Below are 69,104 nucleotides of genomic sequence, written 5' to 3'. Positions count from 1 at the left end.
AGGCGATGAAAGGAGACAGAGACAGAGACCCACATTGGAGCACCAGACTGAAATCTCAAGGTCCAAATCAGGAGCAGAAGGAGACAGAGCACGAGCAAGGAACTCAGGACCGCGAGGGGTGCACCCACACACTGAGACAATGGGGATGTTCTATCAGGAACTCACCAAGGCCAGCTGGCCTGGGTCTGAAAAAGCATGGGATAAAACCGGACTCGCTGAACATAGCGGACAATGAGGACTACTGAGAACTCAAGAACAATGGCAATGGGCTCCAAAACTATCTTTTTATGTCTCTCAGCCTTATATACATTTCTTCAGTGCATTTCTCTTCTGAATCTGTTAACAAGGAAAACTATAACAATAAAGTCAACTCCCTCAAAGACCCATGAAGGAAATAATATTAACTGAGTAAGCAGAAAGTATGAACAAGCAACTTCCAAAAAATATGAAAAATGACAGAAACAAGCCGGGCGGTGGTGGCGCACGCCTTTAATCCTAGCACTCGGGAGGCAGGGGCAGGTGCATCTCTGGGAGTTCGAGGCCAGCCTGGTCTACAAGAGCTAGTTCCAGGACAGGCTCCAAAGCTACAGAGAAAGCCTGTCTCGAAAAACCAAAAAAAAAAGAAAGAAATAGATGGCTTTCTGGATAGTCAAGCAGGGTTCCTCTGCAACATTGGGGTATCCATCTATAATCTATAGGTTTGGGTATCTGACAGACTTTTCTGTGAAGCAGGATATTCTGAAGTGCTGTCCCACCTTGTCTTGGCAAAGTTTGGCAGTTCTTTCATGTTCTGCTTGTCCAATTTGTACAGCATGTCAGCAGTCAAGGCAAGAGCACTTCTTTTTTTTTTTTTGGTTTTTTGAGACAGGGTTTCTCTGTGGTTTTGGAGCCTGTCCTGGAACTAGCTCTTGTAGACCAGGCTGGTCTCGAACTCACAGAGATCCGCCTGCCTCTGCCTCCCGAGTGCTGGGATTAAAGGCGTGCGCCACCACCACCCGGCTGAGCACTTTCTTTATTTGTTTTTTGAAATAGGGTTTCTCTGTAGCTTTGGAGCCTCCTGGAACTAGCTCTTGTAGACCAGTCTAGTCTTGAACTCAGAGATCCACCTGCCTCTGCCTCCCAAGTGCTGGAATTAAAGACATGTGCCACCACCGCCTGGCTAGCACTTTCTTACCTAGTGGCTAAACTTTGCAACAAAGAAAGTAAACACATGTGTATGGGAAGCTACTGAGTACCAGCCTCAGCATTCCCACAGGGTTCAGACCAGGGCTTCTACCACAAGCGAAAACTAGCTTGTGAATGGGATCTGAGGGCTAGAATGAACTGACTGACTTAGGCACAATTTCCTGCCTGTATCTTTATTCCTTGGGGAAAACTTTTTTTTTTAAATATTTATTTATTTATTATGTATACAATATTCTGTCTGTGTGTATGCCTGAAGGCCAGAAGAGGGCGCCAGACCTCTTTACAGATGGTTGTGAGCCACCATGTGGTTGCTGGGAATTGAACTCAGGACCTTTGGAAGAGCAGGCAATGCTCTTAACCACTGAGCCATCTCTCCAGCCCCGGGGAAAACTTTTTTAAAAAGGGAGAAGATGCATAGAAGCATAAGGGTAAAGGCAAAGCCTAAGGCTAAGAAGAGGAGATCTCCACAAAGCTTTTCGATTCCACACACAGACAATCCCATAGGTGGGAACAATGTTTGAAGCATGCATCTGCACTGTCACAAGGGCTTGATTTGCATTAGCATCTAACTGGTTGAGTTAAAAGGAATCTCTTCTGGGGACCCTGCTCTTGACTCCAGCAAGTTGTCCAAGTGAGAATTTTTCTCTCTGGAGCTAGTTTTAGTGACAGCCATTTTCCTGTATAAACAGTTAAATCTCCTGAGCCTACATTAGTAGAAACCAAGGTAAAGGGTAATACAGAATATTAGTAGCCTGTTAAGTCAGAGCAGAAGACCAGTAGATAACATCTTCCTGAGTCTGCTGGTAGAGAGACATATTGCCTCCTGTATGAGGCTCCTTTCTTATCAGTGACTGTCAATAAAGAAAGTTTGTGGGGGACTATTTTTATGTAGATTTTTGGCTATAAGAACGAGGACTTGACTGAATCCTTTTCACACCATGGCTTCAGGGGAGGTATTCAGTTGCTCTACAGGAAAAGTAAGGTTTATACACTGCTGGGATACTATAGAAGGGAGAAAAGCCATGATTTCACAGGATTTCTACAGAACTGGCAGTGACTTATCCAAAGGACAGGTGTCCCTGTATTTCTAAGTGGGCTACTCCAGGTGGAGTGTCTGTATACACTTCCCATGGGTAGTCCAACAGATTGGTCAGCTGTACATCTACTGTATTAATCCTTGTGGGCTCATCACACATGTGGAGTTTCTTCAATGCCCATCATCTTCTCTGAAGTAGATTGGTGCTGCCAGGGGCAGACATGTCTCATTGTCATTAAAAAAAAAAAAAAAAGTTCTTAAAACATTTTAAATGCCACAATCTTTATATGTCTGAAGTATTTAAAGACAACCTATCTAAAATATATATTGGATTTTCGAGACAGGGTTTCTTCGTAGCTTTTTGGTTCCTGTCCTGGAACTAGCTCTTGTAGACCAGGCTGGCCTCGAACTCACAGAGATCCGCCTGCCTCTGCCTCCTGAGTGCTGGGATTGAAGGCGTGCCCCCACCGCCCGGCTGAGACCTATTCATTTTATGGACGGTGGTGGCCCATGCCTTTAGTCTTGCACTTGGGAGGCAGGGGCAGGCAGGCATGTGGATTGCTGAGTTTGAGGCCAGCCTGGTCTACAGAGGTAGTTCCAGGACAGCCAGAGTGAGACTCTGTCTTGAAAAACAAAACAGAAGGCTTATTTTATTTGTGTGGATGTTTTGCCTGCATGCATGTCTGTGCACCGTGTGATTGATGGTGCCTGCAGAGGTCAGAAGAGGGCACCAGATCCCTGACTGACTTCTTGTGAGCCACTTGGTTCTAGAAACTGAACCTCACTGGTCCTCTACAAGCTGAATCATCTCTTCAGCCCACTCCCATCTTATTTTTTGAGATAGGGTCTTTCACTGAAGCTGGAACTCCCTGATTTGGATATCTTGACTGGCCAGCAGACCCTGAGGATTCCTTCTCTGTTCCTCCAACTCTGCTGTTGGGGTTAGAGACAGAAGCCTCCATGCCAGCCTTGTACAGAGACACTGGGGATTAACTCAGGTTCTCATACTTGCATGGAAGCATTTGATTGACTAAGCCTTCTTCCCAACACTTTTTGTAGGAGGAGGGCCCACTTGTTCATCCTGGTCACCTGGCTAGCTTAGCCTTGAAACACAGAAACTGTATTAATTAAATCACTGCTTGGCTATTAGCTCTAGCTTCTTATTGGCTAACTCTTTTTTTAAAATATTTATTTATTATGCATACAATATTCTGTCTCTGTGTATATCTCTTCTGGTGACAGAAGAGGGCACCAGACCTCATTACAGATGGTTGTGAGCCACCATGTGGTTGCCAGGAATTGAACTCAGGACCTTTGGAAGAGCAGGCAATGCTCTTAACCACTGAGCCATCTCTCCAACCCCTGTTGGCTAACTCTTATATCTTAAGTTTATCCATTTCTATTAATCTGTATATCACCATGAGGTCGTGGCCTACCAGCAAAATTTCAGCACATCTACCTCCAACCGTGGATCCATGGTGTCTCCCTCACTCTGCCTTCTTCCTCCCAGCATTCCGTTTAGTTTTCCCTGCCTAGCTCTGTTCCCCTACAGCTCTGCTACAGGCCCAAAGCAGTTCCTTTATTAACCAATAAAAGCAACACATAGACAGAAGGACCTCCTACACCATTTCCCCTTTTCTGTTTAAACAAAAAGGAAGGCTTTAACTTTAACATAACAAAACTACATAAAACAAGACAGGTATCAAGCAAGAACTACAGTTACAATATTTATATCTACTTTATATTTTATCATAACTAAGGAAAACTATAACTATAACTATCTATTCTTCAAGTCCATCAAAGACTCCAAAAGGATAGAATATTACCTAAGTAAACAGGAAATTCGTTGCAAGCAACTTCCAAAACTCTAGAATTGACAGAGACATTTCACTACCTGGACAGTCACCCAAAGTTCTTCTTTTTTTTTTTTCGGTTTTTCGAGACAGGGTTTCTCTGTGGTTTTGGAGCCTGTCCTGGAACTAGCTCTTGTAGACCAGGCTGGTCTCGAACTCACAGAGATCCACCTGCCTCTGCCTCCCAAGTGCTGTGATTAAAGGCGTGCGCCACCACCACCCGGCTCCCAAAGTTCTTCTGTACTGTTGGGGCATCCATCTTCAGCCTACAGGTCCATAGTATCCAGCAGACTTTTTCATGAAGCAGGAAATTTTGTTTTGTTTTTGTTTTTGTTTTTTTGAGTCAGGGTTTCTCTATAGCATTGGTGCTGTCCTGGGACCAGGCTGGCCTCAAACTCACAGAGATCTGCCTGCCTCTGCCTCCCAAGTGCTGGGATTAAAGGCATGTGCCACCACCGCCCAGTGGAAACAGGAAATTTCAAAGACAGTTCAGTCACTTTCTTCTGTATCCCACAGAATGTCTCACAGACTCTTTCATGAAGCAGGAATCCCAAAGGATTATCTCATCTTTAGGCAAGTTCAGCAGTCATTTCTCTGTATGTTCAGCTAAGCAGTCCAGGCAAGACAGTTTCTTGCCCAAATGGCTAACCAACTCCATAAGGAGCCTCTTTGATGCCTATTTTCCTCTTGAAGTAACTGGTGCTGCCAGGAGCAGATGTGTCTCATTGTCATGAAAAGTCCTAAAATTTTAAAACATTTAAATGCCATATTCTGAAGGTCTCTGAAAGATATGAATAATACCTATGTAACTGAAATATATCTCTATACATCTAGAAAACCTAAATAACATGACTACAAGCTTGACAATTATAGATGATTATCTATTAACTTTTTTTTTCTTTCTTTTCTTTTTGGTTTTTCGAGACAGGGTTTCTCTGTGGCTTTTGAGCCTGTCCTGGAACTAGCTCTGTAGACCAAGCTGGTCTCGAACTCACAGAGATCCGACTGACTCTGCCTCCCAAGTGCTGGGATTAAAGGCATGCGCCACCATCGCCTGGCTTATCTATTAACTTATATTTCTTAATTATACATTATATTTTTAAATGAGCTACACAATTACAGTACCTTAATTAGAACAGAAATACATATAACAAAATTGATCATAAATATGTATCAATAAACCAAGATCCATACCAAAGCAAATTATTTATCTCTATAGCATATCTACCTTGAAATGTAAACAAACATTTACAAAAGATATGTGGGAATATGGGCACAGTTCTGTCCAAACCTTTTCCTGCTGTTTATTGGGTGAAGTAATTTTTTGAGGGGTGTATTTTTGAAGGTGTTTAAGGCAACCTTTCAGGAGGTCTTGGTCCATAAAACCATTTTGGTCTAGAAGCAATGCACAGATTCTCATCTTCTGTGGAAACAAGAGAAGAACTTTTCCAAAGCAACATATCCTTAGCCCCAAATTTGAAAGTCATGATACCTTTATAATATACATTCTGGTTTAGCGTAGCAGCCCATACAATGAAAATTTTCTCTGTACTTAGCTCCTTCATAGTCAAAAAATTCAAAGAAAACACAATAATACACATAATCCAGACTCTCTGTGAATTTTTCATTTTTTTTAAAGATTTATTTATTTATTATGTATACAACATTCTGCCTCAATGTATGCCCATGCGCCAGAGGAGGGTGCCAGATCTCATTACAGATGGTTGTGAGCCATCATGTGGTTGCTGGGAATTGAACTCAGGACCTCTGGAAGAGCAGCCAGTGCTCTTAACCTCTGAGCCATCTCTCCAGGCCCCAGAATTTTTCATTTTTATGTGGCTTATTTTTCTTTATTCCTTTTAATCTATGACTATCTGTACTCTATCTCTTTAAAGACTTTACCCCTTTTTAAAAGCATTAACTTTATTTTATGACTCTCTATGTTCTTTTTCTTCTCTCTTCCAAGCCTACGTACATTTATCCAACACTGTGACCCATTTAAAGTTCTTTTATGTCTGAATCTGTCCTTATTGCATTATCTGTAATTCTCTACTATCATGAAGCGCTTTTAAAATGGTAACCAGCTTGGTTGCAGTGGCTCTGGATGCTGGCTCTGCCTCTCTCCACTTTTAAAATGGTGGAAGCACCACTAGTGTTAGCTCTGGGGCTGCCAGGCAGGAGTCACGAGAATGAGCATGCAGCACATAAACCTTTTTCATCTGAGTAACAGCCAAATCTGCCATGCAGAGCACTGTGCAGCCTGGAAACATCTCTGTTTATGGCTGCAGGAATCTGCCCTGTTCTCTCACCTGTGCAAGCCTAGTAGACCTGATCCTGCTGCCTGCCCAAGTGGGGAACGCTGAGCAGTGGGCATAGTCTCTGCTACTTTCTTGATGACACCGAGTGGGCACACAAACACCCGGGCCCACAAATGCCATTGAAGTGCTTCATAGCCAGAGTTGGCACTGACGGCACAACCCAGGAAGCCTTGTTTTAAAACGGCTGTGGCTTTTTTCCTGCTATGGCTGGATCAGGAAATCTCTCTTAATGGAGCTGCTGCAAGCCACCAGCAAACAGCAAGAAGCTGTGTTAAACTCTGTATTTTTTTATTTTTTGGACTAGAATTCCTCTTCAAGCTTTCTCAGGTTTTATGTGGATTTAGCTAGCACACATTGGAGCGCCAATTTGTAGGATGAGGGCCCGCTTGTTCATCCCGGCCACCCAGAACCAAAATAATCACACAGAAATTGTATTAATTAAAACATTGCTTGGCCCATTAGCTGTAGCTTCTTATTGGCTGACTCATATTAATTTAACCCATTTTTATTAATTTGTATATTGCCACGTGGCAGTGGCTTACTGGCAAAGATTCTAACTGGTGTCTGTCTCAGGCGGAAGATCCATGGCTTCTCTCTCTACCTCTTCTTCCCAACATTTCATTTAGTTTTCCCCGCCTAGCTCTGTTCCCCTATAGCTCTGCTATAGGCTCAAAGCAGACCTTTATTAACCAATGAAAGCAACACATAGACAGAAGGACCTCCTTCACCAACTTTTTTTTTTTTTTTTTTGGTAGGGTCTCATGGGGCTGGCCTCAAACTCACTATTTCCTAGGGTGGTCTTGAACTCCCGATCCTCCTGCTTCCACCCCAGAGGGCTATGATTGCTGGTACCATCATGCCTGGCTTGAGTTGATTTCTCAAATGTTGGACAAAGAAATGTTGTTCACCAAGCTCTGAGACTCAAACACAGCTGCATACTCACTATGGACTAGGTGTCCCACCGGTGGCTTCAAAAGTTCCAAGAACTGCCGGGCGGTGGTGGCACACACCTTTAATCCCAGCACTTGGGAGGCAGAGGCAGGTGGATCTCTGTGAGTTCGAGGCCAGCCTGGTCTACAAGAGCTAGCTCCAGGACAGGCTCCAAAACCACAGAGAAACCCTGTCTCGAAAAACCAAAAAAAAAAAAAAAAAAAAAAAGTCCAAGAACTAAATCCTTCAGAACAGGGTGTGGCTGTACCCTGAGAGTCATCTGAATCTCTGGCATTCAGTTTATCAGATAATTTAGCAACTGTCCTCCAGTTCCTCCAAACTGACAATCTTCTGATAAGACCAAGGCCACAGTCTTGGCCTTGATAGTCATCAAGCCTGTCTGTCTCTCCTGCTGGACTTTGCCTCCTCAGGACCTGCCATGAAGCTGGCTTAGAACTGAAAAAACCTAGGAGGAAATAGATAGGAAAATGGGTGTTGGGAGGCAGATGAGGGTCAGTGGGGAGGAAGGGTGGATGAGTGGTGGGGCTGTAGGGGTTGGGAGGCAGATGAGGGTCAGTGGGGAGGAAGGGTGGATGAGTGGTGGGGCTGTAGGGCAGTCAGAGGAATAGACAAGGGTGGGAGGGGCAGATAGGGTCGGTGAGGGCCAGCCCGGTGATGCAGCCTCCAATCCTGTAGAAGTGGGGGAGGCTGGCAGACGACTGTGAATTTGAGAGTAGCCTGATCTAGAGAGCTGTAGGCCTCCTAGGGCTATACAATGAGATTCTGCCTTTGGGGAAAACAAAAAGAGGATGATGGGTAAATTCCACATCTGTGGATGGAGAACTTTGTTTTGCTGGAGTGATATGGGCTTCCTGGTTTAGGTTCGGCAACAGGCTGGCCTTCACAAGTCCCACTTCCTCCCACAAACCAGAACTTCTGAGAGCAGAAACTGGAGATCCCGCCAGCCTTCCGCCGTATTTGTGCTCTGACACCGGGCAGTTAACATCTCTCCAGATGGTGTCTTGCTTCATGGAGACAGCAGCACGGTTTTCTAGCAAGGAAAACGGGCTCAGGGAAGCTCAGGGGATGTCTAACATGACACAGCTTGTCCAGCAAAATGACATCATTTAAACTAAATGTCTGCTCAGGCCATCAAGGCACCAGTGTCAGAGACTGAATGGCACAAGGGTCACAAGGTTCACAGTGGGGCAGTCAGCAGGGCCCTGTGTGTGTGTGTGTCCCAGACCTGCTGTGCTGTGTCACAAGGAAACCCCGGAAGGATCATTCCCTTTGTCAGCTGTGGTGTTCCCGCATTGTCCTGATTCCTTCGGGGAGCCTTTACAGGTAAACAATTCAAAATGTGATTCGGGTGTCAGCTTCTGGCTGTCACTGCAGGACATTCCCTGGCTCTTCACAGGGGCAAAAGAACAGCACCACCCATGAATAATGGTTAACCAGCCGGACACCCCACTTATAAAAAAGCCCAGTCAGGGCTGCTGGGCTATTTCCACAGGATGCACTGGGCAAAAATACTGGGGGCGGTTGTCGGGGCTGCTGCCCTCTTGGGGCTGGGGATCATTCTGGGCCACTTTGCTATCCCCAAAGCAACTGACCCTCCAGCCCCCAGCACTTCAGACTCCCAGGACTTGGACCTGGAGATCCTTAACCTTGTAATGCAACAACTTGATGCCAGCAGGATCCGAGAGAACCTTCGGTGAGCAGTGGGCCCACCCAAACCCCTGTTAGCTGGAAGCCTCCCCTGACACCCTCCCCCCTCCCCTGCTCACCCTGCAGAGAACTCTCCAAGGAGCCCCATGTGGCCTCCAGCCCTCGGGATGAGGCCCTGGTGCGCCTGCTGCTGGAGCGCTGGCAGGATACGGCAACTGGCCTGGACTCCGCCAAGTCCTATGAGTATAACGTCCTGCTCTCCTTCCCCATCCGGGATCAGCCGAACGTCGTGGAAGTTGGTAAGGTCCTGTCCAGGAATGCCGGGGTGGAGAGGGCTGTTGCTGGGCCTAGCTATAACCAGGCCTTCTCACACAGTGGGCCCGGATGGAACCGTCCTCCACTCCTTCCAACCCAGAGAGAAAAATCTGACCAGGGAGCACGAGGGGCACAATGTGTTGCAACCTTATGCTGCCTATGCACCCGCTGGCACCCCACAGGTGAGCCTGGAACCCCCCTACCATATTCTAGCTCTCCTTGGTTCCCCCTCTTCCCACTCTGAAGCTGAGGCATCTGAGAAGCACTTCAAGTGGAGCCCAAATCCCTTCACTGACCTCACACCTACTGCTGTAGCTCCTACCCTCCATCTGTCAGTCAGTCATTCAGTAAACGCTAGTTAGTGGTCCCTGCTCAAAGCTTTGAACAGGTCACCTAGATAGAGAAGGCAGCCATCTTTGGGGTACATAAGAGGAGTGGAGAGAACAAAATTTCTTGCTGTTGCTACTCAATCTTTGTCCCCCTGTGTACCCGACTTTAGCCAAGCTGGCCTTACAGATCTCTTCTCTTGGGATTAGGGCCTCCTCGTCTATGCCAACCAAGGCTCTGAAGAGGACTTCAAGGAGCTAGAGGCTAAGGGAATCAAGCTTGAAGGCACCATCGCCCTGACTCGCTATGGGGGCGTGGGGCGTGGCGCCAAGGTAAGTAGCATTCGCCATGCATATTCCCCGGGTGGAGAAGGGCCAGGGGCAGACAGAGCACCAAGGGGAAAAAGGCAGAGAGGAAGCAGTGCTGGGAGAGGAAAGAGGCTGAGCTGGGAGCATATGTGTGCTGCCTGGCACCCCAAGGGCCAACAGGGTCACTCTGTGTAGCCCTGGCTGTCCTGGAACTCACTCTGTAGACCAGGCTGGGCTAGAACTCAGAGATCTGCCTGCCTCTGCCTCTGCCTCCCGAGTGCTGGAATGAAGTGTGTACCACCACTGCCCAGCTAATTGGCAAATTTTAAAAGAAAGGTCAAAAAAATCTTTTAAAAACCTTTTTAAAACATTTGTTTATTGAGGAGAAGAATGTCCTGTGTGTAGGAACAGAGGACAACTTGCAGCAGTCAGTTCTCTCCAACACACTATGTTTGCCCCGGGTCTTGAACTCAGGTCATCAGGCTTGGCTGCAAGCACCTTTTGCGTGCTGTGCCTTCTTACCAGCCCAGGAATTGAATCTTTAAGTTGTGTTTTATTCAGAGACGTGGTGACCTGCGAAAGCAGCAGACAGACATCTTAAAAACTGGCATTTCCTCCCCAGTCAGAAGGGAGGAGAGACAAAGGCAGGCAGGCGTTCTGGAGCAGTCAGGCTGCTCTGCTTAGGGCCAGCCACACCTCCAGGCTTGCAATGTTTGCATCTCTCTCCTTTCCATCTATTACACTGTCTGCTCCTTCTCTGGGTGCTGAGCTCAGGCCCTGAGTCTAGTTAGTGTCTGCTGATACCAACTGTGTACTCTGGGGCCTGGGGGCGGGGCTAGCTAGACAAAACGACCACTAACAACACATCCTAAGGCTCCTTTCTACAGCACAGATCCGGATGGCAGTTGTCTAGTCAAATTGGGGAGCTCTAGGTTTCAGGGAGAGAGGCTGTCTCAAAAAATGAGGTGAAAGTGGAACACGCCTGAACTCCCTGAGGAGGAAGGCAGAGGTAGAAAGACCTCTGAGAGTTCCAGGCCAGAAAAACAAACAAACAAACCCGGTGTGGTGGCACGCACTGCATGCACCTTTAATCCCAGCAAAGACAGAGGATCTATAGGACTTTTGAGACAAACCTGGTCTACTTGGTTTGACAGCTAGGACTACATAAACAAAACAAAGCCAGCAACCTAAACAAACAAACAAATAAGGTGGAAAGAGATCATGTGTGTGTCTGTGCCTCCTTTGCCTGGCGCAGCTAGCGCTCTCTCTAGCCCTGCCAACTTCTTTATTTTTTTAAAATATTTATTTATTTATGTATTTATTTATTATGCATACAATATTCTGTCTGTGTGTATATCTCTTCTGGTGCCAGCCATGTAGTTGCCAGGAATTGAACTCAGGACCTTTGGAAGAGCAGGCAATGCTCTTAACCACTGAGCCATCTCTCCAGCCCCTTCTTTATTTTTTTTAATGAAAAAGGATTTCAGACGTTTCTTTGTTTTTTGTGTCTCTGTGCCTGTATGTTTATGTTATGTGGGTGCCTTCTGTGGCTAGAAGAGGGCACCTGATCCCTTTGTGATAGAGTTACAAGTGGCGGTGGTGTCAACACAGGCCTTTAATCCCAGGCCTGGGGAGCAGAGGCAGGAGGAAGGAACTCTGAGTTTAAGGCCAGCCTGGTCAACAGAGGAGTTCTGGGACAGCCAGGGCTACACAGAGAAACCTTGTCTTGAAAAGACAAAAACAAACAAACAAACAAATGAATAAATAAATAAATAAACACACACAAACAAATTTTAAAAAATTAAAAATCAGCTGGGTGGTGGTGGTACACGCCTTTGATCCCAGCACTCGGGAGGCAGAGGCAGGCGGATCTCTGTGAGTTTGAGACCAGCCTGGTCTACAAGAGCTAGTTCCAGGACAGGCTCCAAAACCACAGAGAAACCCTGTCTCGGAAAACAAAACAAAACAAAACAAAAAACCAATAAATAAATAAATAAATAAAAATCGTACATTTATCTTTTTCTCTTTCTTTCTTTCTTTCTTTCTTTCTTTCTTTTTTTTTTTTTTTTGAGGCAGGGTTTCTCTACATAGCCCTGACTGTCCTGGAACTTTGTGTAGCTCCTGGCTGACCTTGAACTCACAGAGATTTGTCTATCTCAGCCTCCTGGGTATTGTAAGGCACCATACTTACAATGTGGCCTTTTGTACCAGAATGAGTTATTTCACCTAGCCTACCAGTTTCAAGGTTCCACAGTTGGACTGGGATGCCGTTCAGTTGGTACGATTGGTTGCTGAGCATGCACAAGGCCCTACATCGGATTCCCAGCAGCCCAGAGAACTAAATGCTATAGCACAAGCCTGTAATATCAGCACTGGAGGGATGAGGGTGAAGGCAGGATCAGAAGTTCGAGGTCATCCTTGGATAGAGTTTGAGGTCAGCATGGGTTGCATAAGACCTTGTCTCCAAGTCTATATACCCCCTCTTCCCCATGTGGACACTGATGGTCACTCTCCTTGGCACACATTTTAGATGTTGAGAATGCTGCTGCTTCTGAAGGGTACACACTTTTTTTTTTCTCTTTTTCTGCTTGAAACAGAGTTGCACTCTGTGGTCCAGGCTAGCCTCAACTGCACAACAATCCTGTTTATGCTTCTGGAGTGCGGGGATTGCAGGCATTTGCCACCACAAAATGACTTACATCTCATTCTTTCTTTTCTTTTTCCGTTTTTTGATACAGTGTTTCTCTGTGTAACAGCCCTGGCTGTCCTGGAACTAGCTCTTGTAGACCAGGCTGTCCTTAAACTCACAGAGATCCGCCTGCCTCTGCCTCCCGAGTGCTGGGATTAAAGGCGTGCGCCAGCACCACCCAGCTACGTCTCGTTCCTTTATAGTATTGCAGCCAAGGATTGCTCCCATTTTCTCAGCCAGACATCGCCAGTAGCCCAAGTAGTTCTACCATGAATGCCTTGGGCCAGCATTTTCTTGCTCATGGGAAGACAAAACAATTCTGATTTCCATGTAGAGAATCGAGGAGGTGGCATAGGGCACGCCTGTCCCCATCTGTCACTTACACACAATCTCCTCTGCCTTCTACAGGCCATTAATGCTGCCAAACACGGAGTGGTTGGAGTGCTGGTATACACAGACCCTGGGGACATCAATGATGGGAAGAGCTTGCCCAGCGAAACCTTCCCCAACTCCTGGGGTCTGCCTCCCTCAGGTGTGGAGCGAGGCTCCTACTATGAGTATTTTGGGGACCCTCTGACTCCCTACCTTCCAGCTCACCCCTCTTCTTTCCGCCTGGATATTAACAACATCTCGGGAATTCCCCCAATTCCTGCCCAGCCCATTGGCTTTGAGGATGCAAGAGACCTGCTCTGGTGAGCCTGTGCCCAGTCCTCTGCCCGTCCCCAGACACCTGCAGATGCCAAACTTACCCTCACAGCACTCTCTCCTCCCCAGCAACCTCACTGGACCCCCTGCCAGTGCCTCCTGGAAGGGAGCCCTAGGCTGTGACTACAATCTGGGGCCTGGCTTCAAGCAGGACTGGAGCTTCCCAGCAGGCAGGTAAGGCGAAGTTTCCCTCTTCCCTCCGGTACCCCCAACTCCCTTCTTCCCTGACATCCTCTTCCCTGACTTTCTTTCCTTCCTCTCCATGACCATCTCCCAGCTCTCTCCAGAACAGCTTGGTCTTTGGGGGAAGCTCACTGAAAGAACTGTGGCCCACCAAACCCCATGAGTTCTCCCTGCCCCTCCCACCACTTCCCACTCCAGCCACTGCCCCCTTTAAACCAGGACTGGCCAGTACACTCCTGGCCAACGTCCCCATCTGAGCATTCCTGCCACCAGGTGTCTGTCCCCTCTTCCCAAGCCTGGAGACTTCCAACCAAAAGAGGGACAGCTTTACTTACTGCTTTTCTGGGTCCCTACTGGGCAAGTGACTGGTGGCATCTATCACCTTTCTCTTGGCCTCACTTTCTCCTAAATTTGATAGGGGACAGGAGAGTGCTTAAATTCTAATCATATCCTTTATCCCACCCCTAGCGAGGTGAAAGTGAGAGTTCACAACAGCCTGGAGCTGAGAAACTCCTCCAACGTCCTGGGCATCATCCAGGGGGCAGTGGAACCTGGTGAGCCTGTTTGCACCAAGCCCTGCCGCTCCCCTGGGACCTGCCCTGGTTGCAGCCCACCTTGGTCTGCCTGCCCTCTGCTGTCCCTTCTCTGCCCCTCTGACTCTGGTCCTCCCTTCAGATCGTTATGTGATCTATGGAAACCATCGGGACAGCTGGGTACACGGAGCCGTGGACCCCAGCACTGGTACCGCCGTCCTCCTGGAGATCTCCCGAGTCCTGGGGACCTTGCTAAAGAAGGGTGAGGCTATCCTTTCTCCTGGTAACTCCTACAGAAACCCCAGAGTCATTTCCAGCCCACTTCTGTTTCCTCCCAACTCCAGGGCTCACCTGAGCCAGGCCATGAGCCCTGGGCATAATTACCAGGGTACCAGCCCTGGCCTTGGTGGCCTCAGGGCTCAAGGATCAGATTACTGATATATGCAGCCATCTTCAGGAGGTCTGTCTATGCTCTTTCCATGGAGGTGTCATGCCTTTTAAGGAAAGTCTAACTGTTCTGGTGACATTCCAGCACCAGCATCCCTCAGGAAGGGAGAAAGCTGAGCAGCCAGGGACAGTGGCTATCAGAGGAAAGGGCAGGAAGGAGGTTGAGGGTGTCTGTGTCCAGGTTGGAAAAGGCACTTGTGACATGAACTGGGGAGTTGTTAGCACTGCCGAGACCAGCTGAGGCCAGGTGGTGAGCTGGAGACAGGTAGATTCAGGGAGCTCTGTGGCCAGCCAGTGTAGCCTGCTTGATGAGTTCCCTACCATGGAGACCTCATCTCAAAAAACCAAGGGGTTACTTTGGCATAGCTAATCTTTTCCTTATGCACTGATTATAATTTAATATCTCAAAGTAGCAGAATCTAAATAATGGATTCACCTGTAGATTGTCAGGGAACACTAATACATAGTATGGAGATGTGTGCTTTCTGAGAAAACAACACCCCTAACGTCTGGACCGCACACACATCCACTGGCACCCACAGAACCTCAGGGGTCTGACCCAGGACCACACTGTGCCTGTTTCACTGGGCTTCTTCCGTTTCTAGCAGCCCCTTAGCTGCTCTTGTCTGGGCTAGCCTGATTACAGTCAGGTTCTACATCTCTGGCAAGGAAAAGTGTGGGGATTTGTAGCTGCAAACAGTCTCACTGGGGTTCTTCCGTTTCTAGCAGCCCCTTAGCTGCTCTTGTCTGGGCTAGCCTGATTACAGTCAGGTTCTACATCTCTGGCAAGGAAAAGTGTGGGGATTTGTAGCTGCAAACATGGAACCATAGTGTATATAACCATTTTTTTCCCTTAAGCCAAAAGGCTGAGTGTTAGGTTTGATGGTGGCTTATGTCTGTAAGTTCAGATCTCTTTTTTTGAAATATTTTTATGGTTTATTTAACTTTATTTTATGTGCATTGGTGTGAAGTGTCAGATCCCCTGGAAGTGATCTTCAGACAGTTGTGAGCTGCCATGTGGGTGCTGGGAATTGAACCCGGGTCCTCTAGGAAGAGCAGTCAGTGCTCTTAACCACTGAGCTATTTCTCCAGCCCCCAAGCTCAGATCTCTTAAGACCTAGGCAGGAATGCCAGGAGCTCCAGACCAGCCTGGTCCACAGAGTGAGACCCTATCTCAAAAGGAAATGAGTAAATGAATAAATAAGGGTTGGGGTCGCAGGTCAGTTGCGAAACTGCTTGCCTAGCATCCAAGAGGCCCTGGATTTGATTCCAGTGGAGGCAGGAGGATTAGAAGTTCAAGGTCAACCGCAGCTAAGCAGCGCACACCTGTGATCTTAACACTGGGGAGGTGGAGGCAGGGGGATGGTGAGTTTAAGACCAACTTGTGCTCCATGAGTAGTTCTAGGCCCACCTGAACTATATAGCATGACCCCGTTTCAGAAAATAACAAAATAAGAGTCAAACAATAGTGATCAAATAATCCAATTGCAGCCAGAGGTGATAACAAAACAGGGAGCACGCAGAGCTGAGGGAATACAGAGTCCATGAGGGGCAAGCATGGAGTCTCCGGGTGGCTGGGGACTGTGGGAGGCAGGGTGGGGCACTGGATAAACCACAGGGCTCTAGAGCCAGCTGTCTGGATTTGAACCTGGCTCTGTTGCTTACCCTGGGCAATATGTTGAGAGGGGGAGGCTAGAAAAGGGACTGTCTCCTGGAAGGATGAGAGAAGGGTGCACACCTTTTCTAGCTCCTCCCTTCCTTCCATGTCCCCAGCTACTTCCTGACCTTTGACTCCTCATGGCCTCTTCTCTCCAGGCACCTGGCGACCCCGTAGATCCATCATCTTCGCCAGCTGGGGGGCGGAGGAATTCGGGCTCATTGGCTCTACAGAATTCACAGAGGTGAGTAAGTCCCACAAAGGAATGGGTGGAGCCGGGTGGTGGTGGCGCATGCCTTTAATCCCAGCACTCGGGAGGCAGAGGCAGGCGGATCTCTGTGAGTTCGAGACCAGCCTGGTCTACAAAAGCTAGTTCCAGGACAGGCTCCAAAACCACAGAGAAACCCTGTCTCGAAAAACCAAAAAAAAAAAAAAAAAAAGGAATGGGTGGAAGGGGTCTTTGGATGTGGCCATGACAGACCGAGGTGTTCCCCCCCCCCGTAGGAGTTCCTCAGCAAGCTGCAGGAGCGCACGGTGGCCTACATCAATGTGGATATCTCTGTGTTCGGTATGGGAGGCTCTGCCAGCTGTGAGTGGCCTGGAGCAGGAAGGAGTTAGGTCTGAACAGATCTCCTTGCTTCCTCCCACAGCCAATGCTACCCTCCGGGCACAGGGGACACCCCCTGTACAAAGCGTCATCTTCTCTGCCACCAAAGAGGTACAAGGGGTGGTGGTGGATCTATGTGGGGTGGGCAGGACTGGAGCCCAGAGGTCACAGTCAATCTGGGGATTGGGGTCTGGCAGAGTGGTTGGGCTTCCTGAGCCACCAGATGTTTCTCTCTGTACCAGATCAGTGCACCAGGTCGCAGCGGCCTCAGTATCTATGACAACTGGATCCAATATACCAACCGCAGTAGTACAGTGTATGGCCTGGTCCCCAGGTGAGCCCAGAATCCAGAAAAGCAGGACCACAAGCCCAGCATGTCCACCCAGCACCTGCCAAACGCTATTCTCTTTCCTCCTCTAGTCTAGGTACACTGGGTGCAGGCAGCGACTACGCCTCATTCATCCACTTCCTGGGCATCTCTTCCATGGACCTGGCCTACACCTATGACCGGGTGAGCAGTCTTCAACGCCACCTCCCTCCCAGTACGGATGCATCAAACCTCAGGGGAAGGTTTGGTACAGACTGGCTCATGTCTTTTTCCTGTTTCTATGACTGACACTCTGACAAAAGCAACTTTGAGGAGGAAGGGTTTATTTCAGCTCCCGAGTCCAGGTCACAGTCATTTACAGCAGGAAGCCACAGCAGCAAGAGCTGCAGGGAGCGCATCTCATTCCCAGGGAAGGGCAGAAAGCAAGAGTGCATGCAGGATTACTAGGGCTCAGTTCAGTTCTCCACCCTGACCTAGGGAATGGCGTTACCGTGGAGGTAACCCACCTCGAAGGGTTGTAATCCTTTGAGGTCCTCCCCCCTCAATGAATGCAATCAAGATAAGACTCCTACAGACAGGCTCATATGCCCTCCTGATCTAGACAATCCCTTAATGAGTCTCTTCCCAGGTGATTCCGGATGGTGTCAAGTTGACCATTAAAACTAGTCATTAATACTGGTCAACACAGGTCAGCTGTCTCAGTTAGTTCCTATTGCTGTGAAGAGACACCATGGCCACAACTCTTATAAAGGAAAACATCTGATTGGGGCGGCTCACAGTTTCAGGGTTTAGTCTGCTGTCACCGTGGTGGGAAGCATGGTAGCATGCAGGCAGACATGGTGCTGGAGAAGGAGCTGAGAGTTCTATGTCTTGATCTCCAGGCAACAGGAAGTGAACTGTGTCACTGTAGGTTGGGCATAGAAGACCTCAAGGCCCATCCCCACAGTGACATACTTCCTTCAGTGAGGCTAAACCTACTCCAGCAAAGCCACACCTCCTAATAGTGCCTCTCTATACGAGCCTATGGGGGCCAACTACATTCCAACAGTCACAGCGACTTTCTTGGCTTCTCTGAGCATGTTTCCACCCATCAGCTGCACTGATGCGGACATGCTCCATCTTCCTCATCTGCAAAGCCCTGCCGTGTCATGGTATGTCCTACTCAGGAGGAAGAAAGCACTGCTGCCAGCTAGTTGTAAGATGGCAGTGATTAGCGGAATTGAGTTTAGAAAGCTTTCATGAGTACTGGCACTACTCAGGTCATGTTAGGAAACTAAGAGGAATCCCGTTGTGGGGACTGCAGTGGAGGCTGCAGTGCCTCTGGATGCGCTAAGGCCCTTTCTCTCCCTGGCTATGTGGCCTTTGGGTGGTGGAGCTGGGATCCCCATATCTGACTCACAGCCCCAAGCTCCTCCTCGTTCCTATGTGGGTACTCCCCCAGCCTGGTCCCTCTTCCTTACTCCTCTAGAGCAAGACCTCAGCCAGGATCTACCCTACCTACCACACGGCTTTTGACACGTTTGAATATGTGGAGAAGTTTCTGGACCCTGGTGAGGAGGGGACCGGGACATTCTGAGGAAAGATGGGCTAGAGATGCAGTCCTAGCCTTGTGTCTCCTCCACAGACTTCAGCAGCCACAAAGCCGTGGGCCAGACTGCTGCGAGTGTGCTTCTTCGGCTCAGTGACAGCCTCTTCCTGCCCCTCCATGTCGGTGACTACAGTGAGACGCTGCACAGCTTCCTGAATGCTGCTCAGAGGGACCTCGGCACCCTACTGGAGCAGCACGGTATCAGCCTGGGTAAGCACACCCCGACACAGAAGTTCAGAGAACCCTCTATCCTCAGACAGGGCTAAACCGCATGTTCCCCACACAGATCCCCTGGTGACCGCAGTGAAGGAGTTTGAGACAGCAGCTGCAGCCTTAGTCAGGCGCATCTCAGCACTGCAGAACAGCAGCCCCGAGTGAGCATGCGCAGGGGGCATGTGTCTGGGAGGGGGCATAGGTACATAAAGCTAGCAGCTAGACTGCTGGCTTGCAGGGTGACCGACATGCCCTCCAGCCCCTTGCAGGTACGGATGGTCAATGACCAGCTAATGCTCTTGGAACGGGCGTTCCTGAACCCAAGGGCTTTCCCAGAGAAACCGTACTATAGGTGAGTCTGTGCCAAAGTTCCTGGGAGGTGGGGTGGAGCAATGATCCCACCCAAAGAGGCTTCCTGCTTCACTCACAAACAATCCACTCACTGATGCTGAGATGATGCCCTCCCTGCACTGCTCTAAGCCCTCGCTTTTAGACAGCAGATGGGAGCTTTTATGATTGCCTGCTGATAGTGCAGAGTTCCAGGCCAACCCCACTGACCGTCAGCTCGCTGTTTCTCCCCAGTCACGTGCTCTGGGCACCCAACACAGCCTCTGTTGCCACATTCCCAGGTCTGGCCAACGCCTGTGCTAGGGCCCAGGACACCAACTCCGGGTCTGAAGTGTGGGCTGAAGTACAGAGGCAGCTTAGCATTGTAGTAACAGCATTGGAGGGAGCAGCAGCCACCCTGAAACCCGTGGAGGACCTCTGACCCTAGCCCTGTGTCTTGGGGCTCCTCTTATCTTGCACCTCTCACACCTGTTTATCTAGGTTATGTCCCAGTCTTTGATGAGGTCAGGAGTAGCTACAACCAGGAAACACTCTCAAGCTTTTGGGGCAACAGCCAGGGGTTCTTGCAGTTAAACACACCTGCTCATGGTAGTGGGTGAAACTTGGGCCCAAGCAGCGTGTAGAGGCCACTGCCTAACCTTTCTTTTTGCCCTGCTCTTCCCTGTTCTATGTCCCCTCTCAACCCTCAAATAAAAGAAGTCTAAAAAGTTCCTGTAAAACACCGTCCTTTTATTGTTTGGGAATCATGAAGAAGAGCCCCAGGTGCTCTGGTCCAATCCTTGGTGGAGATCCAACCCTCTCAAGCTGGAGGTCCAGATCTCTGCACGTCCCTGTCTTCCTCTGCCATGACCACTTCCTCCAGGGTGCACCCCTGCAGCTTGCTTCCCACTAATGTGTGGCAGGTACCAGGGGGTGGGAGTCCTTCCTCAGAGTAGCACCCCCTCAGGAACACAACTCTGTCCTCATCTAAGGTCAGTCCATGGGCCCGACACAGATCCTCTGCTTCGCGGAGTCCATCCAGGGCCAGAAGGTGTACTATGAAGTCCAAAGGCAGGGTCTGTCCTTTAGGAGTGCTCAGGGCACGGGACAGGCGGGCCAGCGCTTTGCGGCGGCAATAGCCAATGTGTCCCTGCACAGCGCAGCTCTGTAGGTAGGGCAAGGTGCGAAGCAGGCGAAACAGCCGGGCATGGTTGCCTTCACGGAAGGCAGCGTCAACAGCCAGGGCAGTTTGAAGGGGTCGGCAGGCACGAAGGGTGGCAGGCAGCTGTAGAACCTCCTGCAGGGCTTCCACAGAGCCTGAGAGCAAGAAACAGAAAGGAACAAGAAGACTTAATATTTCCTAGATCAGGCCTACCTCACACCCCACCTCCTCCAGCTCGTTTCCAGATCTTGGTTCTGCCCATCTGTCAACTCCAGTCACGTCTCCTAGAGACGTAAACCCACTTCCTCTCTCCTTCCAACAGAGATCCAGCCATCTGACCCTTCTCTCAAAGAACAGACCATTTTCGGTTGCATTCCTTTTTTTTTTTTTTTTTTTGGTTTTTCGAGACAGGGTTTCTCTGTGGTTTTGGAGCCTGTCCTGGAACTAGCTCTGTAGACCAGGCTGGTCTCGAACTCACAGAGATCCGCCTGCCTCTGCCTCCCGAGTGCTGGGATTAAAGGCGTGCGCCACCACCGCCCGGCTCGGTTGCATTCCTTACAAAGGGGAAGTGGGCAGTGTTTTACATTCCAGATGGGGACACAGACGTCTTCAGGGTTCCTATTACTGAGACAAAACACCATGACCAATCGCAAGATGGGGAGGAGAGGGCTTATTTGAATTATACTTCCAAATAGCTGTTCATCACTGCAGGAAATCAGGGCAGGATCTTGCAGGCAGGAGCGGATGCAGAGGCCATGTAGCGATGCTCTTACTGGCCTGCTCAGCCCGCTTTCTTTTTCGTTTTTGTTTTTTCTTTCCCCAGTATTTTGAAGCTGAAGATTCCCTGTTTTTCTTTTTTTTTTAATATTTGTTTACTTATTATGTATACAATATTCTTTCTGCGTGTATGCCTGCAGGCCAGAAGAGGGCACCAGACCTCATTACAGATGGTTGTGAGCCACCATGTGGTTGCTGGGAATTGAACTCAGGATCTTTGGAAGAGCAGGCAATGCTCTTAACCGCTGAGCCATCTCTCCAGCCCCAGATTCCCTGTTTTCTTCCAGAGGTCCTGAGTTCAATTCCCAGCAACCATATGGTGGCTCACAACCATCTGTAAAGAGATTTAGCGCCCTCTTCTGGCCTGCAGGCAGAATGCAGGCAGTGCACTGTATACATACTGTTATGCATGACAAATAAATCTTTAAAAAGTCACTGTGTGGGGCTGGAGAGATGGCTCAGCGGTTATGAGCACTGCCTGCTCTTCCAAAGGTCCTGAGTTCAATTCCCAGCAACCATTACAGGTGGCTCACGACCACCTGTAATGACGTCTGGTGCCCTCTCCTGGCCTGCGGCATACACACAGACAGAACATTTATACATAATAAATAAATATTAAAAGAAAAGTCACTGTGTGTGTATGATCCAAACATACTGGATTCACATATAAAATCAAAGAATATGCCTACCTCTGAGTTGGGATTAAAGGCGCCTGCCACCAGGCCCATCGGATTTTCTTTTAATAAATAATTCATTCACAGAAAAGACTTTTAGCAACTTCTGTCAGATTCATTCATGGGCCAGCCCACTGAGTAGTTTTTATGTTTTCAAAGTGTTTTCTAGGCCAACTCTCTCATTACTAGTCCACCTCCCTTCAGCTCTATCACGGAGAAAACAGCCCAATTTGGTCCCAAGTCGGGACTCGAGGGCTCTTCCGACCTGACTTTCCCAAGGAGGATCTATTGCTGAGTGATGCAAGCTGCCACGGTCCTAAGCTACACCTCACCACTGATGCTAGAACTGCTTCTCCCCCCCCCCAAATCCTCGGATCCCCAACTCACCCAAATTGTAGAGCAGAAAGAGGCCCTGGAAGGTGGCCTGGCGGGAGTGCGGGGCGTCGCCCCTCGCGTAGCAGCGCCGCAGCGAGCCGAAGCCCTCCTGCACCTGCGTCTGCAGCAGCACCGGGTCCGCGGCTCCGCGCGCCTCTTCCGGCCGCAGCCGCGCCACCACTGCCAGCAGCGTGGCCAGCGCGGCCTCCAGCACCGGCGCAGCTTCCGCGTCGCCCACGCCCTGCAGCGACAGATCCAGCCGCACAGCGCGCAGGCGGTCGGCCACGAAGCCCACCACCTCCGCGCACGACGCGTCGGCGCGGCCGGCCACCTCGGCGGCCAGGTAGTGCACGGTGGCCAGGAGCACCGGGGGCGGCCGCAGCAGGCCGGGCGGGGGCCGGGGCTTGCCTGCCGCCGGCCGGCAGTACTCCTTCACGGCGCGCCGCGGGTCGGCTCGGGGCACGCTCCCACGGATTCCAGGCTCCACCTCCAGCCGGTGCAGGCGGCGCTCGCGCTCGCGTCGGACTCGCTCGGAGGCCGGGCACATGTCCGGGCACAGGCCCCTCGGCAGCTCGCAGCCAGACATGGCTGGGCTGTGGGGAGACGACGCACGCTCAGCATCTCGGGGACGGCGGACGCGGGGCGCGGCATGCTGCAGTGGGCTCAGGGAACACGCGCCGGGCACAGAGGGGCTGGCCTGTCCCCGCTCATCCAGGTTTCCCGGGCCTGGCAGCGCACGAACCCTCCCGCTTCGGCGGGCTTCAGCAACGCCTCCCATAACCCACCGCGCCTGGCCTCCGCGCCCCCCCCTTCAAGTCGTCCCATGATGCACCAGTTTGTAGTTCAGTGATGAGGCCACACCTCCTCAGATACTTGGGTAACCCTGCTTTGCGTATCTCTCCATTATCTCTTTAACACACTAAACTAGTGCCGTGGGCCTGTCATTCTTTATTGTTTCCCTGGAGATAGCCTCGCTAAGCGTTTTGTTTTGTTTTGAGACTGGGTCTCACTTTGTAGCCCTGGCTGATTGACTTAGATTGAACTCAATAGAGATCTGCCTGCCCTTGCCTTCTGAGTACCAGGATTAAAGGCGTGGACCACAACACTCAGACATGATTTGCTAGACACAATTTACTCAACTCAGTTGGTACAATGTAAACTCAACCATAGACAGTATAAGCAAAGGGACCTAGTTATGTTCTGACTCCTTTTTATTCACATACATTTAAATTTTATAAATTGGTCAAAGAATCCTTTTCCTTCCAACCAACCATTAACAAAAAAAAAAAAAAAAAAAAAAAACAAAACCAATAAAACAAAAACGAAAGGAAAAACCCTTGTAGCTTGACGGCCTTACAAAAAAAGGCAGTGGGCCAGGTCTGGCGCAGACTGCAGGCTGCAGACCCTGGCTCTAGGGGGGTGAACTGACAGATTTGTGGCCCAGATGCCACTCACATAAAGAGACAGGCGGGACCAGAAGTTCAAGTCTGATTCCAAGGAGGCAGGCAGGTCAGAGCTGAGAAGTCTTTGCTTTTCTCTTACTTGATCCAGTTAATACCGATAAGGTCCCTGGGTTACAAGAGCAGGGAAACAAGACCGGGTCCCAAGAAAAGGAGAAGAGGAGGCTGGCAGTGCTGGAGCTGACATCCCAGGAAGGGTGCCCTCAAGGCAAGTGCACTTGGAGGGTCTCTGCCCGCCTCAGGTACTCAGCTGCCTTCTTCTTCACACCTTCCCGGCGGGCAGGGGACGGGTCACCTGAGAGAGCAGAAGGCCCAGTCCCTTCAGAATGTACCTCCCCCTGCCCTGGCTCTTTCCCATTTTATGCGGCTGTTAAAAAGGGAAAGAAAATTCTGCCCAAGGTCTCTGTGAGAAATGAAGGCTCCTGGACCTTCTTTGTTTCCTTAAAATACTTTGTATGTGTGAGGTCAGTGGTCAACCTCAGATGTAGGTGTCCTTCCATCATGTCTGTTCTCTGCTGCACACGCCAGGCTCACTAGCGCTGTTTCTGTCTTTGCCCGCCACTTTGCCATAGGAACACATGGTCCCTGAGCGTGCTGTCGCATGCCTCTGTGTGGGTTCTGGGCACTCTAATTCAGTCCCTCATGCTGGCACGACAAGCATTCTGCCCACTGTGCCATCTTCCCAACCGTCCCTGTCTTCCTTACTGCCATACTCACCCGAGACACCCTGGAGGAGGATGTGCACCCCATCTTGGTAGTCTTGGAGCGCAGCGGCATAGGCGCCAGCCTTCTCTTTCCGCAGCGCTTGAGTGATGAACTCTGTGGCCTGGCTCAGATAAGCTGGGGCAGGTTCTCCATCTTCAGCCTCTCCCTTCTCCTGTCCTCCTGGCTCCCAGGGTTCCTGGTCCAGCCTTTTGGACTGTACCTCCATGGCTGCTAGCTCACTGGTATGGGTGGGGCTGGTGCCTGTACTTTCTATAATAAAACAGGAAGGATTCAAGCCAGACTGGCCTTTCCAAGGGTCCAGCCCAAGCTTATTTTGTTCATTAGTTTACCAAACTGTCCCCACTGGAGGGGACCAGAGCCTGGAAATACAGAATTCACTTGAGTAGAACAAACAAGTTGCGTTCTGTTTGCTTGGTCTGGCTGAGGAGCTTTTGGAAAGGCTGGTTTATCATTGCTGTTGCACACACGAGCAAGCGCAGGCATGAGTGTGCTGTGGCATCCGTGTAGAGGTCAGGGGACAAGTTTTGGGAGGTTTTTTTTTTTCACCCTAGGTGGATTCTGGGGATGGAACTCAGGTTGCCAGGCTCATGAGACAAGTGTTCTCAACCAGAGACTTACTGACCCATAGCCTTGAGCTTCCGGTCTTTCTGCCTCTGCCTGTCTAGTGCTGGGATCCACCATGTGCCACTTCACCTCTTTTGTTTGTTTTATTAAAGACAAGGTCTCACTATGTGGGCCTGGCTTTTCTGTAATTTGCTGTGTAGACTAGGCTGATCTTATCACATATCTGCCTGTCTTTAACTCCCTGAATGCTGGGATCAAAGGTGTGTGCCACCATAGCCAGCTTTTCCATTGAAAAAAAAAAAAAGTATTACATGGTGCTGGAGAGATAACTCAACAGTTAAGAGCACAGGCTGCTCTTCCAGAGGTCGTGAGTTCAATTCCCAGCAACCACATGGTGGCTCACAACAACCTATAATGGGATCTGATCTCTTCTGGCATAAAGTCAATAGAACACTCACATATATAAAATAAATAAATAAATTAAAAAAAGGAAATGTTTAAAGAAAGTATTACACTTGTGTGTGTGTGTGTGTGTGTGTGTGTGTGTGTGTGTGTAGGTTGGAGGGCAACTTACTGGAATCTGTTCTGTCCTTCCACCATGTGAGTCCAAGTCGTTAGGCTTGTTGGCTCATACCTTTATCCACAGAGCCATTTTAAAGGCCCTTGTTTGAAATAAAAGCTGGGCGGTGGTGGCGCCTTTGATCCCAGCACTCAGGAGGCAGAGGCAGATGGATCTCTGAATTTTAAGCCTTGGCCCATTTATAGGCCAGCCCTTAGGTGGGTGGAGTAAACAGACAGAATGCTGGGAGAAAGAAGCCGAGTCAGTGAGTCGCCATGATTCTCCCACTCCAGACAGATGCAGGTTAAGATCTTTCCTGGTAAGACAGCTCATGGTGCTACACAGAATATTAGAAATGGGTTAGATCAATATGTAAGAGCTAGCCAATAAGAGGCTGGAACTAATGGGCCAGGCAGTGTTTAAAAAAATACAGTTTCCGTATAATTATTTCGGACATAAGCTAGCCATGTGGGCGGCCGGGTGCCGGGGACGCAGCCCCGCCGCCCGTATTACAACAAGCCTGGTCTACAGAGTGAGTTCCAGGACAGCCAGGGCTACAGAATGAGTTCCAGGACAGCCAGGGCTACAGAATGAGTTCCAGGCCAGCCTGGTCTACAGAGTGAGCTCCAGGCCAGCCTGGTCTACAGAGTGAGCTCCAGGCCAGCCTGGTCTACAGAGTGAGTTCAAGGCCAGGCTGGTCTACAGAGTGAGTTCCAGGACAGTCAGGGCTACAGAGTGAGTTCCAGGCCAGCTTTTTCTACAGAGTGAGTTCCAGGACAGCCAGGGCTACAGAATGAGCTCCAGGCCAGCCTGGTCTACAGAGTGAGTTCCAGGACAGCCTGGGCTACACAGAGAGACCTGTAAAATGGACTAGAAATTGAGTCCAGGACTCCATGCACGCCAGCCAAGCACTCTATCAGCTGAGCTGTGTCCTAGCACGGTCAGCCACTCTAAGACCCCACTGTGGTCACAATGTGAAGTGGGTGAGTTTCAGGGTAAGGAAAGCTTCAGTGTCTCTTTGCTAGGATTTGGAGAAGAAGCTCAGTACCCTGACTCTGATGGTCCCCAGGTCACCATGGGAATTCTAGTGCCCTGCTCTTTAGGACCTTACTGGGGCAAGGTCCCATTTTCTGTGTGTTTAGTTTGCTTTTTTTTTTTTTTTTTTTTTTTTTTTTTGGGTTTTTCGAGACAGGGTTTCTCTGTGGTTTTGGAGCCTGTCCTGGAACTAGCTCTTGTAGACCAGGCTGGCCTCGAACTCACAGAGATCCATCTGCCTCTGCCTCCCGAGTGCTGGGATTAAAGGCGTGCGCCACCACCGCCCGGCTTAGTTTGCTTGTTGAGACTATGTAGCCCTCATTGACCTGAACTGTGATATGGACCGTGCCAGCTTCGAATTCATAGAGATCCTCCTGCCTCTGCTTCTGTCTCTCACATGCTGGGATTCAGGGCGTGTGCCACCATGGCCAGCCGCAGCAGGCCCATGAGCAAGGACACTATGATGCTGCGCTACCCAGGTTCTGCTCAGAGAGGAGGGCTCAGCTCTTTTCTCCACAGCTGCTCAATATTTTTCATGGCCATGGAGGCTGCCACCTGGCTTCAGGGCAGCCATGCCAAGGGGCTTACAGAGATGGCATGTACTCCCTTCCTGCCCCTTAGCTTCTCACACCCCACACCTGCTCCTTACCCTCTTTGGAGTAAGGGTCGAAAAGGGCAAGTTCGGCGTCAGAGAGGGGACCTCGGGCTGGGGAGCTGGATGCTTCCTCAGTGCTGCCACAGCTGAAGAGAAGATCCAAGGCCTCCTGGGCAGGACTAGAAGGCAGGGGATCCACTGAGGAGAGACCAGGGGAACATTAATGCCTGCACCTACTGCTCCTCAGCTCTCAAAACAGAATCTCTGTCTTGAGTAGTCTTTGTAGCAATCAAGGGTACAGACAAGGCCACTATTAGGTTTGGGTGTATTTGACAGATTAGCAAACCACAGTCCAAAAAGAAAAATGACCTGCCCAGAGGTGTCCCCAGGAGAGCGGTAGAACTGCCCACCCTATACTTCTCCCTCGCGGGGAGGACCTGATGTATACCTGGTACATCCAGCTCCTCCTGGCCCCTCCTTTCTGCAGGCAGTGGCTGGAGGAGCCGGGGCTCATCAAGAGGTGGTGTGGGGATGAGAGGGGGTGGCAGGATGCGCAGGTCCCTGGACACCTCAGAGGGCCGCGTTACCTCCCCACCCTGCAGGAGACAAAGTCCAGCAGGGGAGAGGAGTCAGGGGTGCAGCCAGGGAGGGAAGCGAACAGGCAGGTGCTAGGGAAGTGGGGAGAGCAGATGGATTTACCCGGAAAAACTCCTTGAGCTGGGGGCTGTTGTTGAGTGCAGGGATGGGTACTGTGAAGCGCAGCAGGTCCTCCGCACCCTTGCGCCTCTCTTCAATCACAGAGGCTTCAAACCGCCCTGCAGATCCCGGAAAAGAGAGAAGCAGTGACCATGGGGCTTCTGGGGAGAAGCCCAATGTCCTGGCTCTTCCTAAGAAGTACTAAGCAGCCTGCTTGACTCCCCATTCTCCCCTTAATCTCTCGCTCCTTCTGCTGGCATCACCCTCCCTGTTCATTCTTTCTCCAGATGTGTAATGAGCACCTGCTTCCTGCTGGCTTCAGAAGGTTAGCAAGAGAAACAAGTTCCCTGTTCTCAAGGGTATCATACCACAGACAAGGAGGCAAGGCATGCAAGTTTGTCTGTTTTTAAAGACAATGTCTCATTAAATAGCTCTGGCTTCTGGCTAGCCTGGAACTTGCTATGCAGACCTCAAACTCAGAAATCTACCTACTGCTGCCTTCTGTGTGCTGGGATTAAAGGCATGTGCTATTATGTCTGGCAAGAAAGGCCTTTTGAGCCAGGTAGTGGTGGCACATGCCTTTAATCTCAGCACTCAGGAGGCAGAGACAAGTGAATCTCTGTGAGTTCAAGACCAGCCTGGTCTACAGAGCGAGTGCCAGGACAGGCTCCAGAGCTACAGAGAAACCCAGTCTTTAAAAAACAAGCAAAAAAAACAAACAAAAATAGATCATTTGAGGAGGCTTAGATGTAATCAGGAAGAAAGAAAAGTTCAGAGAAGGGAGGCAACTTGCCTAAGGTCACAAAGCAAAAGGCTGTTTCACTGCTGGGCATAGTGACCTGTCAACCCTGTACTTGGGAGGCTGAGATGGGAGGACCATCAGAAGGTCAAAGCTAGCCTGGACAACATTTGAGAACTTGCTTCAAAAAAGCAGGGAAAAAAGCTGGGTATGGTGGGGCACACCTTTGATCCCAGTAGGAGTTACATGACAGCCAGGGCTACAGAGAGAAACCCTGTCTCAAAAAACCAACCAAACAAACAAACAAACAACCAAAAACCAAAAGAAAACAACAACAAAAACCCGAAAGCTACAGCCCGCGTAATCTAACTCCCACAGTCAGTGTGCTGGGAGCACGGCCCGCACCCACCTCAGTCCTCATGACGGTCTCCTCGGCCTGGCATGACCTGCCAATAACTCTTCACTTCATTGCATAGGAGCACTCACATGAGTCTGAGAACTCTGGTAATTAATGGGTTAAAGAACTCCTGGTTCTTTGCTATAAAAACTAGCTTGGTTCTGGCACTCTTGTTCTCCCCTGACTCTCTCCATGTGATACACCCTGAGGCTGTGCCAGCCACAGAGCCATCAGCAGATGTGGCCTCTGAACCTTGGACCAGAGCCATAAATCAAAATAAGCCTCCATTCTGTATAACTAAGGCATCCAGTCTATGGTATTGTTACTGCACAGAAAACGGGCTAAGGCTCAGACAAAAGCCCTCTACCTCACTGAGCCTCGTCTTGATGGAAATTGTTAACAACCCAACACATAAAAGCGGGAGGTTGCTCTGACCTCAGTTTCCCCATATCTCAGTAAGCCCATCCAGTTTTCCAAAAGTCTGTTCAGGGTAGCGGACCACACTCACCAGCTTCCACCAGTCCAGGTCCCCTTTGCCTAAATCTACCTGTATACTGGGGTCAGGGGTTCAGATACAATACTCACCAAACACCTGAGCACGGGGGAAAGCTGGAAACTCTTCTAGCCGCCTGAAGAGGTTGCGGTGAGTATAGGCCAAGTCCCCATGCAGCTTACGGAAGTCACTGTATCGCTTCCAGACTACAACCTGTAAGGTATGCGAGACTTGACCTGGGCCAGCATGGATGGAAAGTGACCTTCCCATGCTCAGTGTGTCCTAGGGGCTGAGAAGGACAGCACACACCCTCTCCAGCACAGGCCAGGGAAGAAGGCAGGTCCTTGAATTTACTATCTGTCCCTGAGTGATGCTGGATCTGTATACCCAGGAGCCTTACCTCTTTGATGTCCTCTGGGTCCTTCTTTGAGATGAACTGAGAAAAGAAAGGCAAGAGCCAGGTGAAACTGGAGCCTGGCACCCAGTCCTGTGTTACCCCCCAAGTTGAGGGAGCCCTGAGGCCTCCAAGTATCCCTTAAAGGGTTGGAATAAAAGGATCCTGGATTTAAGGTTTTGAGTAAGTTTTCTTTTTGGTTTCTGGACATAGGGTCTCCTGTAGCCCAAGCTGGCCTCACATTGGCTGTGTAGCAGAGGATGGCCTTGTATTCCTAACACTTTTACCACTGCTTCCTAGGTGCCGGGACTATAGGTCTACACCACTAGATTCAGATATTTTATTATTTATTTTTGGTACTAAGGATTGAACTCAGGATTTCTTGAGACCTAGGTTAGCACTCTTCCATTGAGTTACATGCTCAGCTTCTTGAGAAAAATTTCTGTTATACACCTGTATCTTCATCTGGGAAATGTGAGGATACTAGATGTCTGTCTAGGAGCTGGGCTATGGTGGTGCACATCTTTAATCCCAGCACTTGGGAAGCAGAGGCATATGGATCTATGTGAGTTCGAGACCATCCTGGTCTACAAAACCAGTTCTAGGACAGCCAGAACTGTTACACAGAGAAACTCTGTCTCGAAAAAAACCAAAAACCAAACCAAAAACAACAAAACAACATCTGTTTAGATAGTCCCATACTTTATGTTTTTCTTTTTCTTTTTTTTGAGTCAGGGTTTCTCTGTGTACCCCTGGGTGTCTTAACCAGGCTGGAACTCAGAGATCCACTTGCCTCTGCCTCCCAAGGGCTGGACTTAAAGGCATGCGCTACCACCAACACCCACCAACTTTATGTTTTTTTAAGTTGGTCTTTTTTGGAAGGGGGGGGGGACAAAGTCTCCCTATGTAACTCTGGCAGGCCTTGAACTTGCTATGTAGATTTGGTTGTCTTCAAACTCACGGAGATTTGCCTGTTTCTGCCTCTTGAACGCTTGGGAGTAAGTCATGTGCCACCAGGCCTGGCTCTCTATAGTGAGATATTTGATTACACTGTGTACAGATGTGTCACTGTGATTAGTTTAATAAAAAGCTAACCAGTCAATACGAGGCAGGAGTTATAGGTGGAACTTCTGGACAGAAAGAGCTCTGGAAAGAAGAAAGCGGGAGTTGCCAGCCAGATGCAGAGTAACCAGGACAAGCAAGAGGAGAGGTAAAAGTCACAAGCTATGTGACAGCTGCTCGCAGATTAATATAAATGGGTTAAATTTTTTGTTTTTGTTTTTTCCAGACAGGGTTTCTCTGTATAACAGCCCTAGCTGTCCTGGAACTTGTTCTATAGCCCAGACTGGCCTCAAACTCACAGAGATCCACCTGCTTCTGCCTCCTGAGTACTGGGATTAAAGGCGTGCGCCACCACCGTCCGACTAAATGGGTTAGTTTAAGTCTTTTTTTTGTTTGTTTGTTTGTTTTTTTTGTTTTTTGTTTTTTCGAGACAGGGTTTCTCTGTGGTTTTGGAGCCTAGTTTAAGTCTTAAGAGCTAGTTAGAAACAAGCCTAAGGGGCTGGAGAGATGGCTCAGAGGTTAAGAGCATTGCCTGCTCTTCCAAAGGTCCTGAGTTCAATTCCCGGTAACCACATGGTGGCTCACAACAAAGAGGTCTGGTGCCCTCTTCTGGCCTGCAGACATGCACACAGACAGAATATTGTATACATAATAAATAAATAAATATGAAAAAACAAACAAACAAAAAGAAACAAGCCTAAGCTATAGGCCAAGCTTTTGTAATTAATAATAAATTTCTGTGTCATGATTCGGGGGCTGGCAGTCCGAGAAAGCCTGCTATAGCTCTCTGCTTTCATTCCAGTTCCTTCCTAGGGCCAAGTCCTGGTGTTCAGAAAACAAAGAGCTCCCCCACTTCTCTAAAGAAACAAGAGTCTGTCCTGGGATCCAGTTCTTTGTTCAGGGAGCAGCCCTGAGGTCACACACCCATGAAGACAGAAGCAGTCAACACTAGGCTCGGCACTCTGGCAGAGTGCCAATTCGGCCTGAGACAGAAGGAACACTTGGTGTGCACTGTTATGTTTCTGGAAGTTGTACAGCAAATGTACAGTTGGAATCGAAAAGTTTTCAAAACATCCTTTCTGTTTTCTAGACCTCAGCAAGTCAGACATGATTAAGATGCCTATTTAAAGGCTAAGGATGAGGACTGGAGCGATGGCTCAGTAGTTACGAGCACATCCTGATCTTGCAAGGACCAGAGTTTAGTGCCCAGAAGAGCACCCACGGGATCTGATGCGCCTTCTGACCTCCACAGTCAACCACACACAGTTGTGATATGCATTCAACAAATATACGCATCAATTAAGAAAAAAAAATAAGGGGCAGGCGAGATGATCCAGCAGTTAAACGCATTTGCTGCTCCAGCAGAGGGTCTGGGTTTGGTTCCCAGCACTCACATGGCAGATCAAAGTCACTTCTAACTCCAACTCCAGGAGAGTCCATACCTTTTCGAACCTTTGAGGTCACCAGACATGTACTTGGTACACATACATACATGCAGGCAAAACACTAATACATAGAAAATAAAGGTAAATAAATAAATCTGGAGCTGGAGAGATAGCTCAGAGGTTAAGAGCACTGGCTGCTTCTCCAAAGGACCTAAGTTTTATTCCCAGCACCAACATGGGGGGAGGTACACAATGGCCTATAATTCCAATCCACAGGGATCCACTACCCTCTCTGTCTTCCTCAGGCACTGCATGCACCGGGCACAGATATACACGCAGATAAAACACCCGTATATGTAAAATATAACTAAAAAAGCTAAAAGATTTTTAAAAATTTAAGTAAATAAACCAAATGTTATCTGCCTTTTAATCCCAGCACTCGGGAAGCAGAGGCAGGCCTGGTCTACAAAGTGGGTTCCAGGACAGCCAGGACTGTTACACAGAGAAATCCTGTCTTGAAAAGAAAGAAAGAAAGAAAGAAAGAAAGAAAGAAAGAAAGAAAGAAAGAAAGAAAGAAAGAAAGAGAGAGAGAGAGAGAGAGAGAGAGAGAAAGAGAGAAAGAGAGAAGAAAGAAAGAAAGAAAGAAAGAAAGAAAGAAAGAAAGAAAGAAAGAAATTTAAGTAAATAAATCTTCAAAAGACAAGGAGGAACAGGGTGTGGTGGCACACAGGATCCCAGCACAGAGTGTGGCCTATTGGTTCCAGATCATCTTCAGCTACACAGTAAGTTGAGAGGGGTGCATGTGGTGCATTTGTCTGGCATCAGGGTTCAATCCCTAGCACTGAAAAAAGGAAAAAAAAAATATATGCATGTGTAATGCACTGTGACCAGGTCTAAAAAGCTAAGGGAAGACCTGTAAGAAAGGGTTATAAATGCTTTGGAATCCTTCCTCCCTCCAGCCATCTTCCTAGGGACAATTACTTTGTATTTTTTTGGCATGGGGGAAAAAGAAGTTCTTGGGCAGAAGCGCAATCCCCAGACACCCAGGATTCTGACTTAGATCGCCTTGGGTGCGACTTTTATGTGTTTGCCTCCTAACAGCTGACCAATGCACTAATCAAAACAGTTGCCTAGCTGGAAGGAGGCACAAGAAAGCATACACCGGCTTCTCCCGCTGAAGGCCTCCATGGTTACGGGCCCCGGTAAAATTCTAAAGGCATTCTTTCATGATGATTTATTTTTACAGTTTCCACCATGCTCCTCTCTATGTGCTCATTTTAAGTCTTAGTTACAAACACGAACTTCTGCTTTTATTTACTTCCTGAGACAGTCGTGGAGATGGAGAAATTTCCAGTCCTTTTGGATTGCGTGAGCTTTTTTAAACCACACAAATACATATTTTTTAATGGAAAACAAAAAAGAACGCTAGGAAAAGGCTTTTATAGTCGGGCATAGCGGTTGAGCCTCTAATCCCAGCACTCTCTTGTGTCTTCGACGACACCCTGTTCTACATAGTGAGTTCCAGGACAGCCAGGGCTGTGTAGAGAGACTCCGTCTGGGGGGGGAGGGGGAGAAAAGGAAAAAAAAAAGAAAAGAAAAGGTGTGTGTGTGTGTAGTTTTATGTATCTAACATAGCTAATAATCAAAAGTTGCTCCAAGCGATTAGGGGAGGGCCGCATCTAGATGGCTTTAGCAGTAGGGCGGGGACGCAAGCCTGGCCCGGCAAGGGGTACACGTCCACTGGCTTTAAAAGTGACCTCAGCCCCGCCCCAGGTGGTGAGGAACCTTACGTCTCCTGCCTCAGGCTGCGCTTAAAGGGGAAACCCATTTTTGCAGGCCAAACTGCGACCTCCCTACAGCTCTTTGCCTTTAAGGCACCACACCGGTCTGGGCTGCTTAAAAGGGCGAGGTCTCCCGCTGAGTCCCACCTCACCTGCGCGGTTACTTTGTACTCCGTGTAGCCTTTGGGGTGGGTCCTGGGGTCCGAGACAGTGTAGTGCCGCAGGAAGTCATCCTTTGCCTGGCGCGACATGACAGTGAGCTGGCGGCAAGCTCCTCCTCCTGCGCGTCGTCCTGTCCCCGCTCCGTGTGTTCGGCCAGCTGCCACCGCCGGGCTCGGGCCTGCGCCCTTCTTCTTCAGGTCCAGGGACCTAGTCGCAAGTGACACAGCTGTTCTTGGCCTGGGGGCGTGGTTAAGGGAGTGTCTGACAAGTTCTAGGTCATTGGTAAAGCGCAGATCTAGGTAGAGAATAATTGGCTGGTTGTTTGGGGAGGTTTTACCAGCAGACCTCATCTTGGTGTGTAATTGAACCCACCTCACCCCAACATAAACCCTGCTTACAGATCTCCGAAACTTCTGCCCCGTTCCTCTTCTTTACATTCATTTAGCCTCTTTTTTTTTTTTTTTTTTTTTTTTTTTCCTTTCGAAACAGGGTTTCTCTGTGTAGCCTTGGCTGTCCTGGAACTCACTCAATAGACCAGGCTGGCCTTGAACTCACAGACCTTGGCCTGTTTCTGCTTCTTGCTCCCTGTGTGCTGGGATTAGAGGCTTGAGCCACCTCCTAGCTATTTTATGAATTATTTTGAGCCACGGTCTCCACTGTGTTGCCTAGACTGAACTTCTGGCCTGAAAACATTCTGCCTCAGCCTCCTGAGTATCTGGAACTACAGGTTCCAGCCACAGAGCCTAACTCACCCAATTTTCATTGCGTTCAAAGTGTGCCAGAAGAGCCAAGTTAAATTCCCTGTATCCCTGTGAGCGATTGGCTGGGTGATTGACATTTTCTGATGCTGAAAAAGTTGGATCATGGGCTGGAGAGATGGCTCAGCGGTTAAGAGCACTGGCTGCTCTTCCAGAGGTCCTGAGTTCAATTCCCAGCAACCACATAATGGCTCGCAACCATCTGTAATGAGATCTCGTGCCCTCTTTTGGCCTGCAGGAACACATGAAAGGAATGTTGTATACATAATAAATAAATAAATCTTAAAAAAAAAAAAGTTGGATCATGACAGAGGCACTGAAGTCACAATGTTTAGAGCTGTTTGGATTCCCCATAACTGCTTTATATTTGGGGGAGGTGGGAGGTACCCAGGTTGGCCTCAAACTCACTATGTAATTGAGGCTAACCTTGAATTTCTGATCCTCCTTCTACCTCCCAAATGCCAAGATCTGGCAAGCATCTCTTGTAGGATATTTCTACACTGTGTGTAGGTGTATTGCTGTGATTGGTGTAATGAAAAGCAGAATGTCCAATAGCTAGGCAGTTGGTATAGGTGGGATTCCTGGGGAGAGACAGGAAGAGGAGGAAGAATCTAGGCACACATGCAAGAGATGCCAGAGGCATGGAGAAGAAACAGGAGGTGGAGATGGAAGAGAGAGCAACACTGCTTCATAGAATGTAGATTAATATAAACAGGTTAATTTAAGTTATAAGAGCAAGTTAGAAGCTGGGTGGTGAGCTGGGCGGTGGTGGCGCACGCCTTTAATCCCAGCACTCGGGAGGCAGAGGCAGAGGCAGGCAGATCTCTCTGAGTTCGAGGCCGGCCTGGGCTACAGAAGGAATTCAAGCGAATTCCAGGACAGTTAGGGCTGTTGCACAGAGAAACCCTTTCTCGGACAAAAAAAGCTAGTTAGGAATAAGCTTAAGTTACAGGGTGAGCTTTCATAATTAATCAGAAGTCTCTGTGTGGTCATTTGTGAGGTGGATGACAGAAGGAAATCTGACTACAATATATCAGGCTCAGTGTGGGGCTTGAATATCCACACAGGGCCTGAGCCAGCAGAGGAGGCCCTGCTATGCAGCAGAGCCCTTGAGCTGGGGTGGTAAGGTGAGGCTCTGGGGGGCAGGCAGAGCAAGGCACCAGAGCTGCATGGTGGCGGGGTGGCCATTTAAGGTTTGTCTGGCAGTTAGAGAATGCTGCGGGCACACAGTAAAGTGGTCAGACCTAGAAAAACCTTTAAACAGACACAGTAAAAAATGGGTATAGACAGTCATAAAAAGAAATAGTTAAAAAATAATAAAGTTTTTAAGGAAGAGTAAATTAATATAAAAAAAGCCACAGGTGGGAAATACACAGGGTGCCTCAACCCTGTCAACTTTGTTTTTTTTTTTTTTTCTTTTTAAAGATTTTATTTATTACATATACAATACAGTGTTCTGCCTCCATGTATGTCTGCATGCCAGAAGAGGGCACCGGATCTCATTTTAGATGGTTGTGAGCCACCATGTGGTTGCTGGGAACCGAACTCAGGACCTCTGGAAGAACAGTCAGTGAGTGTCCTTAACCTCTGAGCCATCTCTCCAGCCCCCCCCCTTCAACTTTGTTGACTTTGAATTTTTTATTTTTTAATTTTTTTATTTTTATTTATTTATTTATTTATTTATTTTTTGGTTTTTCGAGACAGGGTTTCTCTGTGGTTTTGGAGCCTGTCCTGGAACTAGCTCTTTTTTTTTTTTTGGGGGGGGGGGTTTCGAGACAGGGTTTCTCTGTGGTTTTGGAGCCTGTCTTGGAACTAGCTCTTGTAGACCAGGTTGGTCTCGAACTCACAGAGATCCACCTGCCTCTGCCTCCCGAGTGCTGGGTTGTTTTTTTTTTTTTTTTTTTTTTTGAGACAGGGCTTCTCTGTAGCTTTGGAGCCTGTCCTGGAACTAGCTCTGTAGACCAGGCTGGCATTGAACTTACAGAGATCCACCTGCCTCTGCCTCCCAAGTGCTGGGATTAAAGGCATGCGCCACCACCGCCTGGTGACTTTAAATTTTTTTAAATGCTAGCATACAAAAAACAATAGCTGCTGAGAGACATTGGATTATGGAAACTGCTAAATTAAACCAACCTATATATTTTTAAAATGTCTTAACTTTAAAATGTTAAGTCAGAAAGTATGTTGCATTAGGGGAGAAGTTATGACTTTGTTTCCATAGGAAACAAAAAGTTGTGGTTCCCTTCAAAATTAATGAAGATCAGATTTGATTGGGGGAGACCTGAAAAGCTTGACTACAGACATTAAAAAAAAAACCAAGAAAGACTACAGGATAGGTGACATACCTACTGATCCCTCTACGTGGGAACAGCTCTGAGACATCATGAGACATGATAAATCTTGTTGGCTACAGAGTTCTCATGATTTATTACTGCATGACATCCTTTCATATTGCCTGGACAGAGGTTTGGTTATACAGTCCTGAAGGACTTATAAAGTTGATGGATGCCTTTTACCTGCTCACACATAGAACAACAATCATCTTTCTCTGACTTGTGCACATTGCACATTCTATACTTTTATTTGTAGATGGAGCTGCGGGCCACCCAGCTCCTGCACAGCTAGCTTTACCAGAAATAACAACACACAAATTGTATTCTTTTAAACACTGCTTGGCCCATTAGCTCTAGCCTCTTACTGGCAAACTCTCACATCTTGATTAACCCATTTCTAATAATCTGTGTAGCACCACGAGGAGGTAGCTTACCAGGAAGGATCTTAACCCGCGTCCATCTTGGAGAGGAGAGGCATGGCGACCGTCTGGCTCGGCTTCTCCCTCCCAGAATTCTGTTCTGTCTACTCCACCCACCTAAGGGCTGGCCTATCAAAGGCCAAGCAGGTTCTTTATTAATTAACCAATGAAATCAACACAAAACAGAAGACTCTCCCACATCATGTATTAATGTGAAGTTTATGTTACCTTTAAAAGTTTGTGTTTTCAGAAAAAAAAAGGACCAGACAGCAATAAAAACAAGTAGCCCAGGTGATCCAACCTCAGAATGACTCTCTTGCAATTTCCTCAAAATTCTGCATCCAGAACTACTTCAAAGTTCTAGCTGAAATGGTCTAGCTTCATCCACTATTCCAGCCAGGACTTCAGATAGACTCTATAGTTTCCCATCACACAGAGACTAAACAAAAAATAATACAGTTAGTTCTCCCAGGACTTGACGATTATGCAAATTTTCTCAGGGTCCCTTAAAGATATTGTCATCCCCAGACAATAGGAAGCAGTCTAGATAACACAATGCCCACATTTCCAAGAGATGGAGTGGGTGGTTTTGGTCATTTGGTGGGTTATGGATGTTTGTCATCATTTAGGGAGGGTTGGTTACAAATTATTACTGGTCACGGTAAGGGAGGAAACTATGCAAGGGAGGTTGGATTCAAGGATCTCGTTCTGAAAAGAAAAAGGGGGTATAGCAATGAAAGACCAAAAGGGTAGATTATTGAATCTACTTTTAACTAAGAAGCAACTATTAATCTCAAATATTTTATTAACATTGGCATGTATTTTTGTATAATGATACAAGTTTAAGGTTGTTTTTGTTATACTGTGTATGTTTCTTTTCTTTTTTAAAATATTGTACCTATGCAACTCATTAAAAAAATTTAATGTAAAATTCTAGTCCTTGAAAGCTATTATTATTAACCTTTTAGGATAATTAAGAAAATCAGGTTAGGAGCTGGAGAGATGGCTCAGAGGTTAAGAGCATTGCCTGCTCTTCCAAAGATCCTGAGTTCAATTCCCAGCAACCACATGGTGGCTCACAACCATCTGTGATGGGGTCTTGTGCCCTCTTCTGGCCTTCAGGCACACACACAGACAGAATACTGTATACATAATAAATAAATAAATAAATAAATAAATAAATAAATAAATAAATAAATAAAAGAAAATCAGGTTAGTAGTTGTTCATCTATAACAATCAAACTTGTAGTCATATTAGGTATGTTTTCAAAGTTCATACAGAGATATATTTTAGATAGTCTTCTAATACTTCATTGACCTACTGAATGTGGCATTTATGATATATATATATATATATATATTTTTTTTTTTTTTTTCGAGACCGGGTTTCTCCGTAGCTTTTGGTTCCTGTCCTGGAACTAGCTCTTGTAGACCAGGCTGGCCTCGAACTCACAGAGATCTGCCTGCCTCTGCCTCCTGAGTGCTGGGAATAAAGGTGTGTGCCACCACCGCCCGGTCATTTATGATATTTTAATAACAAGGCTTTTCATGACAGTGAGATGCTTCTGTTTCTGGCAGTACCAATCTACTTCAAAATAGGAAGATGGGGCCAGGCAGTGGCGCTCACCTTTAATCCCACCGGTGACTCAGGAAGCAGAGGTAGGTGGGTCTCTGTGAGTTTGAGGCCAGCCTAGTTTACAAGAGTTAGCTCCAGGACAGCTAGGACTGTTACACAGAGAAACCCTGTCTTGGAAAAAAAAATGATGGGCATTGAAGAACCTCCATATGGAGTTTGCTTTTCTTGTGGCAAAGCTAGGCACTGGGCAAGAAACTGCCCTTGCTTTGACTCCTGACAGTGTGCTGTCCTAATTGAACAGGCAGGACACAAAAGAAAGCAACTGCTGAACGTTGCCAAGACAACAAAATCCCTGCTTCACAAAAAAGTCTGTCAGATATTCTAGGCCTATAGGCCAAACATGGATGCCCCAATGTTACCTGGGTGACTGTCCAAGCAGTCTCACTGTCTCTGTCATTTCTGTAGTTTTATAGTTCATAGCAGTTGCTCTGCATTCCTGTTTACTCAGGTAATACTATATCCTTCTTGGATCTCTGATGGGGAGTGAAGACTAGATGATATTCCTTGTTACCAAATTCAGAAAAAAACTTACATAAGAGATATAAAGTTTATAAGGTTGAAAAACATAAAAAGCTTAAGTTATTTAAGAAGATGTTTTTAGGTATAAAAGACATTTTTAGGAAGGTAATACAAGTTATTACAGAAAATGGTTTAGGTATAAAACTTTGTCTTTTTTTTTTTTTTTTTTTTTTTGGTTTTTCGAGACAGGGTTTCTCTGTGGTTTTGGAGCCTGTCCTGGAACTAGCTCTTGTAGACCAGGCTGGTCTCGAACTCACAGAAATCCGCCTGCCTCTGCCTCCCGAGTGCTGGGATTAAAGGCGTGCGCCACCACCGCCCGGCTTAGGTATAAAACTTTGAACTCACTAAACAGTACTTTCTCTGAATTTGCCAAATACATATGGTCTAAATATTGTGAATGTAATTATTACCCAATAATATTAATAATGATATAATAATGATTATTATTATTATTATTTGGGTTTTTAAAAGTATTTATTTATTATGTGTACAATATTCTTTCTGCATGTATGCCTAAAGGCCAGAAGAGGGCACCAAACCTCATTACAGATGGTTGTGAGCCACCATGTGGTTGCTGGGAATTGAACTCAGGACCTTTGGAAGAGCAGGCAATGCTCTTTTTTTTTTCTTTTTTTTTTTGGTTTTTCAAGACAGGGTTTCTCTGTGGGTTTGGAGCCTGTCCTGGAACTAGAACTAGCTCTTGTAGACCAGGCTGGTCTTGAACTCACAGAGATCCGCCTGCCTCTGTCTCCCAAGTGCTGGGATTAAAGGCAATGCTCTTAACCACTGAGCCATCTCTCCAGCCCCTGGGTTTTTGGGTCTTTTGTTGTTGTTGTTGTTTTGTTTTGTTTGTTTGTTTTTTGAGACAGGATTTCTCTGTGTAACAATACTGGCTGTCCTGGAACTCTCTTTGTAGATCAATCTGACCTCAAATTCACAGAAGTCTGCCTGCCTCTGCCTCCCAAGTGCTGGGATTTAAGGCATGTGCCACACCACCTGGTTGAGACTTTATCTTCAAACTAACAAAAACCCCAAAAACAACACCCCTGCCCCCAACCAAACTAAACAGAGTCAGATGAGATGACTCAGCAGTGAAAGCGCTTGCTTGCTTGCTTGCTTGCTTGCTTGCTTGCTTGCTTGCTTGCTTGCTTGCTTGCTTGCTTGCTTGCTACAAAGCCTGACTACCTGAATTGATCTCCAGGATTCACAATGTGGGCCCAGTGGCTCCCACATTTTCTTGTTTTGTCTTTTCTTCTTCCTCCTCTTCTTTAATTGGTGATGGAAGATCAGTAGCTTAGCATGCACAAAGCCCTGAGTTTGGACCTAAGCACAATAAAATTAGGATGCTAAACACACACACACACCACGAAGGACCTCACCTAGCCCCAGCTGGCCTCAGGCTCTGTAGCTGTCCTCCTGCCTCTACTCCCACGGGCTGAGATTACATGTGTGTACCACTACACCTAGCTTCACGGTGCTCTTGTCTTCTCCCTGTCCTCGCTAAACTCTTTTGTCTACAGCAGTGTAATTCTGGCCCTGTTCAGACTTCTAGGTGCACCAGATGCCAGCAGAAGCCCCAGGAAAAGGTGGCAGGTGCTTTGTGCCCCATGTTTCCTGCCCATTGACTATGAGGTGTGGGTTCTACCTCAGCACTTGCTCTCTGCTCAGTCCCTCGATGACTGTAACCTTGCTGTTTTCTGGTCTCTACGTCTAATTCACTTCTCCCTGCTTGCTCAAGGCCCAAGAAGGCTGGCACTGGGGCGACTGTAGTGGTATTTCATTTGTATTTTATTTATTTATTTTTTTTTGGTTTTTCGAGACAGGGTTTCTCTGTGGTTTTGGAGCCTGTCCTGGAACTAGCTCTTGTAGACCAGGCTGGTCTCGAACTCACAGAGATCCTCCTGCCTCTGCCTCCCAAGTGCTGGGATTAAAGGCGTGAGCCACCACCGCCCGGCTCATTTGTATTTTAATAAGTAAAGCTTGTCTGAGGATCAGAAAAGTAAAACAGCCACACTGGTCAGCCTTACAGACCAGGCAGTGGTGACACACACCTTTAATCCCATACCTTGAATGACACTAGCTTGTCACAGAAACCAGTCAGTAGTGTTTTCTTAATTTCTTTCTTTCCTTCTTTCTTTTTTTTTTCGAGAAAAGATTTCTTTGTAACTTTGGTGACTGTCCTGGGACTAGCTCTTGTAGACCAGGCTGGCCTTGAATCACAAGAGATCTACCTGCCTCTGCCTCCCGAGTGCTGGGATTAAAGGCATGTGCCACCACCACCTGGCTGGTTTCTTAATTTCTTAAATTTCTTTTTTTTTTTTTTTTTTTTGGTTTTTTCGAGACAGGGTTTCTCTGTGGCTTTGGAGCCTGTCCTGGAACTAGCTCTGTAGACCAGGCTGGTCTCGAACTCACAGAGATCCGCCTGCCTCTGCCTCCCAAGTGCTGGGATTAAAGGCGTGCGCCACCATCGCCCGGCCTTTCTTAAATTTCTTAATCCCAGAACTAGAGAGGATTATAAAATTGGAGGAGACAGCTCTCAGCCTCATTTTGAGGTTTCCTGGAGGCAGGATCACCATTTTCGGACTGAAGTCAAGATAAGAGACAGTGGCTGGCTGCTTTGCTTTTCTTGTCTTCAAGTTGAACCCCAATATCTGTCTCTGAGTATTTATTACTCATGCTCCATGTGACTCCATTGCACCAGTGCCTAAATGCTTACGTTCTCATTGCTTCCAATCACAGCCATACTTGAACCTTACCTAATGTTTGCTGTTGTATCATGACCAATTCCTTTCCACGCTCTGGCTGTCATCACTCCTGGGGTGAGCCTGAGCCAAGAGTGTGTTCCTAGATGTCATGGTGTGCAATTTAATCACTACTGAGAGAACTGTGCGTAGCATGGTGGCACAAACTTGTAATCTCAGCATTGGAGAGACTGAGAAAGATCATGAGTTCCAGGCTAGCTGGGTTACAGAGAGAGACTCCATCTAAAATAAGAAAAAATTTAATTAAGAAAAAAAATTTTTTTGGAAGATGGAGGAGAAGGGTAAAAGGAGGTGGGTCTGTCTCGGGAGACCTGAGCCTGGATGAGGACGACTCTTCAAATTCAGCAGTTCCACCCAAGGTCTGTCTGGAAAGGACAGACAGATTCTAGAGGCCAATTTCTGTTCTGATGCCTGTGTTTCCTCCTTCCTGAGGACCCAGGTCTCTCCAGGCGGCATGGGTGGGGCTCAAGTTCAGTGTGTCCATTGCTTCCTTTTAGGTAATTGCCCTACACCCAAAGACATAGTCTACTGGGCTTGGTGGCATCAGGACCCTGAGAGACAGGATCCTGGGACAAATAAGCCAGTTCCTGCCCTAGGCATTTCAATTTCAAGCATGAGCAACAACAGAAGATGACAATATCTGGCCTTAAACAAGAGATGGCAGGACGCAGGTGCCAGGTGGCTGAGTTCAGGTCCCAGAAAGGAGGCTTTAAGCCAGCCACTTACCTTGCCAGAGGCTCAGCTTGCCCCATGGAAGAGATGCTTATCTACCCACTCTCTGAAGACCCCAATCTATTAGGAATTTCTGCCTCCTATAGCTGTGCAAGTTGCCCACTGCACATTTTTCTGCTTGCACTGGCAAACTAGAAACTGAATTTAAACTATCCATGAGCCTCAGGCTGGGATGGGGAACAAGTAGCTTTTTTCTAATTTATACTGAAGGCAGGTGTTCTTCTAGGGAACTGCCAACTCCTTCTTCTCAAACCTTTCTCTTCCTCCTTGATTCCCTGTTTTAATGTTACCTCCAGGAAGCCTGCTTGGTCTCTTGCAGATGGAACCAGCTAGCCCTGTTTTGAGCTTCCAGTCTGCACATTCCTTGATAAAACCAGTTATACCTCTGCTCTGCTCTGTCCCTCTGGACTCAAGCATTCCAGGTGAGGGCTAAAGTTGGTGATACACAACGGCTCAGTCAAGAACTGGGAAAGGAGTGCTTTATTCTCACTGCTGGACAGAGGCGACACCCAGGACCTTGGTAGCAGCAAGTAGTCCCTCCCAGTCCAGCCTTTCCTTTTGGCATGGCAGCTGCAGGCCACTCTGGGAGCCAGGGTGACAGCCTTCGCCTGGGGGCGGGGGGAGCAGCAGTAGCAGCAGCAGATCACGGCAGGGTTGGGAGTGTTAGTCTTGCTGGTTGGTGCCTGTCCCTCCAAGCTGGTGTCTGATGAGGGTAGGGGCCTGGACAGTGAGCTGGGGACACTGGAGAAGCTCAGTCGGCAGTAAAGACACGACTAGAAATGTCATCAAGGAGCCAGTCGATACCAGGCAGCAGGTCCTCCCCGGTGACGGCACTGCAGCCCTGGATACGCCAGTGGTGGCTGCGGATGGAGGCCAGGTCCAGAGCCTGGGGACAGGAAGGGACTGGTGGAACCAGCAGGCCTTAGCCTGTCCTTTCCCAGTCACACAATGGGAGACTCTAGCTGCACACCAGTGCCATCCCTCAGTGACATAAAATCAACATGGGCTGCTGAGTGTCTGTCAGAGCCAGGCATTTTGCAGGGACCAGAGGTCATCGGTCTCTTGCTAAGGCCTCCTGATCCAGGGATGATGTGGTCCATTTTACCAAGGAAGGAATCCAAACTCAGAGGCTCCATAGCCTTCCACATCACACAGCTGGTTAAAAGGTGACAGAAAGATTCTAAAGCAGGGATAGTGGTGCACATGGGTGGTGGAGCCAGGAGGGGTCACATGAAACCCATCTCAAACAAAAAATCGAGGGCTGGAGAGATGGCTCAGCGGTTAAGAGCATTGCCTGCTCTTCCAAAGGTCCTGAGTTCAATTCCCAGCAACCACATGGTGGCTCAAAACCATCTGTAATGAGGTCTGGTGCCCTATTCTGGACTTCAGGCATACACACAGACAGAATATAGTATACATAATAAATAAATATTTAAAAAAAAAAAAAAAAAAAAAATCGAGATTCTAAGCCCGTAGAGTAATGGCTAAGGTGCAGTTAAGGCCCCAGGGCCAGGTCAGCATAAGGCGCAATCCTGGTTCATTTACCCACTATGTGACTCAACCTTCTGTGTCTCCTGCACCCTTTGCATGGTGACAGGCATTTTCCCTCATGAGACTGTCGTATAAACAAAGAATGCCTCCACGCAGAGAGCACCGCAATGGGAAGCACTCGCGTAGGCTGGCTCCTGGGACCCTGCACTCTATTTATTACTCATGCAATGCTGGGTGCCCTGCCTCGGTCTTAGCCAGGCATGGAGGTGTATGCTTGAAGTTCCAGCTATTGCGTTTGAGACCAGCCTGGGCTACATAATATGTTCTAGGCCAGCCTAGGCTACAGAAACGCTGTCTTAGAAGTAAATAAAAAAAGACCAGGCCTGGGGATGTGGCTCAGTTAGTAAAGTGCTCACCCAGCAGCACGCGGCTCTGGGAACAACGACCAGCACTGCAGGCACTGACACTGTCGTGCACACCTCAATCCTACGTACTCTCGGCACGGAGGCAGGAGACCAACAGTTCAGGGTGTCCTTGCCTTCCTAGTAAGTCTCAGGCCTGCTAGGGTTGCTGAAACCCAGTTTCAAAAAACCAAAACTAAATAAAATTAAAGATAATAAAGTGCCGGGCGATGGTGGCGCACGCCTTTAATCCCAGCACTAGGGAGGCAGAGGCAGGCGGATCTCTGTGAGTTCGAGACCAGCCTGGTCTACAGAGCTAGTTCCAGGACAGGCTCCAAAGCCACAGAGAAACCCTGTCTCGAAAAACAAACAAACAAAAAATAAATAAAGATAATAAAGTACTAATGACCTTTCAGTTTTACTCAGTGAGCATGTACCAGGGCCCCACTCACCTCCTGAATAGCATTAGAGGACAGGGCTCCAGGCAGGTCCTGCTTGTTTGCAAAGATGAGGAGGGTTGCTCCAGCCAGGCGCTGGGGAAAGAGAAGACAGGTTGGGGCTCGGGGAGGCTTAGAGTACAGCCTGATCCCTTCTCTACAAGCGGTCAGTGGTCAGCATGCAGGGTCAGGAGCAGGGCTCCATGGTTGTTGGGGAGCCCCAGGTGGGGTAGGCAAAGTGGAGAGAGCTGCTAATGCTAGTTGCCACCCAGTGAGCATCTCTCCCCTCCATGTCTCAGGTTCCTACCACCCAGTGAGCATCTCTCCCCTCCATGTCTCAGGTTCCTCTTCCATAATCAGGGGGAGGGTGGTGTTCACAGGATCCAAGCCCTCTGTAGCTCTGGCCATGTGCAGAAAGTATAAGCATGCTGGAGGCTGCCCTGAGAATGTTGGGACATGACCACCTGCCCCTCCTCTCAGTTCACGAATCCTTAAGTTGTACTCCCAGTAGACTGCCCTGTTGGCCTTTTTCTCTACTTCTTCTTGGTGTGCTTGCAACTTAAAACTCCCCAGATGCAAAGAGAAATCTAACTTCTGGAACTCGTCCTGCTGAGCCTTCAACAACTGTGACCTCTCCTGACCTGTTCACTATTCCAGAAGGGGTTGCATGCATACTGGTAGTGTGTGTCTGTTAGCCTGGCCTTCCTATGCATTCCTGCTGGTTTCTGAACAGGCATTAGCAGCTCCCTCTTACCCTCTCAAAAGTGCCTTGGCCTCAACTAACTGAAATGTGGCAACATGATTCAAGTTGGCAGTATCCAAATAAAACTTGGAGCTTATGGCAATTCCTGAGCATGGCTTAGTGGTGCCCAACTGTAATCTTCACACTCAGGAGACTAAGGCAGAAGGATACAGAATTTGAAGCCAGCCTGGGCTACTAGGGAAACCTGACCCCAGCTCCCCCAAAATCAACCCTGCCAAAATAAATAGCTAATAATGGGATGTGGCAGCACACACCAGTAATCCCATTGTCTGAGAAGTGGAGGTCAGGGGATCAGGAGTTCAAGGCCAGCTGAGGCCAGCCTGAGATACAGAGTAAAACCCTGTGTCAACAAAACAAAAAAGGTATTTTGGTCCAGATAACAAATGTCAAGATTAGCCTAATTATGATCTGAGGAATGTGGCAGCTGAGGCTCAAAGAGGTTGTGTCTTCCCAAAGCCACACAGCAAGGTTAGATTCTATGCAAGTTTCACTGGCTTCCTGAGCTTCGTCCCTGCCCTGGTCTTGAGGCAGCTTCTGCAGTCATGGGACTGAAATTCAGGGTGATGATGGGTAAAACCAAAGAGACAGGAGTCCAGGTCTTTGCCCAGGCCCAGTGAAGGATCACCCGCTTCACTATCCTGGCGAATCACAGCCCACGTGGCAGGTATTTGGCCTGGCTGCAGGTGGAAGCCCAGGGCGCACCTCCTCCACCAGCAGGCTCTGCAGCTCACGCTGACAGTCCTGCATGCGCTGGCGGTCGGCACTGTCCACCACCCAGATGAGGCCATCTGTGCTCTCAAAGTAGTTCCGCCAGTAGGAGCGCAGAGACTTCTGGCCACCCACATCCCAGATGTTCAGTTTGAATCTGGGAAGGAAGGAGCAATGAAGGTCAGGTTGGTCCTGTCCCCACTGCCTTCCCCCAGCCCCACGTGGCCCCCAGTGACCCTATTCACCCCCATCTCCACGTGGCCCTCAGCGACCCTACTCACCCCCGGTGTTCCAGGGTTTTGATGTTGAAGCCCAGTGTTGGGGAGATGGTATCCACATCTTCCCCATTGAACTTCTTAAGGATGGTTGTTTTGCCAGCATTGTCCAAGCCTCTGGGGCACATAGGTAAGGAGAAGTCCCCGAGCTCTGCTGGACTCATCACACTATCGACCTCTTAGGGACTAGTATTTTCCTACTGTATACTGAAGCAAGTTGAGCACATGCCTGGCCCATACTTGGCTTGAGATAAATGTGGAAGATAATTATGTTACTGAAAGTAACATAATTTATGCAACAAATATTAAGTGCCTATTATGTGTCAGGCCCCTCAGGTGTTGATGGACAAAGTCTCTGCCCTGACGGCACTTAAACACTAGCAAAAGAAACCAAACAACGGGGCTGGAGAGACGGCTCATCAGTAAAGAGCACTAGCTGCTCTTGCAGAGGACCTGGGTCCAGTTCTCAACACCCACATGGTGGTTCACAACCAAACACTGACCTCAATGGACACCAGGCACACAACATGATGCACATACATACATATAGGTAAAATACTTACAGAAAAAAGTCTAAAAAAATTAAAGACTAAATAAAGTAGGAGAGGAGAAAGTTGAGTACCTGGGGTTCCTGACATCAGTGAGAGACATTCCTGAAAGGAGTGACTTTCCCCTTAGGTACCATTGAGGTCAGTGTTTGGTTGTGAACCACCATGTGGGTGTTGAGAACTGGACCCAGGTCCTCTGCAAGAGCAGCTAGTGCTCTTTACTGATGAGCCGTCTCTCCAGCCCCGTTGTTTGGTTTCTGTGTGGTCTTGAGGCCCAAAATAGACGGGCCCAGTCTTCTGAAGGACCAAGTGAAGTGGGACCCACTTTCTAGATAGGAACCACCACCTAGAGGTGGGACCCACCTTCATCTGTTTCTGGAACAATCCGCAGCCTCTGCTGCAGAAAACAAACCATTGGGTAAGCTCAACAGCAGGTGAGAAGTTGGGGTGACCACAGTCTGAATGGAGGGGTGAGGGAAGGAACAAGCTTTGCTTTTGGAACCTCTCCCTGCTCACCTGATGCAGGTCCTGGGACCCCCATCTGTGAGAGGGGAGCAGAGTACCTCTCATCATCTGCGGCCCCACCTTAGCCTGGGACGCTGGCTGCTGTCATCCTGTGCTTTCCCACGTCATTCCACCTCTCACGGGTCCCTCTCTCCGTGTCTTCCTCATTAGCAAACTCTCATATCTCCTGCACCAGCACTCCGTGTCCACCCTCTCCCATCTAGTGATTCAGGCGCGGTTCCTGGGAACCGGTGTTTACATGCGGCTGCACCAACGTCTATCCTCCTGCTTTTCTTTTTTTTTTTTTTTTTTTTTTTTTTTTTTTGGTTTTTTTTCGAGATAGGGTTTCTCTGTGGCTTTGGAGCCTGTCCTGGAACTAGCTCTTGTAGACCAGGCTGGTCTCGAACTCACAGAGATCCGCCTACCTCTGCCTCCCAAGTGCTGGGATTAAAGGCGTGCGCCACCACCGCCCGGCCTGCTTTTCTTTAAAGACAGGGCCTTACTATCTGATCTGTAACTCTATGTAAAGAGACTGCTATCAAACTTGTGGTGATTCTCCAGACTCTGCCTCCTGAGTGCTAGAATTACAGACGTTTAACATTATGTTGGTCCTTTCCTGCTGTTTTGGTTTTGAGACAAGGTCTCTCTCTGTGTAGCCCTGGCTGGCCTAGAACTTACTATGTAGACCAGGCTGGCCTCAGTATTTGCCTGCCTCTGCCTCCCAAATGCTGGGATTAAAGGTGTGTGGTACCACACCTGTTTTTGTTTTAAGTATTTTATAAGTGTTTTGCCTGCATGCATATGTATGCAACGAATGAGTGCAGTGCCCACAGGAGCCAGAAGAGGACCCCTGGACTGGTCACCCACGGCTCTGAGGCACCAAGTGGATACTGGGAACTGAATCCCTGCTCTCTATGAGAGCAAGTGCTCTTAGCTACTGAGCCATCTATGTTTCCCCTGACGCTTCCCAAGCCTCATCTCACCAGGTGGGTCCCTAATCCTTGCTGCTCCCCAGTGGCTACGTGGCCCATCTACTCTTCCCCTGACGCTTCCCAAGTCTCATCTCGCCAGGTGGGTCCCTGATCCTTACTGCTCCCCAGTGGCTAGGTGGCCCATCTTGCAGGCCACCCAAGCACTGCCACTTTAACATCATCCGGATTCCTGCTACTCATCTGACCTCCCACGAGTGTCTGAACATCTGGTTCTCAGGGCTCCCCAGCTGGGTCATCCCAGAGTCATTTCTATGCTGACGATTGTCACCCACCTGCCCAAACAGAGTCTGGGCTGGTGTCTTCCCAAGGACCTTTCCCTTCTAGCTTAGCAAGTGGCTCCTTGTTCTGATTACTCTGGCCCGAAACCAGCGACTGGGGCTTCAGCTCCCCCCTCGCATTCTCCTCCAATCTAGCAGCAGGTCCTACCAGCACTACTGTCATTTCCTCCCACTTCCATGACCTCACTTCCTCCATCGTGCTCCCGGCCCATGGGCTCTGCCTCTTTCCAGCCACTCTTCCCTTCTTCTCTTGAACAAGCCAGGCTCATCCTCTCCTAGAGCCTTTGCACTTGCAGGTCCGCTGTCTAAGTTTTCCAGGCATCTCTACCCTCCTCGAGTCTCTGCCCAATAGCTACTGTATTGATGTGTTCTTTGACCATTCTGGACTGCATTCTTCTCAAGACAAACTACACTTTTTATTTATTTGCTTTATTGCTTTTTTTTCCTCCTGTCATCCATAACGAAGGCTTTTTCGTTTCCCTAATCACAGAAGGTGATCAATTAATAGTAACCTAATGACTGTCTCCCCAGAACTGTCTAAAATGGACAAGAGTGGTAACGTTCTAAGGGCACATTAATTTCCCTCTTCTCTCCCTGCCGGTTTGTGGATCACAGATGCTCAGGCAAACAGGCACAACGCAAAGCGCAAAGCGGGTGATGCAGGTGCCAGTTAACGCAACACAAGGTCGGCAGGGACCCTGAGTGACAGTTAGACCTGTGGCCGAGTCCACGCCTACCCGCAGGGGCCTGGGCGGTCCTCACGCCCCTGGGATTCCAACCCGGAGGGAACTGCCGGGCCCACACGAAGGGGAGGGGGGTCAGCGTTGGGGAGGAGCAGGACCCACGTAGAGCCAGTCCGAGAGACCGTGACGTCCGAGTCAGCACCACCACGCCGCGCCTCCCCATGACACTGGAGACCCCGGTCTAGGCCCGGCCTTCAGGCTCACACCGCGAGCATTAGCACGCAACCCCCCGCCCCGCAGAGTGGTACGGCCCGCCCCGGCCCCGCGCCGAGCAGTGGTAGAGCCGCGTGCGTGACGCACCACCGGCGGTGGGTACCCGCGGCGGCCGCGCCCCCGCGCCCGGCCCCGCCCACCCGGCGGGTCCCGCTACCCTCGCGGCCGCTAGGTCGCTCTGAGGATACAGCATGAGCAGCCGCAGCTCTCGTTCTTTCTGCTTCATCTTCTTCAGAATGGTCAGAAGCCCCATGATCTCGTAGCCCCCTCCCGGCCGCCGTTTCTTCTAGGCCCGGGACCCCGCTCCCGGTTCCTATTGGCCAGTCTGGTGGTTGGTTCCGCCCTCGACACCACGTGACCGCCGGAGTGCGGGGCATCGCCCCCTAGCGGCGCGGCGGCGGACTTGCTGTCTGCTGGGTTAACTCTTCGCTTCCGGATGGCTGAGGGTTGGGGGGACTAGGGCAAAGTCCCCTAAGCCTCCGACTCCGAGGACGCGAAGCTGACATCTCGAGCAGTGTCTCGTGTGGGTAGGGAGAACCCGCGAAGGGATTCTGAGCCATGTGTCCGAACCTCCTTCACAAGGGGCTGACGAATCATCCGCGGACCGTGATATGGCCTGGTTTCCGCGCTTCTTGTGACTTGTTTTATCCTCCTCTGCCAGTGACGGAGAACGGATTGATCTTGGTCAGGGACTCTGTCGGAAATGGCCCTATGCGTTCAGTCGAGGGTGATGATGCCCTCTAGGGGCCGTTTGGAAATGGGCGGGCGGTAAGAACTCCTTTGGGTTTCAGTGACACAACAGTCACAGTCATTTAAAGCTCTAAACTTCCTGCAATGCAGCGATCAGACCCGACTAGGAAGACATCAGGTTAAGAAGCTCTGTTTTGGCGTTCAGATAAAAGTGGTCGGGCGAGCCGGGAGGTGATAGCACATGCTTTTAATCCCAGCACCAGGGAGGCAGAGACGGGTGTATCTCTGTATTCAAGACCAGCCTGGTCTACATAAGTTGTTCCAAGATAGCCAGTGCTATGTAGAGAGACCCTGTCTCCAAATAAATAAGCAAGCAGATTAAAAACAAAACAAATAAAAACAAGAACTTGAAGCCCCCTTGCTGGCATGTAGCAGGTGGGTTTGCCGAAGAGTTAGTTTTTTTGTTTGTTTGTTTTTGTATTCTGAGACAGGGTTATATTGTGTATAGTCTTGGCTGTGTAGATCAGGCTGGTCTCGAACTCACAGAAATACACCTGACTGCCTCCTGAGTGCTAGGATTAAATGCGTGCACCACCACCTAGTTGGTGGCACACACTTTTAATCCTAGCCCGTGGGAGACAGAGGCAAGTAGATGAGGCCAGCCTAGTCAGTATATGGAGTTCCAGGACAGCCAGGGCTACATATAGTGAGACTTTTGTCTCAAAAAAAATATTATTGTGTGTAAATTGTGTGTGGGGGGGAGGGTGCACATACAGCTGGAGGTCAGAGGACAACTTTGTGGAGCTGACTCTCCTCACTTCACGTGGGTTCTGAGCAGCAAGCTCATCAGCAGACTTTCTCAGCAAGTGCTTTTCCCTGCTGAACTGGCTCAGTGGCTCAGAGAGTCAGCCTCTCTTCTCAGCTCTTCCCTTGAGGCCATTCTTATCTTTTTTGAGTTGTTGAAACAGGGTCTCAGGCAGCCAAGGCTGGCCTTAAACTTTCTGTGTAGCTGAGGACAGTGATGAACTCTGGATCCTCCTCCCACTTCCTAAGTGCCGAGATTATAGACTGGTCCACTAAGTCCTGCCCATTGTTTGTGGGTTTGTTGGTTTTTTTTGTTTACATTTGCTGTTCCATTTATATGTCTATAAAAGTTTGCTTCCATGAGTGCCTGGTGCCCCTGGGGGCCAGAAGAGGGAGCCCCTGGATCTGGAATTATGGTCAGCCCTCAGCTGCCATGCAGGTGCTGGGAATGGAGCAGTAGGTGCTGTTAGCTGATACACCATCTCTCCAGCCCCCTTTGTTGTTGCTTTGTGAGACAAGGCCTCCTGTAGTCCATGCTGGCCTTGAGCTCCCTGATCCTCTTGTCTTCACCTCCCAAATCTGGGATTGCAAGTGTGTATCACTACCAGTAAAGGCCTATGGAGTGCTGGGGAGCGAACCCAGGGCCTCACGAATACTAGGGAATCATTCTACCAACTAAACTACACTTCCAGACCTAGAGTAACTTTTAAGAACTGTAAACAGAAGTTCCTGTTCTGCCCGGTCCCACAGCCATTCAGTCCCAATGAAACACACAGAGGCTTATATTAATCATAAACTGTTTGGCCTAATAGCTCGGTCTTATTATTAACTATCTCTTACAGCTTAAATTAACCCACAGTCCCTATCTATGTTTAGCCATGTGGCTTGGTACTTTTTCTCATTGAGGCATTCTCATCTTGCTTCCTTTGCCTTTGGGTGGTGACTGTGTCTCTGCCTTTTCTCTTCCCAGAATTCTTCTTGTCTGGTTGTCCTGCCTATACTTCCTGCCTGGTTACTGGCCAATCAGTGTTTTATTAAACTAAAACAAGTGACAAATCTTTACAGTGTACAAGAACATTGTCCCACAGCAAAGGACTGGGAAAGGTGTCTGGAAGGAGGAGCTAAAGGGGGCAAGTGTAGGGGGTGGATGGGAACTCAATGCAGCATATATACATGTGTAAACTTAACCAAATAATTAAAAAAAAAAAACCAAACACCAAAGTTGGGATCTAGCCCAGGTTGCCTTTTCCTCTGCCTCATGGAAAGGAGAAAAGGGTGTTTTCAGAACCCTTGAGAAACATCCTAGAGTACCAGGAGAGGAAGTTATATAGAGCTGGGGTTCTAATTAATTATGATCATATACAGCTTGAGAATTCATATGTGTGTATGTGGGGAGTCCTCCACAAGAAAAGTGAAATTGCTGGGTGGTGATGGCACACACCTTTAATCCCAGCACTCGGGAGGCAGAGGCAGGCGGATCTCTGTGAGTTCGAGCCCAGCCTGGTCTACAAGAGCTAGTTCCAGGACAGGCTCCAAAACCACAGAGAAACCCTATCTCGAAAAACAAAACAAAACAAAACAAAAAAACAAAAAAAGTGAAATTAAAACGTTCAAATTTTTATAGCCAAGCTGAATGTGGGCAGTGCATGCCTCCAGTCCTGGCACTCTGGAGGGAGATGCAGGGTCAGGATCAAGGTCCGTCTTCAGCTAGAGAGTGAAGAGCTATCCTAGACTTAGTCTCAAAACACGAGACAAATGCCCACAGTTGGGAAAGCTGCCTTTGAAGAGAGGGGGCTCCTGAAGTGGACTCTGACCTAAGCTGACTTCTGAGTCTCTGGGCAGGGAGGGCTCCATCTATGTGAACAAAACAACTGAGCGTGACTTGTGCTGCAGGCGATGGCTGGTGCTTGCTGAGCCGGGAGTGACTTGAATCAGCTGTTCGAGGGCCTGCTGAGGCTAGTCCTCGCTTGAACCAAGACTTCAGGACTGGCAGGACGACAGAGTGAGACTTCCTCCCTAAAACTATAAAGAAAGAAAGAAAGAAAGAAAGAAAGAAAGAAAGAAAGAAAGAAAGAAAGAAAGAAAGTGTCACCTCCCAAAGAGCCGCTCTACTCCCCTGTCACCTTCAAGTGACCATAACCAAACTTTTTATTCTGGAACAAAAATGAAAACTACTAGGACTCGAGGACATCTGTTTAAATGAAAATCGCTGGGCTAGACAGATGGCTCAGTGGTTAAGAGTGCTGTCTGCTTTGCCAGAGGACCCAAGTTCAATTCTCAGCACCCACATGGGCAACTTGGAACTCTCTGTAAGGCCAAGATGCTAGTCTGATTTTCCATGTCCCATGCCCATAACAGGGGCACCAACCAGCACTTGGTGGCAGCATACTCAAATATACGCTTTGTCTGTTGAATAGCAGAGACCCGGAAAGTAGAATGTGCAGCCTAAAACTGAAGTGGTAACTGCGTACAGACTAGTTCTGCCCCGGCCTGCTCGAAGACTCTCGCTCATCTCCGGGGGAGTCTCCAATGGCCAAGAGCAAACCCTGTCCTCAGTGTTTGCTCCAGACTGTTCAGTGGGTATGTGCCCCACGCAGGACTCTGTCAAGTGCTTCAGAAGACAGGTCAGAGCACTCAGACGTCTTCATTACAGGTCTTGGCCCAGCTGCCTCATGTGGGCGGCACAAGCAGCAGCCTGTCCCATTTGCAGGTGGTACAAGGAGTGATTATTCCCCCGCAGCCAGTCACTGGTGAGCATATGCCATCCTCAGGCCTCACAGGGACCTTAGGTGTTGGGACGTACGCAGACTCACATGGCCAGCAGCCATTTTCCCGCTCACTTCATCTGTTGCCCGTGGCTTCCTTCAGAACAAGACGTTAGAGGGGCAGTATCCCACACATCCCTCATACCTGTAATCCTAGCACTAAGGAGTGAGGCGGGAGGATTGACACCAGTCTGAGGCCAGCTTGAGCTACATAGTGAGTTCCAGCCTAAGTTAGGCTACATAGAGTGAGACCCTGTCTCAAACAAAGCATGCTGGGTATGGTGGCCCCAGTCTTTAGGCCCAGCACTGGAGAGGCAGAGTTAGGCAGATCTCCGTGAGTTTGAGGTCAGTCCAGTCTACATAGGGAGTTTCAGGACAGCCACGGCTACATAGACTCTGTCTTTAAACAAACAAACAAAAAAACACCACGGTGGTGGCAGTGCGTGCTTTTAATTTTAGCACTCTTTGTTTTGTTTTATTTTGTTTTTGTTTTTCGAGACAGGGTTTCTCTGTGTAGCTTTGGCTGTCCTAGAACTCACTCTGTAGACCAGGCTGGCCTTGAACTCATTGAGCTCCACCGGCCTCTGCCTCTCGAGTGCTGGGATTAAGGGCATGTGCCACCACCGCCCAGCTAATCTTGGCACTCTTGAGTTCAATGACATCTGGTCTACAGAGTGAGTTCCAGGACAGCCAGGGCTACACAGAGAAACCCTGTCTTGAAAAACCAAACAACCACAACAGCAACAAAAACAAAAGGAGGAAGGAAGGAAGGAAGGAAGGAAGGAAGGAAGGAAGGAAGGAAGGAAGGAAGGAAGGAAGGAGAGAGAGAGAGAGAGAGAGAGAGAGAGAGAGAGAGAAAGAAATCATAAAACCAAAACCCAACAACAGAGAAAGCTATTAAAGAAACAAAGAAACAAATGACACCAGCACCTCCCCCAAAACAAAGCGGTCACGGTGTTTCAGTTGCTTTGCTCATGATTCCGAAGGGCCATAATGACTGGCGACTGGTGATGGGAATGGCTCTGTGTTTTCAGGTGTCCATCCTGGCTGGGCCTCACTTGGCCACCTAAGAGTCTCCACCCACACAGCTTCTGTTCACCTGGAAAGATGGGCGCTCCTGGCTGGTTCCTCTGCTCCTATTGTTTCTTTGAGACAGGATCTTGTTTGTAGCCTGGGCTGTTCTTGACCTTTTGGCCAACCATGCTCTTGCCACAGCCACTTGAGTGCCAGGATTGCCCAGCTTCACAGGTTCCTTTTAACCTTGGTAGTTTGAGTCTCCAGAACCTAAGCATGTCTGCTAGTGCTTACTATTTGGTCGCTTGGATCAGTCCTGGTCTACTGTTCCTCTCCATGTTAATCCTACCTGGGCCTGGAGTACACTACCCTCCTCTGCCTGCCTCCCAGTGCCTCTCCGTCCAATGTCTAAAACTGTATGTTCTTGTGTAGATATTGGCTGGGACTTTAGCTCAGTGGTGGAGTGCTTGCCTGGTGTATACAGGGCTCAGGGGTAAGTCTCCAGCACCGTAAACAATTAAGCAATCAGTCTAGCAATATCTTAATTAAAATAGTTGGGAATGGTGATATAAACCTATAATTCTAGTAGTTGGGAAATGCAGGCAGAAAGATCAAGAGTTCTGGGTCAATTGAGTTCCAAAACAATCCGGGCTGCATAGAAAACCCAAAATAAATAAATTCTCTGCCATTGTCAACTGCATAGCAAGTTGGAAGGGACAGGACAGTCTAGGCTGCAGGAGACTCAGTCTCATCCAAAAACAATAAAGACAATAATAACAACACCTTGAAGCCCAACATGACTCCATTAAAAATTACTGGATGTGGTGGTGCACACCTCTAGTCCCAGCACTCGGGAGGCAGAGGCGGGCAGATCTCTGTGAGTTTGAGAGCAGCTTAGTCTACAGAGTGAGTTCCAGGATAGCAAGAGTCACATAGACCCTGTCTCAAAAAAAAAAAAAACAAAAAAAAAAACAAAAATAAGTAATTTAAGAATTTGTGTTTATGTGTGTTTTGCCTCTTTGTATGTCTGTGCACCATGTGCATGCCTGGTACCTGTGGAAGCCAGAAGAGGGTATTGAGTCCTCTGGAACAGGAGTTACAGACAGTTGTGAGCTGCCCTGCGTGGTGATGGGAACTAAACTCCGTCCTCTGGAAGCGCAGCAAGTGTTCTTAACTGCTAAGGCATCGTTCCAGCACCTGCTGGTTTTGTTTGTATGGTTTTGTTCTTATTTTTGTTTTTTTCAAGACAAGGTTTCTTTGTGTGGCCTTGGTTGTCCTAGAACTAGCTTTGGAGACCAGACTGGCCCCAAACTCACAGAGACCCGCCTGCCTCTGCTTCTGCCTCCTGAGTGCTGGAATTAAAGGCATGCACCACTAGTGCCCAGCCTGTTTTCTTATATTTTTTTTCGAGACAGGGTTTCTCTATAGCTATGGAGCCAGTCTTGAAGCTAGCTCTTGTAGCCCAGGCTGGCCTCGAACTCCCAGAGATCCGGTTTCGGTACAGCACTGTCACAGAGTGCAAAGGCCTCCCAAGGGGCAAGTGGCTGCACCTGGAGGTCCATGAAGTCACTCACCCCTGTCGTCAGGCCTTCCCTGGTGGTGGGTAGTGCTGGTTGAGAGGAAGTGGGAGATGACACATCCCGGGATCACCTCCCTGCAGAGCCCTCTGCTGCCTCTGAAGCTCTGCTTTTCTTTACCCTCAGACATGTCCAGGAAGCGCAGTGAACTTCTGGAGGAGGGCAGGAAGTATAAATAGTAAACAACCCGGCTGTGGAGGCGGTGGTTGGAACCCCAGCTCCTAGATTCTCCCAAAGCCTATTATCTTTGTGGCCTGGTTTTTCTGGGCCTCAGTTTCCTTGTCTATAAAATGACATCCCCCCCCCCCCCCCGGCTTTGCCAGTGCTATTATCACGACTGGATAGCGGTCACTTGTGAGCTCAGGAAGCCAGCATCCCCTTACTCTTGTCCTTTGAGAGCTGCCATCAAGGGTCAAGGAGCAAGTACCTAGAGAGCTGGCTGGGTGGGAGCAGAGTGAAGACTACCCATTCCAGAGAGGACAGCAATTCACAGGCCCCAACACATGAGGCTGCCTTGGCTACCAGCACCTTGAATGGTGCCAAGAGGGTAGAGATGGACCAGGGAGCACCTGAGCTAGGCAAGTGGACAGGTGACCACAACCAGAGCATTCTAAAAATTGTTTATCCAGTCTCCTGGCTTTCTAACTGGGGGAAACTGAGGCTCAGTAAGAGGAGAGGACAGTAAAGTCAAAATGGCAAAACCAAGGAGACTCAGGTTCTGCCAGTCTCGGCATGTTCTTCGTGTGTGTGTGTGTGTGTGTGTGTGTGTACATGTTCCTATATGTGTCTATATGTGGAGGTCAGAGGTCAAGCTCTGTGTCTTCCTTAGTCCTCTCTACCTTGTTGGGAATTTTGTCTCTCCTCCATCCCCCCCTTCCCCGTGTGTGTATGTGCCATGTATGTGCAGATGCCTGTGGAGGCCTGAAGGGGGCTCAGATCTAGAGCTGGAGCTGCAGGTGGTTGTGAGCCACCCAGCATGGGTGCTGGGAACCAAGCACAGGGACTCTGCAGGTGCAGTAAACACTCGGAGCCCCTGAGCCATCTCTCCAGCCTCTCGACCTGGTTTTTAGGACGTCCTCATGGAGTCTGCACTCCATCCATTAGGCTTAGCTAGGTGACCAGCGGGCCTCTGGATAGGTGAAACCAGGCCCCGTGGGGCTTTTTGTTTTCTTGACTTTTGTTTTGCTTTAGATGTGGCTTGTGGGGTTCCAACTCAGGTCCCCATGTCTGCACAGCAAGCACTGAGCGGTCCCCAGCCTGTGACATGCTCTTGTTTTGTTCTTCGCGGACCCGGCCTCCTGCCCCATTCCTACCTCCTGTTCTCATCACTAGACACAAAGCCGAAACTGAAAGTGGTCCTTCCTGGGTAATGTCCCCCAGGAGTAGCTTCCCCAGTCCCAGGTAGCAATCAGCGGCCTAGAAAGGTTCCCTTCGGCAAACCTTTGCCTTCCTGTGTATAGGTGACTCTCAAGACCTTGCTTCCCAATATACCTGCTGGGAAGGAGTGGAAAGAGATGGGTAGGGATCAAAGTCCCCCCCAAGGGCAGGTGGAACATGCATCCCAGCACTTGGGAGGAGGATCAAGAATTCATAGGCTTGGGCTGGAAATATAGCTCAGTAGCTGAGAGCACTGGCAGCTCCTCCAGAGGACCTGGGTTGAATTTCCAGTACCCATATAGTGGCTCATAAACATTTGTAATTCTAGTTCCAGGAGCTTCCTTCTGGCCTTCTTGAGCACCAGGCATGCAAGGGTACACATATACATTTGCAAGCAAAATACACATGCAAACAAAATAAATTTTTTAAAAAAGAGTTCAAGGCATCTTTAGCTATATAGGGAATTTGTGGTCACCCTGGGGTATAAAAGACTCCATTTCAAACAACGAGAGTCTGTCCCTCCCTGGCAAGGTGACTGGGGGGAGACAACCTAGATGCTTAGACTCTTCATAACAGATTGCTCTGAGCGCAGGGCCCACCCAGGGCCCACTCATCCACGAGCCCTTCTTCTGACAGCATTGTCCTGGTGGTCTTTGGAGTTGCCCCTTCCTCACTCCTAGTTCCTTTGGTTCAGAAAAAGCTAACTCCACCCCCTGGCACAGAATGAGCCTGGGACCTTGGCTTGCCCAATGGGTGGATATTAGTGATAACAGGAGACTCAAGTCAGCCAAGGAGAGAAAAGCCTGGAAGTGTTTGTCATACCTATTGAGAAAGTGTGGGGGACTCCCCTTTCCTGGGACAACTAAGGTGCTGCCTCTTGTGGGCAGCCTGCTATGGAGGCCCAGAGGGGTTGGCAAGATGGCTTTTTAAACTTATTTTATTTTGATTTTTTATTTTCTAGGGGGTGGGGAGTTCCAAGGGTGGACTAGAGAACGAGTGGGACTGGAGTGTCTGGTGTGACGTTCCTAAAGGATAAGTTAAAAATTATGTTAAAAAGAGGGCCAAATATTCTTATTTACTATGTAGCTGAAAATAACCTTGACTTTCTTTTTTTTTTTTTGGTTTTTTTCGAGACAGGGTTTCTCTGTGGTTTTGGAGCCTGTCCTGGAACTAGCTCTTGTAGACCAGGCTGGTCTCGAACTCACAGAGATCCACCTGCCTCTGCCTCCTGAGTGCTGGGATTAAAGGCGTGCGCCTCCACCGCCCGGCCAACCTTGACTTTCTGATCCAGCTGCCCCTACTTCCCTAGTCCTAGCTGTAAACCACTAAGTTGTTTATAGTAGGTTGGAAGATGTTACTTTTAAGTTTTAGACATGGCTGTACACACCTTTAGCCTCAGCACTCAGTAAGCAGAGAAAGACAGATCTCTGTGAGTCTGAGGCCAGCCTGGCCTACATAGTGAGTTACAGACAACATAGTGAGAACCTGTATCACTTAAAACTTAACAACTAAGAAAACAGAAGTGTTGTGGAACATTCCTGTACACTGTGTGAAAATATGTCACTGTGATTGGTTTAATAAAAAGCTAACTGGCCAAAAAAATAAAAACAAACAAACAAAGCCAGGCGGTGGTGGCACACGCCTTTAATCCCAGCACTCGGGAGGCAGAGGCAGGCGGATCTCTGTGAGTTCGAGGCCAGCCTGATCTACAAGAGCTAGTTTCAGGACAGGAACCAAAAGCTACGGAGAAACCCTGCCTCGAAAAATCCAAAAAAAAAAAAGCTAACTGGCCAATAGCTAGGCAGGAGGTATAACAGGGACTTTTGGATGTAGAGAGATCTGGGAAGAAGAAAGACAGAGTCACCAACCAGATGTGAAGGAAACAAAATGGGCAAAATGGACACGAGGTAACAAGTGTGTGGAAGAACGTAGATTTTAAACCATGAGTTAATTTAAGTTACAAGAGCTAGTTAGGAACAAGCCTAAACTATAGGTCAAGTTCTCATAATTAATACTGTCTCCATATTGTTTTTTTGTGAGCTGGCAGCCCAAAGGAAAAGCCAACTACATATAGGCCATGTAGATCCACAAAAGGACTGAGAAAGCTTAACAAAAGTTTGAAACAGAGTCAAATGTGGCATCTTAGTGACCACAGTCTCTTGGGTAGGCTTGGCACTTGCTGTGAGCTGGAGCCAGCTGCTAGCACCGTGCGCCAGCACCATGCACTAAGCTAGCCTGCATGGTGGCTAACATAGCAGTTTCAGATTTGTCTCATGGGATCAGAGAACATTGCAGTTATTCAGCAAAGACAGATCCAGATGGGAAAAAAAACCTCTAAACAGGCTATCGTGAGTTTAAAAAATGTTCATAGATTTAGAAAAGAAAATGGATATAGGTAGTCATAGAAAAAAAGTTTATAAATAATAAGATGAATTCTTTTTTTTTTTTTTTTTTTTTTTTTTTGGTTTTTCGAAACAGGGTTTCTCTGTGGTTTTGGAGCCTGTCCTGAAACTAGCTCTTGTAGACCAGGCTGGTCTCGAACTCACAGAGATACGCCTGCCTCTGCCTTCCAAGTGCTGGGATTAAAGGCATGCGCCATCACCAACTGGCTTAAGATGAATTCTTTAAAGGGAGAATAAAATAATATAAAAGATATAAGCCTTGTAAAGATGGAAAATACACAGTCTGGATCCTGTGTGGTGTCTTGTTGACTTAATTTTTTTTCTTTTTTTTTTTTTCCTACCAGGGTTTTGCTGTAGCTTTGGAGCCTGTCCTGGAACTAACTCTTGTAGACCAGGCTGGCCTCAAACTCACAGAGATCCACCTGCCTCTGCCTTCCGGGTGCTGGGATTAAAGGCGTGCACCACCGCCCGGCTGACTTTAATTTTTTTGGTTGCTGATGAGTGAACAATAGCTGCTAAGAGACATTGGATTATGGAAAATGATAAATTAAACCAACTTATATATTTTTTAAAATGTCTTAACTTCAAAATGGAAGTAAAAAATATTTCACGTTGGGGAAGAGGTCATTTATGCTTTTGTTTCCATAGGAAATGAAAGGTTGTAGATTCATTCAAGGTTAATAGAAATCAGATTTCATCCAGGGAGATCCCCTGAAAATTCTGGCTACAGATATAAAGAAATAAACCTAGAAAAACTACAAGACAGTTGATGTATATTTTATCTACTCAAACATAAAACAAAAATATCATTTTTGGCTGACTTGTGTATAGTGCATAGTCCATACTCATGTTAATGCAGATGTGTATGTTACCTTTAAAAGTTTGTGTGTTTTCAGAATAAGAGGACTAAAGGGAATCAGACACCAATGAAAACAGGTGACCCAGGTGCTCCAGCCTCTGTTGCGCAGTTTTCTCAGAGTTCTGCATACAAAACAGCTTCAAGGCTGCTGGCTGAGATGGTCCAGCCTCAAAGCCTGTTCTAGCCAGAACTGCAGATAAGCCTTGTGCTTTCCCAGTGCACAAAAACGGGGCACTAAATGTTACAGCTAGCTCTCCCAGGGTTTGACTGTGATTCTAATTTTCTCAGGATCTCTAAAAGTTGCCATTGTCCCCAGACAACAGGAATCAGTCTAGAGAACACAATGCCCAAAGTCTTAAGAGGTATGATGGGTGAATTTTGATCATTCAGTGGGTTATGGATGTTTATCATCTTTTAGGGTGGTTAGTTACAAATTGTTACTGATCCTGGCCAGGGAAAAAGCTAAACAAATGAGATTAGATTCAGGGATCCATTTCTGAATGGAGAAAGGGGGATATAGTATAGAAATGATAGAATAAAACTGTGAATTGTTGAGTCTACCTTTAAACAAACCACTAGTCTCAAATATTTTACATTGGTATGGATTTGATACAAACTTAAAATTATTTCTGTTATACTGTATATATGTTTCTACTCTTGTTTAAGGTATTATATTTATGACACTTGTTTAAAAATGTATTTTAGCCGGGCGGTGGTGGCACACGCCTTTAATCCCAACACTCAGGAGGCAGAGGCAGGCGGATCTCTGTGAGTTCAAGAGACCAGCCTGGTCTACAAGAGCTAGTTCCAGGACAGGCTCCAAAACCACAGAGAAACCCTGTCTTGAAAAACCAAAAAACCAAAACCACAGAGAAACCCTGTCTCGAAAAACCAAAAAAAAAAAAAAAATGTATTTTAAAGTTTAATCCTTGAAAGCTATTTAGTATAATAAAGAAATATAGGTTAATAGTTAGTGATTTATAACAATGAAACTTATAGTCATGTTAGGTATGTTTTTAAGGTCATACAGAGATACATATTAGATAGACAGGTGATCTTCAAATACTTCAAAGACCTACAGAATATGGCATTTAAAATGTTATAATAATATAAGATGTTTCATGACAGTGAGTTGTTTCTGCTTCTGGCAGCACCAATCTAATTCAAACAAGAATGAAGGTGGGCAGCGCTGGTGCACGCCTTTAATCCCAGTACTCAGGGGCAGAGGCAGGTGGATCTCTGTGAGTTCAAGGTCAGCCTGATCTACAGAGTGAGTTCCAGGACAGCCAAAGCTGTTACATAGAGAAACCCTGTCTCAACCTCTTCCCAGAAAAAAAATAATAATTAAAAAAAGATGAAAGGCTTCAAATAAGCAAAATCATATGGAGTTTGCTTTTTTGTGGCAAAAGCTAGCCATTTGGGCAAGAAACCCCTTCCTCAACTACTATCAGAATGCTGTCCAAATTGAGCAAGCAGAACAAAAAAAAGACAATTGCCAAACTTTGCTAAGACAAGGTAGGACAGTCTTTTGAAACCACTGCTTCACAGAAAAGTCTGACAGCTATTTCAGGCCCTCAGGCTGAAGATGAATGCCCCAGAGTTACAGAGGAACCTCGAGTGGCTGTTGAGGCAATCAGCTGTCTCTGTCCTTTCTTAGTTTTGGAAGTTGTTTGCTCTGCTCTTCCTTTTTATTTAAGTAATATTTTTTTAAAAATATTTATTTATTTATTATGTCTGTGTGCATACCTGCCGGCCGGAAGAGGGCACCAGACCCTATTACAGATGGTTGTGAGCCACCATGTGGTTGCTGGGAATTGAACTCAGGACCTTTGGAAGAGCAGGCGATGCTCTTAACCTCTGAGCCATCTCTCCAGCCCCCTTAAGTAATATTTTGTCTTTCTCAGGGCTCTAATGGGTTTGAAGACAAGACAGTTATAGTTACAGCCATTTCTTCCAAATTCAGGAAAAAACCTACAAAAGAGATGTAAAATCTGTAAGGCTGAGAAATACATCGTTTAAGGAAATGTTTTAAGGTCTAAAAGATACTTTTAGGTTGGTAATATAAGCCATGATAGAAAACAGTTTAGCAGTATATAACTTTGAACTAAGACAGGATAGATACTACAATAGTGCCTTAAAATTTGCCAAATACATGTGGACTGGACATTGTGAATGTAATCTTACCTGATAATTGATCTTATTGTTTATAGTTTTCTTATGTTAGAGTTAGAACATTTTCTTTTTATTTAGACAAAAGGGGGAAATGCTGTGGAATATTCTTTACACTATGTGAAGATGTGTCACTGTGATTGCTTTAATAAAAAGCTAAATGGCCAATAGCCAGGCAGGAGGTAGGCGGGACTTCTGGACAGAGAGCTCTGGGAAGAAGAAAGGCAGGGACACCGGCCAGAAGTAGAGGAAGCAGCATGGGCAAAATAGAGATGAGGTTACAGGCATTTGGAAGAATATAGATTTAAAAAGTGAGTTTATTTAAGTTATAAAAACTAGTTGAAAATAAGTCTAAGCTAAGGCTGAGTTTTCATAATTAATAAGTCTCCCTGTCACTTTTGGTGAGCTAATGGCTCCCAGAAAACTCTGGCTGTGCAGAAGGCGAGAAGATCACCCACAAATCTAAGTAGTAAGTTTTAGGCTAGCTAGAATCTCTGTCCCTGTCTCTGTCTGTCTCTCTCTCTGTGTCTGTCTCTCTCTCTCTCTCTGTGTGTGTGTGTCTCTCTCTCTCTCTCTCTCTCTCTCTCACACACACACACACACACACAGAGCATATGAAAACGATTTTCTTCTGGGTGGTGGTGGTACACACCTTTAATCCCAGCACTCAGGAGGCAGAGACAGGCAGATCCCTACAAGCTTAAGACCAGCCTGTTCTACAAATTGAGTTTCAGGACAGTCAGGGCTAGACAGAAACCCTGTCTGAAAAAAATAACCACAAAAAAAAGTAAAAGTAAAAGACTGTTAGAAAAAAGCAAAACCAAAAAAATATTCCCTGAAAGTTTAACTCACTGTCTGCTGTGCATTTTCTAGGGCTTTTACACTTCCTGCTTCATCTAACCCTTATTAGCCTACTTTACAGAGGGGACACAGTGCTTAGTCCGGTGATGGGTCCAGGACAGATTCCAGACAAGCACAGAACCAACTTCCCTGCTGCACTGCCACAGCGCTGTGCCCCCACCTCCCGAACAGGAGTGAGCAGCCGTGGCTTCACTTTCAGTAGGCCCTTCATTCTTCATGAGAAGTCAGCCCAGGGCTGGAGAGATGACTCGGAAGTTAAGAGCACTGGCCTCTCTTTCAGAGGTCCTGAGTTCAATTCTCAGCACCCACATGGCAGTGTACAACTGCCTGTAACTCTACCTCTAAGTGACCCAAAACCTCCACACAGACATACATTAGGCAAAATACCAATGAATGTAAAATAAAAATAATCATTAAAAAAATGAGCCGGGCGGTGGTGGCGCACGCCTTTAATCCCAGCACTCGGGAGGCAGAGGCAGGCGGATCTCTGTGAGTTCGAGGCCAGCCTGGTCTACAAAGGGAGTTCCAGGACAGGCTCCAAAGCTACAGAGAAACCCTGTCTCGAAAAACCAAAAAAAAAAATAAAAAAATAAAAAAAAATAAAAAATAAAAAAATGAGAAGTCAAAAATAAAAATAAAAAAAAGAAGTTAGGCCCCTTTTCTTCTGTTCACTTCAAGGGCTGAGGAGGCCAGGCCTAAACAAGTGATGCATTTAATGGGAAGATTTAAACCAAGATTTTCTGTTGGGCAGTGGTGGTGCACACCTTTAATACCAGCACTTGGGAGGCAGAGGCCAGCGAATTTCTGTGAATTTGAGGCCAGCCTGGTCTACAGAACAAGTTCCAGGACAGGTTCCAAAGCTACAGAGAAACCCTGTCTCAAAAAATAGAAACAAAAGGAAAAGGTAAACAAAATAAAACAAAAAAGCACTACCACAGGACTATGGAATTTGGAGCCACACACCTGTAATCCCAGTGCTCTGGAGGCTACGATGAAAGCTTTTCCTTAGTTTAAGTTTAGCCTGGGCTACAAAATGACACCCCAGCATCCTTCTGAAGGAGCTGAATCTGCTGGCATCTTTGGACTTCTCTGCCCCCAAAGTTATGGGAAATAAACGTTGCTTAAGCCATTCAGGCTACAGTATTGTGTTGGTGTGAGGTAACCAGGGCACTTTCTGAGTGAGGGGTCAGAGTGTGTGGCCCCACTGGCCTGGGAGCCCATTCACCTCTCAAGGAAGCTTTCCAGGACCATTTAAGGTTAAATATTACCTCGTACCCCTCCCTGCCTGCCACACCCCCTCCCTTTTCCTGAAGATCAAGCCATAAACGCCTCCTTTTCCTCTTCTTCTGGGAGCACTATCTCCCAGGAGGACACACTCTTGCAGACTCTACTAGAAGTCGCTGGTCTAGAAGGTCAAGGGACTCTAGTTAGAGTTAGAGCTACAGGCTGAAGTAGGGACACTAGGCCCTAGCCTCCCCGAGAGGTGTTTTTTTTTTGGGGGGGTGACATCATGCCTGAGCCTCCTGATGGTTCCCTAGTGGAGTTCACAGACCGGCTTAATAAGTCCCTTAGGTGCATGCCTCAGGCTAGCGGCCCTAGTCTTCTGATATCTGGGAAACAAAACTAATTTCAGGAAATGGGCAGCCTGATTGTATGGGGTACCGCGTTTCAGCCTCTGCACGTAGGGCTCTCAGAAGCAAGGTGACGGGGTCCAGCTGTCGTATCTAATCTCACCTACCCAGATAGTTTTAATTATGAATGTACATCAACGATCTTAGACCCCAGATTCATTACAAATCTCAGATGAGGGAATGCAACTAGCCTGGCAGTACTTTCTAATAGGGGAAGGACTTTCTCCTCATCCTGTTCTTTCCCTCAGATAGCTCTGTAAACTCAGACTGATTTTTGTTGTGGTTGTTGTTGTTTTGTCTTTTTTTTTTTTTCAAGACAGGGTTTCTCTGTGTAGCTTTTGGAGCCTGTCCTGGAATTTATTCTGTAGACCAGGCTGGCCTTGAACTCACAGAAATCTGTTGGCAGAGGCTGCTTGTTCATTCCCAGCCACCCAGACCAGAAATAATCACACAGAAACTATATTATTACAACACTGCTTGGCCTATTAGCTCATGCTTCTTATTGGGTAGCTCCTATATCCTAAATTAAACTCATTTCTATTAATCTGTGTATCGCCATATGCTTATGGCCTACAGGTAAGGTTTCGTCTGGCGTCTGTCTCCTGTGGCAGCTATATGGCTTCTCCCTGACTCCACCTACTCTCTCTATATGTCTTTTCCAGACTGGTTATATTTTGTTAAGCCATTGGCCAAAAGCAGCTTCTTTATTAACCAAAGGCCATAAAACATATTCACAGCATACATCACCTCTCTTTTTCTGTCTAAATAAAAAGGAAGGTTTTTAACTTTAACATAGTAAAATTACATATAATGGGCTGGAGAGATGGCTCAGAGGTTAAGAGCACTGACTGTTCTTCCAGAGGTCCTGAGTTCAATTCACAGCACCCACATAGCAGCTCCGTTCCACACCAATAAACATAAAATAATAATAATATATTAAATTTTAAAATAATTTATTAAAAAATTACATATAACAAAACAGGTATCAAGCAAAAATTATAGTTATAATATTTGTCTATTTTATCTTTTATCATAACTAAGGAAAATTATAATTATAACTATATTCTTCAACTCCATCAAAGACTCTAGAAGGATATAATATTACCTAAGTAAACAGGAAGTGTATTGTAAGCAACTTCCAAAACTCTAGAATTGACAGAGATATATCACTGCAACAAACAAGCAGCTTCTGCCTACAGAGATCCATCTACCTGCCTCTGCCTCCCAAATGCTGAGATTAAAGGCATGTGCCACCACCGCCTGGTTTAAGACTTATTTTATCATTTCCAGAAAAGGGATGAGCATACTAAATCTCTGGGCCTTAAACCTGGTGGGCAGAGCAGCAGGACTCAGTTAAGTCTTCCAACTATGAAGCCCAGACTGGCTTCAGGAACAGTTCTAGAGATGACAAATGATTGTTGTGCTCCATAGCTCTGGTCATTACAGACATCACTAATCAATCATGGCATGGCAGATATTGCTAATCAATTTCAGTGCTCTTTTATTTTTTATTTATTATTTATTAAGAAACACTGCCTCTTATAACTCAGGTTAATCTCCGACTCTCTGTGTAGCTATAAATGGGCTTGAATTTCTGATCTTCTTGCCTCCATTTCCCCAATGCTGGGATTATCGGCATCTGCCACCGTGCCCAGATTTAGCACAAAAACAAACCTGGACCTAAGAATTCTTTCAAAATTTTTATTTTGGGGTCTAGAGATGTCTCAGTGGTTAAGAGCACTGACTATTTTTCCAGGGGACCCAGGCCCAATTCCCAACATCCTCTTGGCAGCTCACAACTGCCAAAGGGAACTAATGCCCTCTTTGGACCTCTGAGCATACTGGGCACATATGTAGTACACAGACATATTCACAGGCATAAAGTTAAAATTAAAAATTCTTCTTCATCATCATTCCTTTTTTCTTATTGAGATAGAATTTCTCTTGTGTGTAGCCCTGGCGGTCTTGGAACTCACTTGGTAGACTAGGCTGGCCTCAAACTCAGATCTGTCTACCTCTGCCTCCTGAGTGCTGGGATTAAAGGCGTAGGACACAACTGCCTGGCCATTATCATTGAGACAGAGTCTCAGTTGTTTAGTACTGGCTACCCTGTAACTTGATAGCCTTCAACTCTTGGACACCCTCCTGGCTCTGCTTTCGAGCACTGGAATTTAAAGGTGTGCGCCACTG

At 47.7% G+C, this 69,104-nt stretch overlaps 4 protein-coding genes across 5 annotated transcripts; 1 reads left to right on the top strand and 3 right to left on the bottom strand.

The window, feature by feature from the left end:
- Positions 1-8,836: 8,836 nt before the first annotated feature.
- Positions 8,837-19,659, top strand: Naaladl1 (N-acetylated alpha-linked acidic dipeptidase like 1). The gene is made up of 18 exons (XM_057779602.1): positions 8,837-9,036; positions 9,117-9,289; positions 9,366-9,487; positions 9,842-9,964; positions 13,038-13,321; positions 13,404-13,508; positions 13,986-14,071; positions 14,193-14,312; positions 16,313-16,398; positions 16,659-16,722; positions 16,805-16,872; positions 17,004-17,095; positions 17,182-17,272; positions 18,558-18,639; positions 18,714-18,887; positions 18,964-19,051; positions 19,150-19,242; positions 19,473-19,659. The coding sequence occupies exons 1-18, from the start codon at positions 8,837-8,839 to the stop codon at positions 19,657-19,659; spliced, it is 2,238 nt and encodes a 745-aa protein (XP_057635585.1).
- Positions 19,660-19,954: 295 nt separating this feature from the next.
- On the bottom strand, positions 19,955-22,978 carry Sac3d1 (SAC3 domain containing 1). Its single transcript, XM_057778621.1, has 2 exons — positions 22,218-22,978; positions 19,955-20,534 (listed from the first exon to the last, which is right to left on the bottom strand). The coding sequence occupies exons 1-2, from the start codon at positions 22,789-22,791 to the stop codon at positions 20,038-20,040; spliced, it is 1,071 nt and encodes a 356-aa protein (XP_057634604.1). The 5' UTR covers positions 22,792-22,978; the 3' UTR covers positions 19,955-20,037.
- A 420-nt stretch (positions 22,979-23,398) lies between these two features.
- Positions 23,399-34,482, bottom strand: Snx15 (sorting nexin 15). Its single transcript, XM_057778362.1, has 8 exons — positions 34,244-34,482; positions 29,870-29,905; positions 29,562-29,682; positions 27,844-27,959; positions 27,593-27,740; positions 27,199-27,342; positions 24,383-24,640; positions 23,399-23,960 (listed from the first exon to the last, which is right to left on the bottom strand). The coding sequence occupies exons 1-8, from the start codon at positions 34,340-34,342 to the stop codon at positions 23,869-23,871; spliced, it is 1,014 nt and encodes a 337-aa protein (XP_057634345.1). The 5' UTR covers positions 34,343-34,482; the 3' UTR covers positions 23,399-23,868.
- Positions 34,483-43,882: 9,400 nt separating this feature from the next.
- Arl2 (ADP ribosylation factor like GTPase 2) lies at positions 43,883-51,209 on the bottom strand. 2 transcript variants are annotated; one of them, XM_057779430.1, is made up of 5 exons: positions 50,954-51,209; positions 47,494-47,604; positions 47,207-47,369; positions 45,757-45,837; positions 43,883-44,298 (listed from the first exon to the last, which is right to left on the bottom strand). In XM_057779430.1, the coding sequence occupies exons 1-5, from the start codon at positions 51,016-51,018 to the stop codon at positions 44,164-44,166; spliced, it is 555 nt and encodes a 184-aa protein (XP_057635413.1). In that variant the 5' UTR covers positions 51,019-51,209; the 3' UTR covers positions 43,883-44,163. The 2 variants fall into 2 exon arrangements, with proteins under 2 accessions (XP_057635413.1, XP_057635412.1); XM_057779429.1 differs by lacking the exon at positions 50,954-51,209 and adding an exon at positions 50,547-50,866 and having other exon boundaries at positions 47,494-47,641.
- Positions 51,210-69,104: the final 17,895 nt, after the last annotated feature.

The sequence above is a fragment of the Chionomys nivalis genome, chromosome 8 (assembly GCF_950005125.1).
Source record: "Chionomys nivalis chromosome 8, mChiNiv1.1, whole genome shotgun sequence".
Taxonomy (NCBI): Eukaryota; Metazoa; Chordata; class Mammalia; order Rodentia; family Cricetidae; genus Chionomys; species Chionomys nivalis.
This window is presented reverse-complemented; position numbering and strand designations above follow the sequence as displayed.

Excerpts from the sequence above, each read along its gene's own strand:
- Naaladl1 (XM_057779602.1), top strand. The coding sequence starts at position 8,837 with ATGCACTGGGCAAAAATACTGGGGGCGGTTGTCGGGGCTGCTGCCCTC. Across the intron at positions 13,322-13,403 it reads GATGCAAGAGACCTGCTCTG|CAACCTCACTGGACCCCCTG; the intron begins GTGAGCCTGTGC and ends TCTCCTCCCCAG. Across the intron at positions 16,873-17,003 it reads TCTTCTCTGCCACCAAAGAG|ATCAGTGCACCAGGTCGCAG; the intron begins GTACAAGGGGTG and ends TCTCTGTACCAG.
- Sac3d1 (XM_057778621.1), bottom strand. The coding sequence starts at position 22,791 with ATGTCTGGCTGCGAGCTGCCGAGGGGCCTGTGCCCGGACATGTGCCCG. Across the intron at positions 20,535-22,217 it reads CTTTCTGCTCTACAATTTGG|GCTCTGTGGAAGCCCTGCAG; the intron begins GTGAGTTGGGGA and ends TCTTGCTCTCAG.
- Snx15 (XM_057778362.1), bottom strand. The coding sequence starts at position 34,342 with ATGTCGCGCCAGGCAAAGGATGACTTCCTGCGGCACTACACTGTCTCG. Across the intron at positions 29,683-29,869 it reads ACCCAGAGGACATCAAAGAG|GTTGTAGTCTGGAAGCGATA; the intron begins GTAAGGCTCCTG and ends CATACCTTACAG. Across the intron at positions 23,961-24,382 it reads CCTCCTCCAGGGTGTCTCGG|GTGACCCGTCCCCTGCCCGC; the intron begins GTGAGTATGGCA and ends CTGCTCTCTCAG.
- Arl2 (XM_057779429.1), bottom strand. The coding sequence starts at position 50,715 with ATGGGGAGGCGCGGCGTGGTGGTGCTGACTCGGACGTCACGGTCTCTC. Across the intron at positions 47,642-50,546 it reads GACCGCCCAGGCCCCTGCGG|CAGAGCTCGGGGACTTCTCC; the intron begins GTAGGCGTGGAC and ends TGATGAGTCCAG. Across the intron at positions 45,838-47,206 it reads AGAGCCTGCTGGTGGAGGAG|CGCCTGGCTGGAGCAACCCT; the intron begins GTGCGCCCTGGG and ends CTCTTTCCCCAG.